At 37.0% G+C, this 72,089-nt stretch overlaps 1 protein-coding gene and 2 long non-coding RNA genes across 4 annotated transcripts; 1 reads left to right on the top strand and 2 right to left on the bottom strand.

Moving 5' to 3' along the window:
• Positions 1-17,623: 17,623 nt before the first annotated feature.
• On the bottom strand, positions 17,624-20,066 carry LOC110872988. 2 transcript variants are annotated; one of them, XR_002554851.1, is made up of 3 exons: positions 19,371-19,567; positions 18,610-18,699; positions 17,624-17,915 (listed from the first exon to the last, which is right to left on the bottom strand). It is a non-coding gene; the product is annotated as an uncharacterized LOC110872988 (long non-coding RNA). The 2 variants fall into 2 exon arrangements; XR_004865245.1 differs by having other exon boundaries at positions 18,610-20,066.
• A 20,970-nt stretch (positions 20,067-41,036) lies between these two features.
• Positions 41,037-42,788, bottom strand: LOC110871168. Its single transcript, XR_002553528.2, has 3 exons — positions 42,720-42,788; positions 42,310-42,375; positions 41,037-42,142 (listed from the first exon to the last, which is right to left on the bottom strand). It is a non-coding gene; the product is annotated as an uncharacterized LOC110871168 (long non-coding RNA).
• A 2,585-nt stretch (positions 42,789-45,373) lies between these two features.
• Positions 45,374-47,129, top strand: LOC110872989 (heavy metal-associated isoprenylated plant protein 9). The gene is made up of 4 exons (XM_022121887.2): positions 45,374-45,519; positions 45,628-45,811; positions 46,228-46,491; positions 46,580-47,129. The coding sequence occupies exons 1-4, from the start codon at positions 45,499-45,501 to the stop codon at positions 47,011-47,013; spliced, it is 903 nt and encodes a 300-aa protein (XP_021977579.1). The 5' UTR covers positions 45,374-45,498; the 3' UTR covers positions 47,014-47,129.
• Positions 47,130-72,089: the final 24,960 nt, after the last annotated feature.

Below are 72,089 nucleotides of genomic sequence, written 5' to 3'. Positions count from 1 at the left end.
CTCAGAAAGGTGTAAAGAATTCTATGATATCCTAAGAAAGAACAAGAAATTTGAGTGGACTGAAAAGCATGAGAATGCTTTACAAGCCCTTAAAGAATATATGTCCTCAGCACCAGCATTAATGAAACCCGGAAAAGGTGATGTGTTATCCTTATACCTAGCGGTATCCTCAACCGCTGTAAGTGCAGTCCTTGTTAAGGATCACGAAGGTACACAACATCCTATCTACTATGTAAGTAAGAGTTTACTTGATGCCGAATCCAGGTATTCACACCTTGAAAAACTTATTCTTGCATTAATTATGGCATCTACTAAGCTAAGACATTATTTTGAAACCCATACTATTGTTGTTAGAACTAATTTTCCAATCAAGAATGTCCTCAGGAAACCAGAGATGTCCGGAAGAATGGCTAAGTGGGCAGTAAAGCTTAGTGCCCATGATATAAGATATGAGCCTAGAACAGCCATTAAATCCCAAGCACTAGCTGACTTTGTGGCTGATTTCAGTAGTGATCTACAAAAGGAAGCAGAATTGGAAGTCCAGCAGCTGGATGAGACCAAGGATCCTTGGATACTACACACCGATGGATCCTCAAATGTCAAGGGCACAGGGCTCGGGATACTACTAAAATCGCCACAGGGGGACATAATACCCCACTCCATAGCCTGTGAGTTCCAAGCAACCAACAATGAGGCTGAATATGAAGCCTTAATTGCGGGTTTACAAATTGCTAAGGATATGGGGGTCAGATACCTTAAAGTATACGTAGACTCATTACTAATCACTAATCACTTTAATGGATCCTATGCTGTTAAAGGAGAAAAACTAACCAAATATTTAGAGATAGTCAAAGAATTGGCACTGTCTTTTGTTTCCTTCAGTTTAACACAGGTACCAAGGGAGGAAAATACAGAAGCTGATGCATTGGCCAATCTAGGATCATCCTTGAAGATCCCAGAGGATATAAGTATCCCCATCATCCATATCCTAGCTCCTGCTATTGAAAATCAGGCGGCCATGGAAATAGAAGAGGATACTGCAATGATCCCTAGTGAAGAAACTCAATCTTATTCAGGATCATGGATCTCACCAATCATGAGATACTTACAACACGGGGAGATTCCTATGGGAGAAAATCCTAGAGCTTTCAGGATTAAGGTATCTCAATTCACAATCTTAAATAATGTATTATATAAACGATCTCTTGCAGGACCATATTTAAGATGTATCGAGGATCCTAAAATTGAAGAAGTGTTGAGAGACTTCCATGAAGGAGATTGTGGAAACCACACTGGGGGCAGGGCATTGTTCTCAAGGATCCTTAGAACAGGTTACTACTGGCCAACCATGAAAAGGGATGCTGTAGAATATGCTAGGAAATGTGATCCTTGTCAAAGTTACAGCAATATCCTTCATCAGCCAGCTGAATTTCTACATCCAATACCATCCTCTTGGCCATTCATGAGATGGGGGATGGATATAGTTGGCAAGCTCCCTAAAGCACCTAGTGGAAAAGTATTTATGCTTGCCATGACCGACTACTTCTCCAAATGGATAGAAGCTGAAGCCTTTGCTCAAGTCAGAGAAAAGGAAGTTATATCATTTATTAAAAGAAACATTATAACCAGATTTGGCATTCCCTCTGAGATTGTATGTGATAATGGTTCCCAATTCATTGGGAGCAGAACCACTAACTTTTGTGATAGTTGAGGAATTAAGATGATAACATCAACACCAGTCCATCCACAAGCCAATGGTCAAGCAGAATCATCCAACAAGATCATCATCAACAATCTGAAGAAGAAGCTAGGATCCAATAAGGGGAAATGGGCAGAGGAATTACCTTATGTGCTATGGGCTGATAGAACAACTCCCAAGAATGCCACTGGTCAAACACCCTTCTCTTTAGTATTTGGGGCAGAAGCAGTGATCCCAACAGAAATGGTGATTGCAACCGCTAGAACAAGTACTCGTGATCCTGAAGAAAATGCTGCAAATCTAGCTCAAGACTTGGATACTATTGAGGAAATCAGGGATCTGGCTAGGATAAGGATGGCAAGCTACCAACAAAGAATGGCTGGTGCCTACAACAAAAATGTCAGGATAAGGAAGTTCCAAGTCGGGGATATGGTGTTGAGAAAAGCATTCCAAAACACCATCAATCCTGCTGACGGAAAATTGGCACCAAAATGGGAAGGCCCTTACTTGATCGAAGCCGAAGCAGGAAAGGGGGCATACAGATTGCTAACCATGGAAGGAAATTTGTTACCAAGAGCCTGGAATGCTGTTCACTTAAAAAAATATTTCATGTGAACAGGATCCTCCAAGCATACAATCCTTACATTGGAAGCATCCTCGAAGGATCCCGGCGATATCAATGATCCTTACTCTGGTAAAGTCCTTATCTTGAAACTATTCCATTTTCTTAATTTTACCTAAGGATAAGGATCATGTATCCTTCATCCTTCTCTCACGAGAATTTGAGTTATGATAGTCCAGGTATCTTCAGCATATCGTTAAAGATCTTCAAAAGCACCACAGATCCTTGGGTTCAACCCCAGTTATCCTTGGGCTTGTCCCCAGTTTTCGCCAGTAGCGCACGATGATCCTGGTATAGTTCACGTCTTTGGGACCAGTACCCACTTTCGGGGCTGACAACCTCATCGTACTGGCTATACCTAGGATCCTACGTATAATGGTAGACGTACCATACATCCGTTCCTAAGGTTTCTAACGTTTTCACGTTAGCTAAGGTTTTGACATTTTCATGTCACCAAGTTTGGATAGTCGCCAGTAAGGGCCATACTCCAGTTTACATACGATCCTTGGGCTTGTCCCCAGTTATCCTTTGGGCTTGTCCCCAGTTATCCTTTGGGCTCGTCCCCAGTGATCCTTTGGGATCATCCCCAGTTATCCTATGGGCTTGTCCCCAGTTACTAACTTGTCTTTTATATTGGCTTAGTCCCAAGTTATGTTCTACTTTTCAGGTTTTCGAAGTTAAACAAATAAGGATCCTTAATCCTTATTATCCATTCAAATCTCATCTACGGTTATCTTGATTAAAGGTTAGGATCCTAACTTGGATCCTCAGGTATGATCCTTGACTATGTTGATTATACTCATTATTGTGAACAACCCTTGCACTTTGGCAACTAAACCTATGATCCTTAAAAAAAATTGCTTTGAAAATTTGCAATGATAGGATATTTGATCTAGGTCATATCCTAAATTTATTAAACATGATTTGCTCAACTTCTGTTATTCTAACAAATATATTTCTAAAATAATTGGACAACAAGAGGATAAATAAAGGATAACGAAACAAGGTAAGCCAGAAAGATTAAAGTTATTTTATTAACAAAGGATCTTAAACCCTTTCAAAAAAGTTGTCAAAATTGCCAACCCACGTTTCTACCAGCAAAACGTGGCCCGTCCACATGGGTTGGCAAAGGGTGTCCATTGTCTATGCGGTCATAGCAGGTGCAGGAAAGTAAAAGCGGCAGGATCACAAAGGCTTCATCCCCCAAACAGAGGATCCCTCCACCATTTGCGATCCTACCTATTGTCCAAAGGATCCATGATCCTTAACCCTAAAAACTATTGTTTAAGTTACAGACCATAAATTGTTTCAAAACAAAAACCACTACCAAACTTAAAAAATTGGGCTCCGGCCTAGTCTCGAAATATCCATCATCGCCCAATCCTGCAGCTCAAACCTTTGCTGCTCCATCACCACCGGCTCCACTAGCCTCTCCACCCTGATCCTTGCCAGCCTCACCACCTTCCAGCAGTGGGATCTCCTCAGCTTCGTCCTCATCCTCCAGCTCTGCCAATCTTGCCTTCCAACCCTCCACGTCCCATGAGCTTTTATCAAAGGCAGGATCCTGAGCCTCCGCAGCCATCTGCAGTTGTATCTTATACATAGCTATTGCGGCAGAGACCTTGGCATCCTGGGTGATCTCCTGCTTCTCACCATCCATGTTGACCAGCATTTGAGCAGCTTCATCCTTTGTAGCCCGGAGTTCCTTCTCAAGATCAGCTATCTTGAGATCCTTCAACACGCCCATTTGTTGGAGGTCGGCGATTTGGCGATCCTGATCCTCGACGTGGCCAAGGTAGGTTTCTATTTCAGCAAGTTTCTGCAGAAAGGAAAAAAGGTAAGTTCAGGACCAGGTGATCCTCAAAGAAGCAGGATATAGAAGCAGTATATACAAGCAGGATATACAGGCAGGATATTCAAGCAGGATATTCAAGAAGGATAACCAACAGGGGCAATGATCCTTACTTCATTAACATAATCAAGAAACTGCTGGCGGAGAAGGGGAAATCCTTGAAGATCCTCAGAAGCCTTTCTCTTCTTTCCCTTACCCCTAATAGGAGCTTTAGGGGCTGAAGCAGAGGGACTAGCAGCAGGGGTCTTCTTCCTTGAAGGCTTGACATTGGCGAGTTCATCAATACCAAACTTGGAAGCGGACTTGACAGATTTCCCAGCACCTACACAATCAAAACAAGATAAGTACCCTAACTAATTTAAAATCTTACATAGAACTGCTTTTTAAATAAAGATACTTACTTGACATTGTGGCAGATGCGGAGGATACTTCCTGTGAATCCTGGGTAGCAACTTGAAAACTTCTGATTTCAAGATCAAGCTTTCTGAAGGCTAGAACTCTCTCTCTTGCAGCAGGGGTCAACTTGAGATGAGCAACGGATATAGCTGCACAAAAGACAAAGAAGACATTAGTGATCCTCATCATAAGGAACAAGTCTGATGGTGATCCTTCCAGGATCCTCTATCCTACCATGAGTAGCCCACTCCTTGGGCAGATCCTTCCCATTAGGGATAGTATCCCTCCTAACAAAGAAGAATCGTCGCTTCCAGTTCGTATCATTTTTGGTAACCTTAAGAACAGGGTGATCCTCCCCAGCTTTCCGTTTCAACAAATATCCACAGGATCCAAACGTTGTGAGATCATACATCTCAGCCAGCTCCGCCATTCCTAAATCAATCCCTTCTTGCTCAATGATCCTCTCCAGGGTATACAAAACCCTCCAGATCATCGGCATGGCTTGAATATAAGACATGCCGGTCAGGGAAAAGAAAGATTGGGTGAAAGCTGGAAAGGGATACGAATATCCTATAGTGAACGGAGTTGCAGGAAAAGCTATCCATGTGTCAGAAACAAAATCGCTTAAAGCAGTGGGAGTGAAAGACTTGAAGATAGCATCCGCCGGAAAACAGTGACGGATCTTATCAATGTGAGCATCGGTTAAGCAGCACCTCTCGGTGGGAGAGTCTTTAATGATCCCTTGACCTTTCAAAGGGCTATTCTTCTTGTGATCCTTGTGAGGGGAATTCCGGAGCAACATATTCGCGGAAGGATAGAAAGAGAAAGAAAAACAGAGTAAGAGAAGGAAAGAAAAGAGAAAGAATACCTGATCGATCTTTCGGACGAGATTATAAAGGGAGTAGCTCTTGAATTTAAATGCAGATTGATCCTAACTCTATCTCCTATTTATAATGATGATCTGCAGGATTGTCACATCTATGACGTAAGGGTTGCAACGGCTAGTCCGAGTTTAACGGCTAGTTATCCGAGTCGTTCGTTGCAGATAAGATCAAAGCAAAATATAACTCATTTATTTACAAAATCACTCCTTATATTTTGGGGGCAATTGTTAGGGCTGGATTTTTATAATACATGATCCTTACATGTGATCCTAACCAGTGATCCTTGTTTTCTTGGCAGATAGTGATCCTCAGCAGAGTTCCAGGATCAGGATCACGGACCATCATAGGATCCTCATGCTAACAGTTGCTTTCATTGAACTTAATGTCATTTTGCAGGAATGTCTAGCAGGATCCGCTCTTAGCATCACAATCAAGGGACGCGTCTTTACAACTATGGCATATGCTTAATCAGAGATGAACGTTGTGAAGGATATAGAAACTTGGCATGATTTAAGGGCGATAATTTAGGCTAGATATACTTTTATTTCTAAAGGGGTAATGAGCTGATTATTAGTTTGTTTACCTAAAATAGGCCACTCATACTTGTATATATAACACTCTTCCCCATTCGGAAGACACACAACACATTTCTCACACGCTTAGACACTCGATACTATAGTGATCCTTGTACTCAGCTCATTATCATCCGAAGTTGTAACCATTTTTTGTTATATTGAAGTTTGGTGATCGGTAGTTGCCATCACCCGAGGTTTTTTATGCCGGAGATCATTCATTGATCAAGGGCTTTTTCCTCGTATAAATCCTTGTGTCACTTGCATATTTCTCACTAAAGTGATCCTTTACTTTTTCAACAAACCAAGCATCATTCCCCGTTTACTTAGAGTTTGGTTGCATTATCCTTGTGAGATTTTTGACCAAAACAACCGGAGTATCAAAATTCAAAGATCTGGGCACTAGTGGGGAATGATCCTCTGCCGCTTTCTTTTGTTTCTTGAGATCTCCGATTTCCTTGAGAATCTTTTCATTGGTCTTATCCTGTTGTTGTATATGATCCTTCATCTGCAAAATCAAAGTAAACATGTCACTAGTAGTGGGAGTGTAAGAAGCAGAAGAAGTTGGAGGTTTGGAGAAAATGGGAGTTGGTTTCTTCTCAGCATTTTTCTGAGGTCCAGCAGGTGGTAGAGGCAAAGGTGGAATGCCCTGAGACGAATTGACCGCAGACATTGCAGTAGAGGTATTCTTCAATGATGAAGCCATGTACTTGTATGCAATGAACCGGAATGATCACCAACAGAAAAACTTCTTAGGAATGAAGCACCAATTGCCCCACGGTGGGCGCCAAACTGTTTTGGTCAAAAATCTAGTGAGGATAATGCAACCAAACTCTTAGTTACGGGGAATGATGCTTGAAAGGAAGAACGACAATAAGGATCACTTCGATGTAAATTGCACAAACAACACCAGGATTTATACGAGGAAAAAGCCCTTGATCAATGAATGATCTCCGGCATAAAAAACCTCGGGTGATGGAAACTACCGATCACCAAGCTCAAATAAATCAATAAATGTTTACAACTTCGGATAGTGACGAGCTAGGTACAAGGATCACTATGGTTAACTGTGTAAAAGTGTGTGAAAACTATTACGTGTTTGCTGAAAGCTTCAAGAATGCAGTTGTACGAGAATGTGTGTAGCTGAAAGTGGCTAAGTGTTCTAAAATTAGCTCGTCACCCCTTTAAAAATAAAAGCTAACTAAGCTAACAAACTATCCGACTTTTGTGCCATGCTCCCACGTTCTCCACAACGTCCATTTCCATTCAAATGTGTGCGAAATACCCGTGGAATATCCCATAGTAACGTTGCCAAGACCAAGTCAAACCTATTACTCCTGCAAAACAATACGAAACATAAACAAACAATCGTTAGTATGAGGATCCTTAGGGTGATCCATGATACTGATCCTGAAGGTCTTCTGAGGATCACTATCTGTCACAGAAGTAAGGATCACTATTAGGATAACATGTAAGGATCACTAATTGTTAAAAAATCCTCCCCTAACAGTTGATATATGGGCTCTCTTTAAAATCCAGGTAGTCAACTACTAAATTACGTTAAAATTCATGAACATAGCTGCAACAATTTATTAATCAAAACCCCAAATCTTTTAATGAACAACAAAAAAAATTCAAGAGTGGTAAGTGTTTTGGTCAAAAATCACACAAGGATAATGCAACCAAACTCTCTGTTGTGGGGAATGATGCTTGAAATGATGAACAATGATAAGGATCACTTAAATGTAAATTGCACAAGTGACACAAGGATTTGTACGAGGAAAAAGCCCTTGATCAATGAATGATCTCCGGCATAAAAAACCTCGGGTGATGGAAACTACCGATCACCAAGTTCAAATTAGATAACTGATGTTTACAACTTCGGATAGTAACGAGCTAGGTACAAGGATCACTATGGTGTAATATGCTAGAGTGTGTAAGAAATGTGTCGTCCCCTGCCAAATGCTCGAGAGTGCAGTTATATAAGTGTGTGTAGCCGAAATTTGGCAAGTCTCCTAACTACTAGCTCGTTACCCCTTTTAAAAATAGAAGTAAATTTAGCTTAACAAACTGTCCGTAATTTGTGCCAAGCTTCCATATTCTCCACAACGTCCATTTCCGGTTATGCATGTGCGAAATTAGCGTGGAAGATTCCTTAATAACGTTGCCAAGACCAGGTCCAACTTGTAACTCCTGCAAAACAACATGAAATTAAAGAGAACAATCGTTAGCATGAGGATCCTTAGGATGATCCATGATCCTGATCCTGAAGCTCTTCTGAGGATCACTATCTGCCGCAGAAGTAAGGATCACTGTTAGGATATCATGTAAGGATCACAGGTCATTAAAAATCCTGCCCTAACAATTGCCCCCAAAATATAAGGAGTAATTGTGTAACGTTGACGAGTTATATTTTGCTGATCTTATCCGTAACTAACTTAACGGATATATAGCCGTTGTAAACGAACTATCCGTTGCAATCCTGACGTCACGGAGGTGACAGCCCTGCACAAATCATGAGTATAAATAGAGATAGGGATAGGATCTTTTGCATTTAAAATCAAGAACTTCTCCCTTTATAACCGTGTTCGGAGGATCAAACAGGTACTCTCCCCTTCATCTTCTTGCTTGCTCTGTTTTTCTTCTCTTATCTATTCCGTTCAAAAATGTTGCTCCGGAATTCCCCTGCCAAGGATCTTCAGAAGGAAGGCCCCTTCAAGAGTCAAGGGATCATTACAGACTCTGCTAAAGAACACTGTATTTTCACCGATCCTCAAATTGACAGGATTCGGTGCTGTTTTCCTGCAGATACTGTGTTCAAACCCTATGACCCTTCTGCCCTGAGCGATCACACCTCCGATTCATGGGTTGCCTTCCCTGTGACCCCGTTTGCCATAGGTTACACGTATCCCTTTCCAGATTTCACCCAATACTTCTTTTCCCTAACCGGCATGCCTTACATCCAGGCCATGCCGATGATCTGGAGGGTTTTATACACCCTTGAGAGGATCATCGAGCAAGAGGGGATAGATTTAGGCATGGCTGAGTTGGGAGAACTGTATGAGCTCACCACCTTTGGTTCCCATCGCTATCTGTTCAAACGTAGACCTGGGGAGGAGCATCCGATCTTCAAGGCTACCAAGAATGATACTAACTGGAAGCGGCGGTTCTTTTTTGTGAGAAGGGATACCATCCCTGATGGGAAGGATTTACCCAAGAAGTGGGCTACCCATGGTAGGATAGAGGATCCTGGGAAGGATCACCGTAGAACTTATCCTTTAGTATAAGGATCACTGACATTCATTTGTTTCTTGTTGTGCAGCTATCTCCGTTTCACACTTTAGGTTGACTCCTGCTGCAAAAGAGAGACTCTTGGCCTTCAAGAGGCTTGATCCTGAAATAAGAACTTTCAAGATTACCACCCAAGATTCTCAGGAAGTATCCTCTGGTTCTGTCACAATGTCAGGTAAGTATCCTTATTTAAAGAGTAATTATATAATGAGAGTCAAATAAAATTAAGATACTTATCTTGTTTTGGTTGTGTAGGTGCTGGAAAATCCACCAAATCTGCCTCGAAGTTCAGCATCACTGATCTCACTAACGTCAGATCCTCTAAGAAGAAGACTCCTGCTGCTAGCCCAACTGCTTCGGTCCCTAAATCACCCCTCAGAGGAAAGGGAGGCAAGAAGAGAAAGACCTCCGAGGCTGAGGATCTGCAAGGCCTTCCCTTGATCCGCCAACAGTTCCTGGAGTACTTTAATGAGGTAAGGATCACTGTCCCAGCTTATATATACTACTTGTTCTAAGGATCACTTGGTTCTGACGTTATCCCTTTATCTTCCTTGCAGAAATTTGCTGAAATAGAAACCTATGTTGGCCACGTTGAGGATCAGGATAGCAAGATCGCTGATCTTCAACAAGTTGCTGTGCTGAAAGACCTCAAGATAGCCGATCTTCAGAAGGAGCTCCAGGCCACCAAGAATGATGCTGCCAAGATGCTGATCAACTTTGACTATGAGAAGCACGAGATCACCCAGGATGCTAAGGTTTCTGCCGCCATAGCAATGTACAAGATCCAGCTGCAAATGGCCATGGAAGCTCAGGATCCTGCTTTTGACAAGAGCACCTGGGATGTGGAGGGCTGGAAAGCAAGGCTGGCTGAACTGGAGGACGATGAAGAGGCTGAGGAGATCTTGACGCTTGAGGCTGGAGGCAGTGGCAAGGATCAGGGCGGTGAGGCAAGTGGAGTTGGTGGTAAGGATGCAGCGAAGGTCTAGCCTGCAGGATTGGGCAATGATGGAAATTTCGAGACTTAGCCGGAGCCCAATTTTTTTGTTTGTTTGTTTGGTGGTTGTTTGTTGAACGATTATGGTTTGTAATCTTGAACAATAGTTTTAGGTTTAAGGATCAAGGATCCTTCAGACAATAGGTAGGATTGCATATGGTGGAGGGATCCTCTGTTTGGGGGATGAAACCATTGTGATCCTGCCGCCTTTAATTTCCTGCACAACTTGAAACCTATTATCATGGACACCCTTTACCTACCCCAGCGGACGGGCCACGTATTGCTGGTAGATGCTTGGGGTAGGTAATTTTGACAACCTTTGAAGGGTTAGTCTTTATGTTTAATAAATAAGATCTTAACTTTTGTCGCTTATCCTGTGTTGTCATCTTTAAATTTTTTAATTATCTTGATGTATACTTATCAAATAAGCTACTTTGAATAACTTAGATTGAAAACATTTAGGATATGATCCATGATCAAATATCCTATAGTCGAAAAAATCCCAAAAAGTAGTATATGTTGTAATGATCATAAGTTTAGTTGTCAAAGTATAAGGGTTATTCAAATAAACAATGAATAAGATAAAAAATAGTTAAGGATTATACCTGAGGATCCCAGTTAGGATCCTAACCATAATCAGGATAACTATAAGACAAACCTTAGGGAGAGATAAGGATCAAGGATCCTTAGTTGTTTAACTTCAAGGACCTGAAATAGAGCATAACTTGAGACTAAGCCAATATAAGATAAGAGTTAGTAACTGGGGACAAGCCCAAGGATAACTGGGGACAAGCCCAAAGATAACTGGGGACAAGCCCAAGGATAACTGGGGACAAGCCCAAGGATAACTGGGGACAAGCCCAAGGATCGTATGTAAACTGGAGTATGGCCCTTACTGACGACTATCCAAACTTAGTGACATGATAATGCCAAAACCTTAGCTAACGTGAAAACATTAGAAACCTTAGGAACGGATGTATGGTACGTCTACCATTATACGTAGGATCCTAGGTAGAGCCAGTACGATGGAATTATCAGCCCCTAAAGCGAGTACTGGTCCCAAAGACTTGAACTATACCAGGATCATCGTGCGCTACAGGCGAAACTGGGGTCAAGCCCAAATAACTGGGGTTAAACCCAAGGATCTGAATTGCTTCCGTAGATAGTCGACATTATGCTAAGGATATCTGGACTTTCAAAACTCAAAATCTTGTGAGAAGAGGATAAAGGATACATGATCCTTATCCTTATAAAAGAAAACAAGAAAATGAAATAGTTCAAGATTAGGATATTACCAGAGTAAGGATCATTGACACCTCAAGGATCCTTCAAGGATACCTCTAATGTAAGGATCATATGTGCCAGGAGGATCCTGCTTACATGAAATATTTCTTCAAGTGGACAGCATTCCAGGCTCTTGGTAGCAAATCACCTTCCATGGTTAACAATCTATATGCCCCCTTTCCTGCTTCAGCTTCAATCAAATAAGGGCCTTCCCATTTTGGTGCCAATTTTCCATCAGCAGGATTGGTGGTATTCTGGAATGCTTTCCTCAATACCATATCCCCAACTTGAAACTTCCTTATCCTGACATTTTTGTTGTAAGCACCAGCCATTCTTTGTTGATAGCTAGCCATCCTTATTCTAGCCAAATCCCTGATTTCCTCAATAGTATCCAAGTCTTGAGCCAGGTTCTCATCATTTTCCTCAGGATCACGGGTACTTGTTCTAGCAGTTGGAACCACCATTTCTGTTGGGATCACCGATTCTGCCCCAAACACCAAAGAGAATGGTGTTTGACCAGTAGCATTCTTGGGGGTTGTCCTATCAGCCCAAAGCACATAAGGTAATTCTTCTGCCCATTTCCCCTTCTTGGATCCAAGTTTCTTCTTCAAATTGTCAATGATGATCTTGTTGGATGATTCTGCTTGACCATTAGCTTGTGGGTGGACTGGTGTTGATGTTATCATCTTAATCCCCCAGCTGTCACAAAAGTTAGTAGTTCTGCCCCCAATAAATTGGGAACCATTATCACATATAATTTCAGAAGGAATGCCAAATCTAGTTATAATATTTCTCTTAATAAAGGATATAACTTCCTTCTCTCTGACTTGGGCAAAAGCTTCAGCCTCTATCCACTTGGAGAAGTAATCAGTCATAGCAAGCATGAACACTTTCCCACCAGGTGCCTTAGGGAGCTTACCAACTATATCCATCCCCCATCTCATAAATGGCCAAGAGGAGGGTATAGGATGTAGAAATTCAGCCGGCTGATGAAGGATATTGCTGTGTCTCTGACAAGGATCACACTTCTTAGCATACTCCACAGCATCCCTTTTCATAGTTGGCCAGTAGTATCCTGTCCTTAAGATCCTCGAGAACAATGCCCGGCCCCCAGTGTGGTTTCCACAATCTCCTTCATGGAAGTCTTTTAAAACTTCTTGAACTTCAGGATCCTCGATACATCTTAAATATGGTCCTGCAAGAGATCGCTTATACAACATATAATTTAAGATTGTGAATTGAGATACCTTAATTCTGAAAGCCCTGGGGTTTTCTCCCATAGGGATCTCTCCGTGTTGAAAGTATCTCATGATTGGTGAGATCCATGATCCTGAACAAGATTGAGTATCCTCACTAGGGATCATTGCAGAATTCTCTTCTATTTCCATGGCCACTTGATTTTCAATAGCATGAGCCAGGATATGGATAATGGGGATACTTATATCCTCTGGGATCTTCAAAGATGATCCTAGATTAGCCAATGCATCAGCTTCTGTATTTTCTTCCCTTGGTACCAGTGTCAAACTAAAGAAAACAAAGGAGAGTGCCAATTCTTTGACTATCTCTAAATATTTAGTTAGTTTTTCACCTTTAACAGCATAGGATCCATTAAAGTGATTAGTGATTAACAACGAATCCACGTATACCTCAAGATACCTGATCCCCATATGCTTAGCAATTTGCAAACCAGCAATCAAGGCTTCATATTCAGCCTCATTGTTAGTGGCTTGGAACTCACAAGCTATGGAGTGGGGTATTATGTCCCCCTGTGGCAATTTTAGTAGTATACCAAGCCTCGTGCCTTTGACATTTGAGGATCCATCAGTATGTAGTATCCAAGGATCCTTGGTCTCTTCCAGCTGCTGGACTTCCAATTCGGCTTCCTTTTGTAAATCACTACTGAAATCAGCCACAAAGTCTGCTAATGCTTGGGATTTGATGGCTGTTCTAGGCTCGTATCTTATATCATAGGCACTAAGCTTTACTGCCCACTTAGCCATCCTTCCAGACATCTCTGGTTTCCTGAGGACATTCTTAATTGGAAAATTAGTTTTAACAACAATAACATGAGTTTCAAAATAATGTCTTAACTTAGTAGATGCCATAATTAATGCAAGAATAAGTTTTTCAAGGTGTGAATACCTAGATTCAGCATCAAGTAAACTCTTACTTACATAATAGACAGGATATTGTATATCTTCATGATCCTTAACAAGGACTGCACTTACTGCTTTTGAGGATACCGCAAGATATAAGGATAACACATCTCCTTTTTCTGGTTTCATCAATGCTGGAGCTGAGGATAGGTATTCTTTAAGGGCTCGTAAAGCACTCTCATGCTTCTCAGTCCACTCAAATTTCTTGTTCTTCCTTAGGATATCATAGAATTCTTTACACTTCTCAGACGATTTGGATATAAATCTGTTTAAAGCTGCTATCCTGCCTGTTAGCCTTTGCACATCCTTAGCGTTGGCAGGCGATTTGATATTCACCAATGCTTTGATTTGTTCTGGGCTTGCTTCAATGCCCCTCTTGGTTACTATATATCCTAAGAATTTACCTGCTTTAACACCAAAGTGACATTTTGAAGGATTAAGCTTCATGTTATATTTGTCAAGGATATCAAATGCTTCCTCTAAGTCTCTTAGGTGATCCTCAGCTTTTATGGATTTCACCACCAAATCATCTACGTACACTTCCATAATCTGTCCAATCTGATCCTTGAACATCATATTCACCAGCCTTTGATATGTTGCACCTGCATTCCTTAATCCAAACGACATAGCAATATAACAATATAAACCAGTTGGGGTCATAAAAGCCGTATCCTCTTGGTCAGATGGTTCCATCTGAATTTGTTGGAATCCAGATGAAGCATCCATAAAAGTCAACAGTTCATGACCCGCCGTTGCATCCACCATGGAGTCAATGTGGGGTAATGGGAAAGGATCCTTGGGACATGCCTTATTTAAATCAGTGAAATCGACACATACCCTCCACTTTCCATTTTTCTTTTGAACAACAACCACATTGGCCAGCCATCTTGGATACTTCACTTCTCTAATCATACCTGCTCGTAGCAATTTCTCTACCTCTTCCTGGATAATAGCATTTCTTTCTGGTGCAAACTTCCTCCTTTTTTGATGGATTGGTTTGAATGACCTGTCAATGCCAAGTTTATGAGTGATAATATCCTTAGATATACCTGTCATATCCTCATGTTTCCATGCAAAGGTAGACTTTCTTCTTTTGAGGAAGGATACAAGGTCCTCTTTCATTTTGCCAAGGATCCCTGACCCGATATAGATTTTGGACTCAGGATCATCAGGATCCATGAGGATTTCTACCACATCCTACTCTCTTGCCTCCAAGACATCCCTTGGAGGATACTTTAATTGCTATTGCTCCCTTGATTTCGAGGCTGGTTTCATTGATGAAGTATAACAATCCTTGGCCTCCTGCTGATCACTATCGATCTTGACTATTCCCCAAGGGCTAGGGAGCTTGACACATTGATGGTAGGTGGATGGGACTGCCTTCATATCGTGTATCCAGGGCCTGCCAAGGATAACATTACAACAAGATAAACAGTCAATAACACAAAATTTTTGATAATTATGTAATCCTTCAACATAGATTGGGAGTTTGATGTCCCCCAGGGTTCTCTTAGTTTCACCACTAAATCCCACAAGCACGGAGGATCTTGGTATGATATCTGATTCAGGGATACCCATTTTCTTTAGAACATCCAACTGGATAATGTTCACCGAGCTTCCTCCGTCTATAAGGATCCTGCGGACAAAATGGTTAGAAATAAAAAGAGTAATAACTAAACTATCATGATGAGGATCCTGGATGTCAACACGATCATCCTCATCAAAGGTTATGACTTTTCCTTCCGAGACACTTGATGTTCGAACAGGTCTTTCTCCATTATCCATTTTAGCCTCCTTTGCATGCCTTTTAGCTGCTGAGAAGGATGTGAAGAATGGTAAGAAAGATCGAAAGAAGGGTGGAGATAATATGAAGGAAAAAGAAGTAGAACCAATTGCATTTGAAAGAAGGAACGACACACAGACCTGATCCGGTACCGGAATCCCACCGGAAACCCATATCCATCACCGGTTTCCACCATGGTTGCCGCCAGCCACGTCCCTACCACCACCGTTGTAAATCACAACCATCAAGGATGTCCGTCGCTTTGGGGCCGTCGGTTGTGCAGGGTTGAACAGTCGGAACCCTAGAGCCACCACCGCCCTTTAGCATGAATTATGACACTGGGGAGGGAGGCTTCTCTCTATATCTTGTTCTTGCTCTTGTCTGTACAATCCGAATCAACACGTAGCTAGGGAGAGAGGTTTGGTGGCTGTAATAGAAACAGCCATCTGGCCCTGTAACATAGAGCCAGACAAGTGTGTCACTGTTCATTCTGTTTACTTATTATAAGATTAAGATTGAATTATTTTATAAGGGTCATAATCAAATACGTAGTCTCCTAAAAATAGAAAGTTCTAGGAAGAGTATCAAACGGACTTCGATTGATCACATTCAAGCAGCATTGGAATCGTCTCATTAAACTCTACGATTTGAGATCTTAAGTTTTCGCTCTTTTGGATTTATAACTTGTAGATTTTAGATAAGTTTTCGCTTTTGGATTTATAACTTGTAGATTTTAGAATTTTTGTTTAGATCATTGTGTCTTTTTGTTTAGCATTGTGTTTTTTCTATATTTGCGTCACTATGTCTTTTTACAACTCATTGTGTCTTTTTTCCTTCACATTGTGTTATATTTCTCTGCATTGTGTTATATTTTGCGATCCATTGTATCTTTATACCATTCTGTTTTTAGAAGACTTGGTAGGACTACTTTACCCTATTTTATAATCCAAATTACAATGATTTCTATGTTTTATATTAATTTTAGTTAATATACATATACATATTCATATTAATTTTATAATCCAAAAATATGGATGTTTTATTATATACATATTCATGCAGAGAAACTACCTTAACCCATTTATTTACTGCTTTTTCGGCTCTAGTTGATTTTATACAACTCCATTACAAGAGTTTTTAATAGATGTTGGACGTTTTTAACCGTTTAGCGTTGAGTGCTATAAATATGTCTATGTACTTGATTCTTTTGCTAGTTGGAAGATAGAACATAGTGATCACGTACTTGTAAGAAATGGACTGATCAAAACGGATCCAATAAGGCTATTGTAAGAAATGGACGGAACAATAAGGCTAAATAGCTAAAATTAACCGCGGGAACAAAAGTGTATAGCATCCAAAAGATGTATTCTATACCTTCCAACCAAGGAAACAAAAGTGAATAACATCAAGAAGGTTCCAACCATATATTTCACGACAGTTGATGACTCCTTGACCACCACATCTAGGCTATGATTGTTCGTTCAGGAACACTATCTTTGCGCTATAATTGATGTAGATTTGAACACAATATGCAAATATCTTTGAATCACACTCAACCTAACCACGTTATGGTAGGAGGGTGTCGACTCTAATAAATCACAACAACATTTTAAAAATATTAATATGTTACACAACCTAACCACCTGACGCGTTATGGTAGGATGGTGTCGATTCTAATAAATCACAACATTTAAAAAATATTAATATGTTACACAACCTAACCACCTGAAGCTGCTGACTCATATATTTATTCGTGTCTTGCGGACCCACTTAACGCGCCAGGTGGTTAAGTTGTGTAACATATTAATATTTTTAAAATGTTGTTGTGATTTATTAGAGTCGACACTCTCCTACCATAGCGTGGTTAGGTTGAGTGTGATTCAAAGATATTTGCATATTGTGTTCAAATCATGGTGTCATTTTCGGGTAGACATGTTTAATGTTAGTTTGTGGAAACTAGATGTTAGTACCCACCGCAATGCGGCGGGGGCATAGCATAAGCCGATTTTTTGGTCACATGAAGTTGGTTTCTTTGTATCACATCACGTAATCTACCAAGCTTAGTTGTACAACATCTCTAAACTGAAATAAAAGCCTCAAAACCGCACAAACATCATCAACATCAAAAACGTTTGCAACATACTCATTGAAGCCGATAATTGTCATACTTCCACAACATCCAATTATACTTGACAAACCTAACCAAATTCAAACAACAAAAGCTATTTATATTCATAACTTCATACTACTATAACAACACACGGCCTTCCAGTTCCATTGCCTTCACTCCAATCCAAATCAACATCGTTCGGCACCGTAACCACCAGCTCTCCGTGACTAAACTCCGCCGTAGCAAGCTCTGGCACCGTATCCCGCGACAACCTAAAACGCCACATATTCAGTTTCATCTCACAATGAATAAGCATGACAAAACATCCCGTGTTTTTTTTTTTTTTTTTTTTGCGCCTAGGCCCCAGGCATGGCGTATATGCCTTAAGTACGCCTCAAACTGAAACCAAAAAACTACTCAAGGTCGATTTATTTTCCTGTCAACTACATACAATACGATATTGTTTGTACTATAATTATTCAGTTAATTAAATTAAAATGAGACTTGGTCAAAGAAATTGTGTGAGGATATTTATAAATGATTGTAATCGTTTAAACAAATTAACGACTGGTCGAGATCGACTGAGCGGGTTCTTTCTTTTTTCATAGCTTGTCTTGATCGACCTCATTCACACCTGTTAAACTTAAGAAAACTGCCAAGATAATAAAGGTGCAATGCGTGTATAAAAAGTTTTATTTTTTTCAAGTTTATTAGATCAAAAGGGTTTGAATTCAGGTGAAACAGGTAAAAGTTTTTATTTGGTTGAAAGCCAAAAACCAAACCGAATTCTTATTTGGTTTACAGTTCCATTTGACCCTTACCGAATCAGTTCCGTTTTCAGATCCACCCAAATAAACTTCCAACCCGAACCAAACAACCTAAAACCCAAATCGATAAACACCCCAAGAATAATCTTGAAAATGCACATCCAGACACTCCTAAAATGTTAAATTAGGATAAACTTACAGCAACTGGGAGACCAGTATGAAATACACTATCCGAATTCAAGAAGCTGAACACCGGATTCTGATTCGCATACTCAAGAACTGATCCAATCTACATCAAACAACCCACAATTCATCCAGCATATAATCATCAATCATTCACAGAAATATAATAATCAAAACCACAAAACCCAACTTACAGCAACAATGGCACGACGAATCTACGTTAGATTTATGTGTTAAGTCGGTGGAACAAATCAAATTTACATAACCAGGTTTATAAAACAAATCATGAAGGTGGATCGTAAGTTCTTAACCTCACCGGCCACAAAATAGATCGGAGCTGTACGTGAAACAATCCACAAAGCAAAACATCTTACTACACTTTATCCATAAATCAACTAATAATAAATAAGCTCCCAAATTAATAAATAAACACCATAACTATCACAAACAAATGAACAATCTACAAAGCAAATCAGCTTACAAATAAACAATTAACGGTTTAATAATTAACCGCACGATCAAACAAATTGACGAAAAAAATTCAAAAAAATCCATCATCACATCAAATCCTCATCATCACTTTACTTTGACAATAAATCATCAAACTATTCATAAATAACCTCGCAAAACTTATAAACATATACCATAACTATCACAAACAATCTACAAAGTAAAACATCATAATAAGAAAGCCTAATCAGCCTAACATGCAACTAAATTATAGAAAAATCACAAACCAACATCAAGATTCAATTCCATAAAAATAAAAAATAATACCTTTCTAACCATGTCTTGCTATACCTGAATGACCTCGTATTTCAAACATCCGAAGACAAAGCAACCTGTATATCATTCTTCATCTTCCACAAAAGTGGAAAGCACACTTTTCTTACTAAAACCAACCCAAAATATGGTTTGAGAAATACGGGAAAATCAACAAACGTACTAAGCAGATCTAAACGAAAATGAAACATGCATACCTAAATTCGGTCACCAGAAAGTTGTTGAAAAGTCGCTGGAACCCTAGAAAATCCACCATCATCAGTCATCTAACCACACATAGGGTTTGAGATCGTCGCCTGATGAGACGATTCAACCACCCCACGCCATCGACCTAACCTCCATTTAAACCCTTTATCGTGACTGTCGTTAATCGCCCCCAGAATCTTTCATCAACTAATACGTGTCCTTGCTGCCGTAGATACGGCGGCGGTGGCTGTCACAGTGGCGGGGAAGCTAATACAGCAGTGGTGGAGCGGTGGTGGCGGATGGTTCTCTCTCTGGATTGTATGATGTGGATTTGTGGTACCGATCTGGTCTTGAAACCCCGAACCTTTATCTTTGTCTCGTTACCACCGGAATCCGGCTGGAGAGGGGGGCCGAGAGTCGTTGCTCTTGTTCCTGGAGAGAAGTTTATGAGGCGGTGTTGGGTGGTTGTGTTGGTGTTGATGGAAAAGAAAAAAACCAGGGTCATACATGTATTAGATGATGATGAAGCACTTACTTGTACACACAAATACAACATACATTTGCACAAAAAAGAATTTATGCAAGAGGTACAACTCCTACTGCACATAGATGTTGCTAATTTATATATGGAATAATGAGTAGTACCTACTACCTAGTGACGTAGTAACTTATTATAGATTCAGTTACTATGGCTCAAATTAAATCATTTTTTTGTAATCGGTGTACTTTTAGTCTGTTTTTTTTTTCTTTATCTCTTAGTTCAGTTAACAAATTTGGTTTAATACATTTAGCTCGAGATCAAAAGAAGGAAATGGAAATATTTGGAAAATGCGTAGTTAGAAGTAATGAATAATGTTTTAGAAATTAAGAGGCTGTAAAGATGCCAAGATGGAAAATTAATTTCACACTGTAAAAATAATTGTTTGAGGAAAATTATAAGAAAAGTTTCAAATTTCAACAGTTTTAAATAACCCTTCTAAAATTTAAATACGAACTTTTCGAAAAACCCTAAATGGGTTAACAAATTAATCAAATTATAAAAGTGTCGTATTCGGAGAATTTTTTTGCATAAATAAGTGGTTTAGACAAAAAAAAGAGTGTGTTTAGGTGATCTGTGATTTTTGTTACAACTCTAGGTATGTCGCCATATGAAACAGCGACCTTTCATGCATATTCTGTCAAAATTCTGCAAAAGCTGCAAGGTTATAGAAGATTGTTGCTTGAAACAGCAATGTTATAGAAGATCTCTGTTTGAAACAACAACCTTAAGAAGGTCGCTGTTTGAAACCACCAACTCATACAAGATTGTTGTTTGAAAGAGAAACGTTAAACAAGATCGCTGTTTCATACTGCATTCTTATACAAGATCGCTGAATGATACTGCCACCTTATAAAAGATTGTTGTTTGAAAGAGAAATGTTAAACAACATCGCTATTTCATACTGCATTCTTATAAAAGATTGTTGTTTCATGTTGCATTCTTATATAAAATCATTGTTTCATAGAAATATGTAATTTAAGATTGATGTTTGATTTAGCTAACTTAAAATAAACCATATACGTTGTTCAGTATGCATGTTGGTCTTATAACCCAAATATAATACAAACTGATGGATGCACAAGAAGTCTTCTTCTGTAACACAATGATGTTAAAATAATATAATGTTGAAAATAATATAATGATGATCTTGCAATTGTGTCGGTATGATGTTCTTTATAAAAGATGTTCGGGGCTTGATATTTCAGGCGATACAAAAATTTTGTCAAAGTATGCTCTTGGATCATTCGGGTCATCATTCATCATGATGTTTTTCTCAGTTTTAATTTTCGTATACCAAGTGGGAAAATCTTGTGTGGAGGAGAACGATCATTCTCATCTACCACCTCCTCCCGTAAGGTGTACGAGGATAATGACTCAACTGCTACTGTGGATGCTTCTACCGGCTGCTACTGAGTCTTGTGGAAGATTCAGCCGCTCAGGTTGTTTGGCGGTTTATTCTCATCTACCACCTCCTCCCGTAAAGTATTCTGCAACTTCTGGTGGGGGGATGAGCCTGTCGAACAGTCATCATCACCCCCGTTTTCGGTAGGAGATTTAGCTCCTATTGCATCATCCTGGTTTTTGTTCAACCTTCCCTGTCACGCTTATCCGGGATTTTGCAAACCAGGTAACTATGGGTCATTCGGTGGAAACAGGTTTAAGTCGTCACCCAAGTCTAAGGGGTTTGGTTCAGGATTTTGATAACGGCTCCGGTGATCTTCTTGACTTTGGTTATGGGCAAAGTACTGATAGTCTGTTTGGTTGTCCGGCATAAAGGTCATGATCTGTGACGAGGGGGTAACAAACCCCGCCTGACTTACGTGGGGGTCCACAAACTGATTGTTGTTACCCACATCATTTTGTGTAAAGTCCAATAAGTCGTTCATGTCATACTCGTCGGAGTTGCATACCGTAGCCAAAATTGACTGTCATGTATCAGTATTATCATTGTTTGCGGCTAGATTAGCGCCGGCAAACATACTGCCAATGTTTTGTGCCCCACCAAAGTTTCCAGCATACTGATCATTTTCATTAACACCGGATCCTGATCCCCCCTGTTTCGAAGTTCGTGCCCCAATTTGATGTCCCCGGCTCTTGAACGTTTCTACCACCACATCCACGACGTCGTGGCCTCCCTAACCTCTGTGTACGAGGATATGAAACTAGGTCCACTGGCTCCTGTGTCAGGTGAGTCAGATACTGTGTGTATTCTGGAACATTAGACATATCAAGGGCCAGATACGCCGCACCCTAAATAAAGTCAAGATCTTCAGATCGGTGTATTAGACCCATCGTCTCCGACTGCAAAAAAAAAAAAATTAATAATCATAGTTAATTTTTATACTAACAATAACTTGAATAATAATAAAGGTAACCTTGCATAATTTTAAACTTAAATATACCATAATTTGGACCCTTGCTCCTTCATCTTGGAAGCCGCTCATGGGGCCAGGTGGCAACCGTAGGTTCGTCATATATAACATGATATGCTGCATGTAGTGCCGGCTCTAGCATAAGTGAGCTAAGGCTAGGGCTTTAGGCCCCACAATTTTAAGGGCCTCTGATTTTCCAAGGCTAGTATTGTCCTTTCTCATAACTTATTTTTATTAGATTATACCTAGAAAGAAAATAGAAAAAAATGATAGCGGAGAAGATGAGTTCTCTGTTTCCTTCAAAGAGATAACCTTGAAGAAGATGACCTTGAAAAAGATCACCAAATAAAAAATAAAAAAAGGTGAATAGGTGGTGATTGATATGATTACATGGCATTTCCCTTTTTATTTACCCTTTTGTTTGTTTGTTTAAGTATTCATTTGATGAGTTAATGTGATATATTTTTCCTTTTGTTTTTTTTATAGTTTTATATAACAACTTATATAAATTTCTTTATTTTGCTTTAATGTATTTAGTTATATTTATATTTAAACAACTTGTATCAGACGTAATATATATTTTGGTCTTGAACTACATGTTTATTAATGTGTGTTGATAAAAAATAGAGCGGAAGAAATAGTATGCCTTAGTTATTCAACTTAGATATTAACGGTTATTATTGAAATAAGAATTATATGTTAAATCAAAAATTAGAGAACATATTTTGTTTGTGCCGATATGTTATTTAGAGATGCGCTATTGTGAAAACAATACAAAAATAAGAAAAATTCTTACACTCTAAAAACAACTTATATAGTAAAAAGACCTCCATTCTATTGTTTGCTTTAGGCCCCGAGAAACGTTGAGCCGGCCCTGGCTGCATGAACCACGCCATGTAATCATCGGCAACGGAAACAGATGTGATGAATTCCCCGTTTACCAAGTTTTGATGACGTGTGTCCCACCCACGAACATACTGATCGTGACGAGATCTCCAATTCCACCCGGTTTTCCCGATCCGGTTTATAGAATGAAGCCTGGCATGATCAGTATTACTTATGGCAATTGGGGTAGGTATATACTAGACCATGCCAAACTGTCTCATCACTCGTTGAGGATAGTGATGCTCCACAACCGAGTAGTATATTAGAGGGCAAGAACTCAGCCAAATTCCCATACCACTCCGACATATATCGGGGAGTCTACCCACAATGTCGTCGTAGGGTCTTTAGAAACGTGTTCAAAATAACTTTTATATGTCAACAACTAACTACCATACCATTGCCTCGTTCATAAATTGCAGCTGAGATCTATATGTTCTCAGGCAATGTGTGGGAACCTCTGTACAGCTTAAGCTTCCCTTCCACCTACAAAGATAAATAATAAATTAACATAGTGTTATATACGTACCGAAAAAATAATTTAAAATTTTTCCAATTTAGTATACCGAGCAGCTAACGGGGCATTGTAGTGGAACTCGGCAATAACAGGAGCAAAACAACGAAACCTCTCCCAAGCCCACACTTGTAGAAGCGACATTGGGCCAGTAACGCTTATAGCATCAGGTGCTGCAGCGTTACAAAGGTTTCTGTAAAGGTGGGATAACACAGCGCTGCCCCAACTATAACCCGAACATGCAGGCAAATCTTCAAGAAACTCCAAAAAATTTAGAGAAATCAGGTTGTTTGCATTATCAAGTAAGACTGTGCACCCTATCAAATAAAATATTATTAAGCGTGCACGAATAATGCAGTCTTCATCTGATGCTTCGTTTTCGGAAAAATCCGACTTTATTTCTTCTAAAACTCGCACCGAATTAACCCTTTTGCCCTTCACTTGAGTTTCCGCAGGGGTAAACCCCAACAGATTTTGACACTTGGATACTACAGTATACACTGTTATACCAGTGTCAGCCCCACATACAGGCTCCCCCTCTATTGGTAGCCCCCACAGCACGTTAACATCCTGTAATGTCACAGTGGTTTCTCCGAAAGGAAGGTGAAACGTGTGAGTTTCTGGCCTCCACCGCTCAACCAACGCGCTTATTAACGCGCGGTCTATATACCGGTACCCAATGTCCAGTATCCCACCGAATCCTGCTACACGTATTAAAGCTTCTACCCTTGGACCAACCGGATGTTGTTTCATATACTTCCAGAACAACCGATCTGATCGTTTAATATTTATCGGGTTACTGTAATTTTCTAGATTTTTGAAAACCTCAAACGCCCGGTGATCCTTGTTCAAAAACACCGTTGCATTAAGAGGACCAGGATGACATTCGAAACTCATTTTAGGCAGATCAAATTTCACAGAAAATGTATTTGTAAAGTAAGGTTTGAAGGTTGGTTTGTTAGGTTTTTGAAATGAAGTATACTTCTGGTTTGGTTTATATTCATCTTTAAAGACCCCTTTCTCTGCAAATATGACAACTTCAGAGATTTGACTACACACCCCTTTCTCTGTATTACTCATCCCTGTATGATTTTTAGAATCCAAAGTCATAAATAGTGTAATTCTTACACAACCAGAATTAAAAATTACAGTGAAATTAAACTTTGGATGATCTAGTTATATCATGCATTGTAAGAATGCATGCATTGTAAGAATGCAGAGGTCATGCATGCTATAGAAAAGAGGGAGAGGTCTGATTTTTGCAGTCTTTATTGGCCACAATTTTAAATTGTAGTGTCACATGTGCCTGCAAACGATTCGGCGATTTTTAATAAGAATTCTGTTTGAAACAGCAACCTTATTTAACATTTCTGCACCATTCAGCGACCTTTTACAACAATTCTGTTTGAAACAGCGATTTTATATAAGAATGCAGAAACAAACAGCGATCTTTAATAAGAATTCAGTATGAAACTGCGATCTTTAATAAGAATTCTGTATCAAACAGCGATCTTTGGTAAGGTTGTTGTTTCAAACAACGATCTTATGAAGGTTGCTGTTTCAAACAGCGATCTTTAATAACATTGCTGACTCAAATAGCGATCTTTAATAACATTGCTGATTCAAACAGCGATCTTCAGGCCTTTTGCAGCTTTTGGACAGAACTTGTGTGGAAGGTCGCTGTTTCAATTGGCGACATACCTAGAGTTGCAACAAAATTCAGGGATCACCTAAAGACACTCTTTTTTTCTCTAAACTACTCATTTATGCAAAAAATTCGTATTCGGATTGACATCTTACCGAGCCGGTGGTCTCACTAGAAGCAGCCTCTCTATTCCTACGGGGTAGAGGTAAGGCTGTCTATATCTTACCCTTTTCAGACCCTACCTTAGCTTTGCTATTGGTGGGATATACTGAGTATGATGATGAGGATTCGGATTGACATGTTTTATAAATAGTGTGATAATCGACCAAAAACCTTTTTTTACAATTTTCGTATAGACTCATTCCCGTACTAGCCGGAGCCCAGATGGCCGGGATGGATTAAGAGATGTTATTTTCTTTGGGTTAGAGTTATAATTGGGTTTGATGAAGGACCTTTTTAACATAATAGAAGGCTGTGATTCTTTTGGGCTTTATTTTAACAAAAGGATTACAATAGTAAGCTGCTGCTGTTTCCCACTGGGGTTAATGAAAGACGTCCCTTTGTTACGCTAACATAAGTTTGCTCTATATAATTCAAAAGTCATTGTTTTCTGAAATTATATAAATGTTTCCCACCGAGGTTGATGAAAGACAGTAACATAAGTTAGCTTTATATAATTCAAAAATCATTGTTTTCTGAAATTATATGATATGTGCCGCATGCATACATCATGCAACCCACAAGTAGCATATTAGTTTACTTTAGGCTAGTGTTAGTTTCTTTATTTTAAGTCATGTGGTAGTGGACAAGTTATTAAGTCTATTTATAGGCAAGATGTTTTAGTTTATTATTAAAAATATAGAAGTGTCTCAACTCTTATTTCTTGTTATTTTCTTGAGTTTGACTCACTCAATGGGTTATTTATCACAAATCTGATTGGTACATATCATTATATAAATATTATTATATTAAATTAAAATAATTACATTTAGTAATATCACTTGAACATAGTAACTTTCTAGAAACACTTTATAGAGTAATTAAATTGCTATCTAAGTCCATGTGTTTTGGTCATTTAACTAGTTGGGTGCTTAGATATTTCTAAAATTTATGTCAACCTAAACCGTTTTGACCCATACAAAGAATTATCCGTTTTAAGCAACACGTCCCTACTACTGGTTTTGTCATCTCTATCTCTTCGCACATGAATAAATAAAATTAAGATATATAAACAAGAAAGATTCAAAAGTGAATTTCGGACATTGATACGTTTAAACATTGATTGGGAGCGAGAGAATACAGATGGTATTTCAACTAAGAATCAGAACACGAGAAGAAATACTTAGATCGCAAAGAAAAATGAAACTAGAACACGAGCACTAATTTGTGCGCTAATGTTTGGTGGATAATGGAAAAGATAAGCTAACGAAAGCATCCTTAATGTAAATATGAGTTTCAGGCGAATTGAGAGCTATATAACAGTAGATCAATTCCTCAATGTCGTTCCAATCTTGAACTTTTGCGTATCGAATCATCTCTAATATAGATTTTCTTATATCCAGGAAGGGATGGGAAGAGTATTGGACTACACAATCACTATCTGCAAACACCCCATGAACATCCTCAGGCAAACTTGCTGAAAAGCTCACTCTTTCCCTTCTTTTCTTCATTGAATTCTTGCTGAGTTCTTTATGAGTCATTTTGATGAAGTTTTGGAGATAAGGTTAGGTGGGTAGAATGGACCCTTGTGGTTGCAATACATATAGCATGGATGCAAGGCAAGATATGCATGAATGGGAGCCTTCATGTGTAATTAATTCAGAGACCAACTATGATCATAAGGTATTGTTGATTTGTTGTAATAAATTTAAAATATCTCCAAACACGTATGAAAGTAATAACATTTACTTGGGGTGGTAATTTGAAAGTAATATCAACCCAATAGAAAAATAATCAGATTTTTATTTTTGGTTCAGAGGTTAAGGTGTTAAATGAGTTTCCTATTTACTATACATTACTAGGAACCTGTGCATTGCGGCGGGGCTGCACGGTGTTTAATTGTTGTGTTTGCTCAATCGTCTTGTTCAGGGCCGTCCCCGAGAATCGTTGAGATTTTTTTGGCCCTGGGCGAGTAGAAGATGACAGACCCTATAATATAAAGTCAATAACTCAATTATGAAAAGAAAAGATAATTATATTTGACTTTGTACATATTTATATACTAGAAAACATAATAATAAATGAACAAATAGGCCTCTAAAACATATTTATTTTATATATATATATATATATATATATATATATATATATATATATATATATATGGGAGGGTTATCTTGAGAACGCTAAATATTGCGAGAAACATGAGAACGAATAAAAAAAACCAATCAAAACCAATTTTTTTAATACAAACCTCATTGTAATTAAAATACAACATCAAAAAAAGAATTTATAAAATCAAATAATTCATTTCTCCTTTTAAAGTCACTTTTATTAGAATTTTTACACATGTGTAAATATAACAAATTTACACATGTGTAAATGGCAAACTTACACATGTGTAAATTTTTTTATTTACGAATTCACGTAAATTTAAACGTATAAATGAAATTTATAACATTGTATTCGAATAACAATGATAAGTGTAAAAATAAATTTTAAATTTGAATTGTTTTTGACAAAGTTCTCGTTGTTTTCTGATTCGTTCTCACGGTTCTCGCGATATTTAGCGTTCTCATTAAACCCTCCCCTATATATATATATATATATATATATATATATATATAGGGGAGGCTCAAATGAAAACCAGCCCCAATTACGAGAACCGTGAGAATTCCTATCATCTAATAGAATTTAAACACATCACCTATTTTTAAATTAAATCAAATCATCTCTCTCTCTCTCTCTCTCTCTCTCTCTCTCTCTCTCTCTCTCTCTCTCTCTCTCTCTCTCTCTCTCTCTCTCTCTCTCTCTCTCTCTCTCTCTCTCTCTCTCTCTCTCTCTCTTTTACATTAAAATATTACTTTTTTCTCATATTTATTTTTCTCTAATTTTTACATTTTACAAAAACAAATAAACATAAAAAAACATTTTCAAAAAATGACAGAAAGGGGTGGGGTCGGCATTTTCAATTTTTTTTTTCATGGGAGTTTATATTCAACATTTAAAAAAACGTTCACATTAGACAAAAACCATCCCACTAATCGAAATGGTTTTATACGGGGTGTAAAAAGAGTTTGGTGTAAAATCTATGTTTTGTGTAAAAATTACAAACAATGGTCTTAGGTTGTTTAATAACCTTATTAGTAGTAGTGTGAGATCAATGCATACAAGGTGTTTGATGAAACGCCTAAAAGAACTACTATTTTGAATATTTAACGAAAATTGTTAATTATAACCAATGATTGAAAGCTTGGGCAAGTTACATGCCATAGCTATAGATAAAACGTTCTAATTATAATGGGTTACACTTAATAGGTATCTCGGGTGAAGCTTCGGGAAGTCAAGCCGGAGCAAACGCACATTTAAAGGAGAAGCTTTAAAGGTATGTAGCTTCATGCTTCGTAGAATTCTCTTTATTTGAATTGTATTAACATATGATCGATTATTATAAATTAGTCATAAATGTCAGTTCGTACATATGCGATGTATTTCGTAAGAACGAACCGGAAGATCCATATAATAAACTAACGATAAGTTTGAATGTTCGAAAGTGATGGATTTCACTAAAACATTCAAACGAGACAAATTAAGGAAATTGGTAATAAGTTTGAATGTTCGAAGGTGATGGATTTCACTAAAACATTCAAATGGGTCAAAATAAGAAATTGGTATTAAGTTTGAATGATCGAAAGTGATGGATTTCACTAAGACTTTCAAACAGGTCAAATAATGAATCTATGAAAGTTTCGTTGTATAAAAATGATAGATTTCGTTAAGTTAACCAAACGCGTCAAAATGATAGAAAGATAAAGATTTGGTTGTGTAAAAGCGATGGATTTCGCTAAGTTAACCAAACGTGTCAAATGAAGTCTTAATGCATACCGGAATGGTTGCATAAGTAACGACTTCACTATAATGGCCGGATAATGGGTAGGATATCAAATATACGCGTAAACCAAGAATCGGGAACACGAACTAAAAGTCAAAGACTCGGATTGCGAGTTATGACAAAAAGATGCAGAATTACGCATATGGAAATTGTGCTAAATAAGCTTAACTATTTGTAGTTGAACGAGTCGAATGATTAAAAATATATTGGATAACGGATTCATAAATCCCCTGGATAGATCCCCGGATAATAGGAAACATTCATAGTTATGATGTTCATGTAAATACAAAGGTGATCAAAAGAATTTGTTTGATAAAAACACAAACGGTCAATAATTCACAAATAAATAATAATCCGAAGGCTTATAAGTTAAAAATATTGTTAATCCGGATGTTGGATTTCGAGGTCCATATGATAAAGGATCAAATTACGATCACGTAGGAAGAAACGGAAGGTTAAACGAATAAACGTAGCGAAAGTTATGGCCGTTTTTGCATAAAGGGCAAAACAGGAAGACAAATATGCAGAACTAACCGTAACCTACCGCTTGGGGCCGTAGGCTATGGTATGGACCTTCTGTCCGGAACATATATATGGACCGTAAGCTACGGTGTGCAGACCGTAGCTTACGGCGGCCTTTTGTTCAAAAATTTTGTTTTGTTTTACAAGGTTATTTATGTTATTAAGTTACCTTTAAACCTTATATTACTAACATTTAAGAACTTTAAATGTTGTTAGGTCTCTTATATGCGAACAATGGATGAATCAAGCTTCAATAAGAACCGAACACACTAGAAGTCAAAGCTTCCACGCTTGTTTTAGATCTTTTGTTAATATAAACTTATATAAATGTTTTAAAACATACTTTTGAATAGTTCTAAAGTCTGAAATAACTATGAATCATGTTTGGCATTTTGAAATTTGCATCTTTGTATGTAAAATGCAGTCTTTTATAAACATGATATGTATTACTTGATATGGGCCTTACAGCGTGGCCTTCTCCGGTAGTGCATACTGCTTCACCTGTTGTACCCTAGGAGACAGACACGTTTTTTAAGTAGTGGCTGAATCTGTTTTAAGGGACCCAAGTTGAACTTGAATCCTCAGCCTCTACCGTTAACATCAGTTTGTTTATTCTTGCAGCCAATGAGACTACAAGAAGATCTTATTGAAGAACAAAGTTGAAGACTCTACCTTTTAAACATTTTGGTTTGAATCATTTCACTTATATGCGATGTTTATGTTGTATTTCGGTATTTGCTACTACTTATTTTCCCATGTTAATAACAAGAATATCGTTATTATTTATTTTTATATAAAAGTGACCTATCTCCTACATATACATCTTGATCAAAACATTGCCAGGTGCCAATTGGTAAAGTTTGGATGATATGGTATTTCTATAACATGTCTTTATGATGTCTGTTATAATTCTATTATTGATTTGGTAGCTTTATGGGGTCAGAACCAAACCACCATTATTGATTTAGTTAACCATAGAATCTATACGTTTGGACTCCATATACCTTTAGCCAAAGTTAAGCATATGATATATAGTTAAGTATGATTTCTTAATACCTAAACAAAGGAATAATACATTATTATTTAATACTAACCTCTTATTCCAATTCTCAGGCCCCACACTAATCTCACACAACCATTCCAAATAACATCATTAAAAAGAATATTCTATGTGTCACAAGAAAGTAAAATGAAATTATTTGATGGTTGTTATAGATTGTGTCTGATTGAAAAGTTTTACAGTCAGATTAACACATATCATGTGTTAGAAACTTACAAAGATAATTTATAGAGCGCGTGCTGGCTCAAACGCGTTGATGATATTTAAACTGGAATCAATTTCTTATTTTCTAGTTTATCTCATATGGACATAACATAATGATTTAAGATTCACCTAAAGTGTCATTAGTTGTGTCATTAAATGGTTTTGAAAAGGTTTAGAGCTAGATTATATATATATTTTTCAACGGTAAATAATACTTTTATTTCACACCAAATTTTACATCAAAAACATATTCAAATGGTTAGTAAGAAACTAGCCAGCCACCTAAAAATTCCTCACCAAAATTACATATAATTAAAACATAAAAACAGTTATTTCCTAACCAACTTCAAATTTTAACCATTTATTCCACTCCAGGTTTGATTTTTTTCCCCTGCATTTGATCCATGAGAAGGATGTTATATGCATCTCTCTAAATATTGTCTCTAAATTCACCTTTTTTTCTGCTGAAAATGAGTTCGTTTCTCACCTTCCAAATGGTCCAACACAGCGGCGGATTCAGGCTGGTTCACCGGGTTCCCGGGAACCCAGTCGATTTGGAAAAAAACGTTTTTTTTTAGTGTAAACCTTGTATGATTTAGAAAAAAACATTTTTTTGTAGTGTAAACCTTGTATGATTTGAAAAAAGGAATCCAGTGAAAAAACTGGCTGGATCCGCCACTGGTCCAACATGTAATTATTTGTGTGATTAAAAGGTTTTGAAAAGGTTTAGAGTTAGATTATATGATGGGTATGAAGTTAGAAAGATAATTTGTATGGAGAGGAAACCTAAGGGACCCATGCTGACTCATATCCACATGATGTAGATTGTTTCTATATATGGTACTTGATCTAAAGCCTTTTTAATCGAAATAAAGTTTTCTTACTCTCATAGACTAAGTTACAGAATTTGTTGTGTAGATCCATATGCAATTCCATGTGTATTATAATCATCCCCACGTAACAAAGTTAAAATGCTGCAATCCCAAGTGGGAAACCTCATCTATCACCTCTATTTGGTGTCTAGATTCAATCAAGTTGGTCACATCAACTAAAAAAAAGAGAGAAAAAAGATGATAGGTTAGGTAACCACAAATTATAATTTATAAACCCAAAAAGAATTATTGAATAATATGGCATGTGATACCAAGTTTCGAGCTAGCAAATCTTTACACGTAATCATTATTCCTTTTCGTATCCTCCCAAAATTAAAGTTATTTGCTTTTGCTCGATTACTATATTCATTCATCAACCGTCCGTTTTCACAATGTTGTGGTCGTTCTTCGAGTAGTTTCTGATCATACCAACCATTGCATGATACATTGTTCAAAAGATCATTGTTTTAAAAGGGAGAAAAATGCCCGGATAGTCCCTGTGGTTTTGCCTTTTTTCACCTATAGTCCCCAACTTTCTAAAACTACCTGAATAGTCCCCAAGTTTTCAATTTTCGTTCCCGGATAGTCCCTGTGCCTAACATCAGTTAGTTTTCTCAGTTAAGAGGGCGTGAAATGACAAAAATACCCTTTCTTTAAAAAGGCCAAACCACAGGGACTATTTGGGCATCTTCTTCATTAAACTAAATCATTATTTCACTTTCCGGCCACTCTTTTTTTCCGACTCACCCTCACCCCCACTGCCACCATCACCCTTCACCGGAAAAACGAAGAATTGCATAGATCATGTTCAATTAAGGCTCCAACATAAAATATATTAATTTCATGAACTCAAAATTTTGGAAAATAAATACATTACAGTGGAGCGAATCATAGAAAATGGTGAAGAAAGTAGAGCTTTTAAATCCAAAAACCCATTCATCCATCTTCATATATCTCCTAAAATTCTCTCAATCAACTGCAAATTCCTCACAATATCAATCACAAACTCCAAAACCCAAATCAATCATGGAAGATTGTACCTAAATCAATCGTGGAGGCGGTAGTCGTAGGCGGTGGAGGGTGGAGGCGGTGGTGGCTGTAGGCGGTGCAGCAACCAGAGGCAACGGCGCCGGCACCTAAGATCCGGTAACCGGGAATTCAGTGTGGGGGTGTTAGCACGTGATCCGGTAACGAGAACCTTATGTTTATTTACTTTTTTTCTCTTTTCCTTCTTGCCAGTTACTTGTTACCGGCCGGAACGGTTAAGCCGGTGGCTTATCGTTCGATTTTCAGGACTCTAGCGAGAATAATTCTAGATGGGCACGTAGTCACATTTCAAAGAAAATCCGGTCAAATTGGTACTAATTTGACGGTGGTTGTGGTGGTTCCGACGAAAGTGATGACTGCGGGTGGTGCCGGAGAGAGGGTGGATGATGGCGGTGAAGGCTGAGGTGGGGTGGTCGGTGGCCAGAGAGAGGGTGTTGGTGGTGGTTTCATTGTTGCAGGCAAAGAGAAGAGGGAAAGGGGAAGGGGGTTGGGGTGGGGTAGGAAAAAGGTGGGGTATTTTAGTAATTTCACACCTACTTAACACCAAAAACTAACCCCCATCCGTTTCAGGGACTATCCGGGAACAAAAATTGAAAACTTGGGGACTATTCAGGTAGTTTTAGAAAGTTGGGGACTATAGGTGAAAAAAGGCGAAACCACAGGGACTATCCGGGCATTTTTCTCTTTTAAAAGGTGTTTGACAAGATGGATGGGTCACCCAGGTTGATAATGGATGTAAAAACCGGCCACATGGGATTGGGTTGATCGTAAATCCGTCTTGTTCCATTTTAATATATAAATATTTAATTAATGGGTTACTAGTTACTTTTTTAATCTGAATCTTGAAATAAAACTATTTGTAAGCTGATATGTGTATAAAAGATAGACCTTGTGCATTTCAAATTTACTTTGCTAGGTTTCTTTTTCTAAAATGTTAGGTTTTAATATTTTTAAAGAAAAAAATTACAAATATTAGGTTTTAACAATTTTAAGAAAAATTACAAATATTAGGTTTTAACAATTTTTAAAGAAAAATTATAAAATACATTTACAATTTATTAGTATATAAGTTCAAAATGGTATCAGTAAGTTGGTTTTAGGTACAATACATAAGAGCATTCACAGTAGCATCTCCATATTTATGTGGTTGGTTTCTCTGTAGTGTATGGAGTGGTTTTGAATGGAGAAGAGAAAATATTACTGAATATTAGTAAATTTCGTAAAAAGCTGTTCACATTCTATATTTTTTTTAATATTTTTTTGAAAATGAAAGACTAAGAAAAGGAAATGACTAAAATAAAAAAATATTAATTAATTGATAAAGAGAGAAAATAAATCGTGATTTTAGTGTAATTACATAGATAGAGATGAAGATGCTACTACGAATGCTCTAAATAATAGAAGGAAAGCGACTCTTCAGGAACCTTAACTGTTACATCTATGTTTTTTTTTAAATGGAAACGGTTACTACTACTCCATTACATGAATAATTTTAAATTATCCATTCTTATCTAAGATTGAACCTGAAATCTCTCTTTTAAGGAGCATATGCCTCTACCAAGTGGGCTACTCTCAAATTAAGATTTTACCACCTTCTAGAAAAGAATGATAATTTACTAAGATTCAATAAATATACAACATTAGAACCAATCTAACATCCAATATATAAATAAATTATCAATAAAACGGTGAAAATATAATTTTGCTCATATAGTACATGTCATGCATGTATCCAATTTTGCTCATATATCATCAATTTGTTCATGTTAATACATTCATAAATGCATCTTGTGTGCGACCAATATTCGCACATCTCCTTCCGCTCGCGTATCATTATAACCTTTTTCCGTTTATTGATAAACCATTTATTGAGTAGGTAATACATAACATAATTTGTGTATATCATCATATGTAGTATAAATTAATTTTTGTTTTAGATTTTATTGCACCACATTCGACATTTGGCTAAATGGTTAATCATGATCAAAATAATGTTAGATATATTTTATTAATAATACATATAATTAGGGGACCAGGACCTGAATTATGTGATAAAAGATATATAATTAATAATACATATATCGCATTTCTAGCATGTGATGTAAAGGACTATAAGAATGCCACATTCAAGAAAGTTACACAAGAGGCACATACCTCCTATTGCACCCAATGAAGGTATATGTTGGCTGGCTTTATCTTCGGTATTCCAAAAACATAATTCGTTGAAGATCAGGAGAATAGGTGAAATGCGTAAAGGAACTTTACCTTGGCATGGACCCTCATGGGGGGTGATACACGAAATGCCATGCACCATTAATACTTTATAATTAATTACCAACTAAAATTATTTGCTGATAATACACGGGTAAAAAGATGTATTTAGGAACATATCATTCTATATGTATACTTCTATAGTATATTATAATATACGAGGGAGAGACAATTTAAGATACCTAAAAAAAACAATTTTTTTTTTTCGTTTTAATTACCCAAAAAATAAGAATTTTTTTTCTTTTAATTTACAAATACACCCCTAAAATAAGGGTAAAGTAGTCTTTTAAACATTAATTATATTTTACTCCCCCCCCTTTGTTATTACATTTAAATTCTTAAGTTTTAACATAATTATAGGTAATTAGTTAAAATTTTCTCCCTTCACAAAAAACTTATTATTCTTTTACGTATTATTGTCATAACTTATAAACTATAATGTTTTAAAAAAATCCAAAAGTACCGTAATGGCCAACTCATTTTTGTGAACGTTTGGATAGTTATTTGCTTTTGCTTGATTACTCTATTCATTCATCAACCGTCGGTTTTCACAATGTTGTGGTCGTTCTTCGAGTAGGTTCATACCAATCATTCCATGATAAATTGTTCAAAAGATCATTGTTTTAAAAGGTGATCGACAAGATAGATGGATGGGTCACCCTAGTTGATAATGGGATGTAGAAACCGGCCACATGGGATTGGGTTGATCGTATATGTGTCTTGTTCCATTTTTAATACATAAATATTTTATGGGTTACTGATTTTACTTTTTTAATCTGAATCTTTAAATAAAACTATTTGTAAGCTGATACGTGTATAAAAGATAGACCTTGTGCCTTTCAAATTTCCTATGCTGGTTTTCTTTTTCTAAAATGTTAGGTTTTAATATTTTTCAAGATAAATTACAAAATAAATTTAAGATTTATTAGTATATAAGTTCAAAATGGTAGCAGTAAGTTGTTTTTAAGAAACAAAAGCCAAGTTCTCTATAATATTGTATGGAGTGGTTTTGAGTCGAGAAGAAAAAATATTACTGTTATTCAATAAATTTGGTAAGACAATATTCACACTTTATATATTTTTTTTAATAATTTTAAAACCTGGGAACTCTCTTTTAATAGCATATGCCTTTACCAAATGGGCTATCATCGGGTTAAAAGTTTTCCAACTTCTAGAAAAGAAACATAATTTACTAATTAAGATTCAATAAATAGAGTAAACTGCTATTTTGGTCCCTGAGGTTTGGTCACTTTTGTCATTTTAGTCCAAAACTTAAACCTTTTGCATCTGGTTCCCTGTGGTTTCAGTTTTATTGCCATTTTGGTCCAAAAATGAAATCAGGTCATATTTGTCTTATAAAATCCTACAATTTTGTCATTTTCCTTAGGGACAAATCAGGTCATATTTGTCTTATAAAATATGGTATTATTTATAAAAAAGAAATGATCATTTTACCCCTGCGGAAAAGAACAAAATAGCAAGATTTTATAAGACAAATATGACCTGATTTCATTTTTGGACCAAAATGGCAATAAAACTGAAACCACAGGGAACCAGATGCAAAAGGTTTGAGTTTTGAACTAAAATGGTAAAAGTGACCAAACCTCAGGGACCAAAATGGCAGTTTACTCCAATAAATATAATACAACATAGAACCTATCTAACATCCATTATATAAACAATTTATCTATAAACTGTGAAATTTGATTTTATACCTCTATAGTAACGAGACAAAATTATCTCTAAAGTACATGTCGTGTATCCAATTTTGCTCATATATCATCAATTTGTTCACGCTAATAGATTCATAAATGCGTCTTGTTTGTAACCAGTAGTCGCAAATCACCTTTCGCTCGCGTATCACTATAACCATTGTCTGTTTATTTATAATTCGTGTATATCAACATCTCTAGTATAAATTACCCCCTGACAATTTGCAAAATTAGTCTGTCTCACTAAATTACTGTTCAAGTTTAACTTTATTCATTGGGACAAATGTACATTACAGATACAAAACTTAATTTTCTTTTTGCTGTCAAGAAGTGGGTACTGGGTACCAACTTAACAAAAAAAAGTACACAAATACATTTTAAATTTTTAACTGTCCCAAGTCCCAACCCTTTTCCTGTTTTAAAATTCTACTTTATTAACCTAACATTTTATAACTAAATTCAATATCATAACATGTAACATAAAATAATAATAGATCTAATACTCATACTTAAATATGTTAAACTATAATGTTGTCAAATTTTTTTTAAATGAGCAATGTTTGACATATTATAAAGTTAATAACTAATTACAAATTTAAATTTTAAGTTATTCATTATATATATATATATATATATATATATATATATATATATATATATAGGACAAAGATCCGTTAGGAACCACCCCTTATTGCGAGAACCGCGAGAACCAGTGTGAACACAAACAGTAATTCCTAAAAAAAATCTAAAAAACACCCAAAAATTTTTTTTTTTTAATTTTTTACTATTTTTTTTGAAAAAATCGCTATATTTTGTTAATAAAAAAAATAAAAAAAAAATTCAAAAAAAAAAAAAAAATTTCGAGTAACAGTTATCCATGCACATGTGCATATGTGTCGTTTCTTTGTCAAATTCCGTAATTCATTACAAATAATAGTCAATTGCACTTTCATTTACACTACTACGTGTAATACATTATCTTTTACATTACCAATGTTAGAAATGTACATGTGCATCTATATGTATCAACAGGAAATAAGGTGTTTTGGTACACTACTTTCTCTTTCATCTATCATTCCATCCATAATACACAAGCATGCACATGTGCATTTCTGTCATTTTCTTTGACAAATTCCGTAATTCATTACATATATTAGACAATTGCACTTTCATTTACACTACCATATGTAATACACTACTTTTTACATTACCAATATTAGAAATGCACATGTGCATTATATGTATCAACATGAAATAAGGTGTTTTGGTACACCACTTTGAATACACTTTCCCTTTCATCTATCATACCATCCATAACACACTACCATTACCTCCTACCATCCATAATACAATACCATTACCTCCTACCATCCATAATACAATACCATTAACAATATTTTCACTTTATTACATGTATGTAAACACCATTTATACCATCCAATCAACATATTACATAAAAAATTGACAACTATAACCAAACCATCAACCACTAGATATAACTAACCAAAAAACATGTATATGGGTCTACTTCTCCATTCAAAATCACAAACTTTTTGTATCAAAACACGTTATATCATGGTTATACCTAATTATGCACATGTGCATTTTGAATATTGGTAATGTAAAAAGTAGTGTATTACTAATGGTATTGTAAATTAAAGTGCAATTGTCTATTCCTGATAATGTATTACCGAATTTGTTGAAGTAATGATACATATGCACATGTGCATGGATAACTGTTACTCGAAAAAAAGTTTTTTTTTTTTTTTTTTTTTTTTTTTTTTTATGGAACGAAATATAGCGATTTTTTGTTAAAAAATATTAAAAAAAAATAAAAAAAATTTTTTGAGTGCTTTTTTGATTTTTTTAGATTTTATTTTGTGTTCACATTGGTTCTCGCGGTTCTCGCAATAAGGGTGGTTCTCGCATGAACCTTACCCTATATATATATATATATATATATATATATATAGGGGATCGCTAGAATGAAAACCAACTCTAGTTGTAAAAACCATGAGAACCACTTTATGGCCCTTAGATCAACTAGATGGATGGATGTGATTAAAAGTAGTTAATATTAATATTAAAAGTTTTTTGTCTTATTATGTCATTAATATTATAATCCAAAAGGGTATTTAAGTAAAATAACTCTATTTTGTCTTTTTATATATATTAATTTTAACTTACCTTTTTTATCCTATTCATTAATTACATTTTATTATTTTTATTTTTTAAACATAATTTTTTTATTAAAAACATTTTTAAATTCAGATTTTTTTTAAAAGATTTTTATACTTTTTACAATTTAAGTTTTACGTTAAACTTTTTACGTTTTTTTGACGCGCCGTTTTTAACGCCGTTTTTTAACGCGCCGTCTTTTTACGCGCCGTTTTTCAAGCGTAACGCGCCGTTTTAACGCTGTTTTTAAAGCCGTTTTTTACGTGCCATTTTTCACGTGCCATTTTTCACGCGCCGTTATTACGCGCCTTTTTTTAAGGCGTCGTTTTTTTAACACGCCGTTTCTAACGCGCCGTTTTTAACGCGCCGTTTTTTAACGCGCCCTTTTTTAACGCACCGTTATCAATCGGCGTTTTTAACGCGCCGTTTTTAACGCCGTTTTTTAACGCGCCGTTTTTAACGCACCGATTTTTTAACGCGCCGTTTTTTAACGCCGTTTTTTAATTAACGCGCCGTTTTTTACGCGCCGTTTTTCAAGCGCAGTTTTTCACGCGCCGTTTTTTACGCCCCGTTTTTACGCGCCGTTTTCTAAAGGCGTCGTTTTTCTCAATCGACGTTTTTTTAACGCGCCGTTTTTTAACGCCGTTTTTTACGCGCCGTTTTTTTAAGACGTCGTTTTTCTCAGTCGGCGTTTTTTTAACGCGCGGTTTTTTACACGTTTTTTACGCGCTGTTTTTCCGAAGTTTTTTAACGCGCCGTTTTTTTCAAGCGTCGTTTTTTTAAACGCGCCGTTTTTCCACGTTTCTTAACGCGCCAATTTTTTTACACGCCGTTTTAACGCGCCGTTTTTCCGAAGTTTTTTAATGCGCCGTTTTTTACGCACCATTTTATACAGCGCCGTTTTTTACGTCCCGTTTTTACATGCCGTATTCACGCCTCTTATTTACGCGCCGTTTTATCAACCGGTTTTTAAGAGCCATTTTTGCGCCCCGTTGTCACGCGTCGTTTTTTGCGCCCCCTTTCTTACACATGCGTTTTTAAACTTTTTTTACGGTTTTTAATTTTTTTTTACGAAAACTTTTTTGACGTTTTACGCTTTACAATTTTCAAAACACAATGTTTTACGTTTTACATAATAAGGTTTTACGTTTTACAATTTACATAAAAAAGTTTATGTTTTACAATTGACATAAAAAAGTTTTACATTTTACACATAAGTTTACGTTTTACGTTTAACGTTGTACGTTCTACAGGTTACATAATTTTTTTTTACGTTTTACGTTAAAAAGTTTTTACATAAAATTTTTCGTTTTACGTTTTACGTTTTATGTTAAAAAGTTTACGTTTTATGTTTTACGTTAAAAAGTTTACGTTTTACGTTTTAAGTTAAAAAGTTTTTACATAAAAGTTTACGTTTTACGTAAAAAACATTTACTTAAAAGTTTACGTTTTACGTAAAAATTTTATAGTTTTACGTTATAATTTTTAAGTTTTACGTTTTAAGTTTACGTATAACGGATTTTTCGAAAATCGGGCAAAGTTTTCTCTGTTTTTGGACAATCCCGACAACTAAGTGTCGATTTAGTTTTTTAAAATACAACAATAAACCAACCACAATTATCAATATATATAGTTTTCGTCGAAATGTAAAAACGTAACAAATTTCTAATCCAGTCGGTTCGAGCTCGGGTCGCGTATAACTAAAAATCTATAACTATATAAACAAGATTTTCGCATTGTTTAAATTGTTACCGGGTCTGGTTTTGACCATGGTTGACTGCTGTTGACCGGCAGTTTGACCATTGACTTTTGTTGACTGGCTTTGACCAGTTGACTGACTTTGACGTTCGTTGACCGAGCCTTTGACTGTCGTTGACTGAGTTGACCCGACATCGAACCGAGTTGACCGGGTTTGACTAGTTGACCCAAATTGTCACGAACCACAATCTGACCTTTCGAACCACACCCGAACCGTGGCTGGCCAGCTTTGACCGAGACCCAAAACCGAGCCGAAAACCTGACAAAATCTGAAGTGAACCCGAACCAAAACTCAAACCACATCAGAATCTGCGCACGAAATCTAAGCCGAACTTGAACCAAACACACTCACCTCTACTGCAGTCGTCGCCGGTGCAGCTCCGGCGCCGGTCGGCTGCCGTCGTCACCATCAACATCGGAGTCTGACCTTACCGGAGATCTTGTCGAAACAGCACCACCACCGTCGCATGTCTTCATTGCCGCTACCGTGAGCGGCGGCGCCGCTCCTAGAAAAAACACAAAATCAACTTAGAAATCACATCATTCATGATTTATCTAGTTTTGATGATTAAATGAAAATGTATATGTACATTATGTTACAGACAACACGATGATCAAACAGAAGGACCCGATCTAAGAACTCTTTCCAACTTTTCAGCTCTAGCGTAATCACTTTCCGTGAGCGGGCCAGCTGGGAACGGAGAGACCTCGACAACCAAATGCGGTGTCGGGAGCTCATCAAATAATGCTCTCACGTTGTTGCAACATACGCTTTCTCCATGAGCGCTCTCGCGTCTCTGAAGTGATCGTCGTCTGAAAGTAAGGAGGCTACGACTTTTAGAAGTCGACGCCCCTGGGTTTTCGATTGGACTCTGTAGTTTCGTCAAAGTGTACCCTTTGTCGTCGGGTGCCATTTGCTAACTAGTGTTCTTTTATCTGCTGCTTCTTTCTCTACCAGTAAGGACAACAAGAATTAACTTCCTATATAATTCTATTAGATTGAAAATTTCATCCAAACACGATAAATCTATCATTATAAACCTATTATTAGATTACATTTTCTTTGTAATGATAATTATTAAATATATCATTATAAACATCTGATTAATAAAACAAACCTGGGTTCTGCTTGAACTTTTCAAACCACTTGTAGAAACCCAAATCATCACCATCAGTCTCAAGCTCTACAAAACAAAATCATCAACAAATTATCAATATATATATATATATATATATATATCACACATAATAAACACCTTTTAGTTCACAAAACATGTGCCTCAAACAATGTCATTAATTCCTAATCTACTTATGAAAAAAAACCATTAATTTTCTACAAAATGGATATTTCATCAACAAAAAAGTTACGATTTTTACTGGCAAAAAGGTAATTCTTGAAATCTTGAATACAATGATGCATTACACTTCTACAAAATCAACAATAAATCAAGACCAAATAAGTAATACATCAAAACCCATGTTTATATGTTTGATTGTATTAACTATAAACCATCACTAAAAAAAACACCTGACGTGGATGAAACTGAGAGTGGATTAGAAGGGGATCCAGCCATTCCTCTCGTTCCTCCGCCGCTCCTCCTCCGCCGTCCTTTCTCTCTCTACTCTCGAACCGTCTCTCTCTCTCCTCATTCCTCTCGTTCCTGTTCTCTCTCTCTACTGATTCTTGTCAACTAACCGTCGCTCACCATCATCATCTTCTCCGGCCGTCGCCGGAAAACCCCCTTGATCGCCGTCGTCCACCTACCTCCGCCGTCTCTCTCTGTCTCTCCTCGTCGAGCCTCAGCCGCCACCATTGCCGGAGAAGGAGGGGGTACAAGGGGGAGGGGGATTTCAAGAGAGAGAAATGAGAGATGTGGTTGGAGTGAATGATAAAATTCTAACAGACATTTGACAGAGGAGAGAGGAGAAAGGAGATGGATAAGACATTTTGAGTAAATTACTAAAATAACCTTTAGAATTTAAAATAATAGTGTATAGGTGGCATGATCTGATTGGTAGAGAGTGGTTCTCGCGGTTCTTACAACTGGGGATGGTTTTCATTTTGGCGGCTCCCTATATATATATATATATATATATATATATAATATTTGTATTTTTAAATTATTTTTTATAACTAATAACTAATTACATGGATGATTCATATAGTTTACATAAATTTATGCTATGCATGGGACCATCTTAATCTTAGTTAGTTATATATAGACTCTCTCTCCTAATAATGTTTATAAAATAAAAGAAAATTCATTTTTACTATTAATCATAATCATAATCATAGTTTATTTGTTTTCGGTTTAACGGTACAAGCTTTCGGAGTTTTAGAATTTCCTTTTTGTATCGGTCTACATTTTACGAGTTAATACGATGTAACGCGTATGAGTGGTTGAATGCTTTTAAGTCTACTTTTTGTTCGGATTAACGGTTCCACCGCAACGTGCGGGGTTCTAAATACTCGTTAATTTTTATTTTAGATTTTATTGCACGACATTCAACATTAGGCTAAATGGTTAATCCTATACATTCATTGCATTGGAAGGATATATCCTATATGAGTTACCTTTTGCTAACTTGATGATGTGAAGATGGTGAAGTTTGAGGTAAACACATACTCTCATTAACATCATGCAACTCGTGCAGTTGGTACAGCTAACTGTAAGTCAAACTTTAAATCATTAGTAAGGGTCAACCGTTAACTACCATCCTACTATATCTCCAACAACATGAATTTGTGAAGTACTAGCTAGTGTACTAATCCGAATTGTACATTTTTAACCAATCTACTAACAAATTTTATAGACGTTGAGATATCTGAAATATGAACAACATTCCTAAAACATTAATGTGACAAAGTTCTATTTCTCCAACACTAGGCGCGATTTACCACTTACAAGTACAAAGCTCCACTAACGGGGTGATGCAGTGGCGAAGCTTGAGATTTCCGACCCGGGGGTCGAAAACGTATATACCCAAAAATGTCTATAAAACTAGGGGGTCGAAAACGTGTGTACCTAAAAATTTCTATACGAAAACTACATACTCCCCACTACTCAGCGAAAAGTTCGGTTGCGCCCCTGGGGTGATGGTTCTTAAAACCAGACTCGTCATCATGCTCATGAGTACTTAATCGATACATGACAAACCAACTATAAACATCATTTGCCTTATATACTGCTTCGTAGACTTCCGGATTTATCGTAGAAGAGGATTCCATCTTTAACAAACCTCCCAACATGCATCAGTGAAGTCTCTTTATATAGGATATTGAGCTAAGCATTGGCTTTAAATGGGAGATTGTGAACACATTCACACATTTAATCATGCCAAATGAACATTGTCATCATTCATCATCATCATCATACTCAGTAAATCCCACCCATAGCAAGCTAAGGTAGGGTCTGAGGAGGGTAGATGTAAACAACCTTACCTGTACCCCATAGGAAAGAGAGGCTGCTTCCAAGGAGACCCCCGGCTCGATTGTAGTTTTGTATCAAGCCTTAGACCTAAGACACATAACATTCAAACAATCGGGACAGAGCCTGATTGGCGCATGTACCCCCTGTCTTTCGGCTATCAACGTCACCACATGATGCATGATTAACCATCCGTCGTTTTTAACGTTATTTTCACGGAATTAGTAAAATAACGTTAAAGTTAATACCATTTCACTTTTGCCCCCCGTGCGCCCATACATATCTACAATATATGTGTACACCGCAAGCGAGACATGGAACATTGTCATCATTGCCATACACGGTTAGAAGGGTGATACATGAAATGCCATGCACCGTTAATACTTTATAATTAATTACCACCAAAAAAAATATTTGCTAAAAACACACGAGTGAAGGTAATACTACAGATGTATTTAGGAACATATTAATATGCACAATAATGTATTTAGGAACATATTAATTAAAAGTGGAGTATATCAGAACACGTGAATTTCTTTTTTTCTTTGAGCATTATTCAGTTAGTTTCCAATAAGTTAATCCACCCTGTCACCCTGATTCCTTGGAATTCCCTCTTGTTAAGTTTTGTAACCATAGGTCCCAATTCAAAAGTATTATTATATTTTCTTTTTATTTATAAATGGGAGTTAGTGGCTATGCATGTGCTCTGCCATTTCAATGTTTTGCCTTTATAGGATAATAACTCACCGTCCATCCTTAAGATTCTCAATATTATTTCTTATTTATACTTCTCTACTATTCTATATCTCTCTCATTCCATTCCATTCCATTCTTTCTCTCTTGTGAAGTCAGCTCTAGTTTTCTATCAACAACAATACAATGGGTGAAGAACAGAAAGTTGTGAGTTATTAATATGAATTCTCCTCTTGTTTTAGTGAATTATATGATAGGTTATGTGCGTTTGTTTTAGTTGTTCTAAATTCGTCATTTTTTTGCTACTTTTAACAGGAAGAACCAAAAGTAGAAGAAGTGAAACCAGAGGAAAAGAAAGAAGAAAATGGGGAAGAGAAACCTCCTGCTGAAGAGAAAAAAGATGAAGAACCTAAACCACCTCCTCCCTTTGTGTTGTACATTGATTTGCATTGCGTTGGTTGTGCCAAAAAGATTGAAAGATCCCTTCTAAGAATCCCAGGTATATACTCTTTTAGTATATAAATACATACACGCATGCATGCATACAAACAAACACAGACACATATATATATACACACTGGCGAAGCTTGAGATTTCTGATCAAGGGGTCGAAAACGTATATACCCAAAAATTTCTATAAAACCAGGAGTCGGAAACGTATATACCAAAAAATTTCTATACGAAAACTACATATTCTCCACTTCTGAGCGAAAAATTCGGGGGGTCAGCCGCCCCCTCCCGCCCCAACTATGTTGCGCCCTTGTATATATATATAGCTAGTAAAATCTCACTAATAGCGAAACAATCTTCGGAGAAAGGGATAAGTGTAAACCTTTCCTCTATCCCAGAAAATCTAGACGCTACTTTGCTCGCAAGCATATATATATATAGTTTAATGTATGTGTACGTTTGTAGGGGTTGTGGGGATGGACATAGATATGGAGAAGAACCAAGTGACCATAAAAGGAGTGGTGGAACCACAGGCAGTTTGCGACAAAATAGCTAGGAAGACAAAGAGAACTGCCAAAGTATTGTCACCTCTTCCCACTGCTGAAGGTGAACCCATTCCCCAAATCGTCACCTCCGAGGTTCCCGAATCGATTAGAGTCGAGTTAAACGTCAATATGCACTGTGAAGCCTGTGCTCTACAACTCAAACGCAAGATCCTTCGAATGAAAGGTACCTAACTATTCACCTCAGTTTTTCGGCCAAAGAGATTACAACCATATGATATTTACACAAATATATATATATATATAATTTGTAGGGGTGAGAACAGTGGAGACAGAAGTGAGTTCAAGTAAGGTAATGGTGACAGGGAGCATGGACGGTGACAAGCTAGTGGAATATGTGTATAGACGCACCAAAAAGCAAGCCAAGATCGTACCACAGCCTGAGCCTGAGCCAGCACCGGCACCCGAACCGGCTGAGAAGCCAAAAGAAGAAGAAAAACCGGAAGAGAAACCCGCAGAAGAAGCAAAACCTGAAGAGAAACCGGCCGAAGAAGAGAAGAAAGAAGGCGGTGACGGTGGTGGTGATGCTAAGGAGGAAGAGAAGAAAGAGAAAGGAGAAAAGATGGAGGTTATTGACATGCAAAGGATGATGTATTACCATCAATATCCACCGTTGTATGTGATGGAAAGAATTCCACCACCGCAACTATTTTCCGACGAGAACCCAAATGCATGCACAATCTGTTGAATTATAATATATAAATATTGTTGATAATTCAGTCACAAATATTTTTGAATGTGACATGAATACTACATTGTTAATTATTTTATTAATATAAGTAATTACCAATTGTTTCCTTTTTATTTTGTGTACGAGATGGTTAAATTTTCATTTCGGAGTAATTGTAGATATAAGGGTATAAGGAGTGGTTAAACACTTTAAAGTGGTAAACCAAAAAACCGACCAATGAGAGCGCGCCATGTCAATTAGGCAAAAGTTTTTAAACTTTGGTGAAAAATGTTGGCAATGGTTTAAACATTTGGTGAAGTGGTAAACTTTTTAAATAAAAAAAAAGAAAAAAAAATGTGATTGGTTGAGATTGGAATGGACCCCACCCCACACCCCTCTCTCTCTCCTCTTCTTCCCTTTGCCGCAGCGGTGTTGGCTCACCGATTTCTCACCAATTTCGTCAAACATGGAAGTGGCAAATGGGTTGGCATTGGTTTGCCACCCATTGCCGCATCGGTGAAATGTGATTGCCGCCCCCCACTCCTTATCCCCTAAATTTGATTAAATAATGTAATAGATTAACTCGATTTAAGAGTTAAGACCATCGAAAGCTAAATCTTTGATTTTTATGCAACCCAAAAAATTGTTGAGACTAGTAATTAATTATTCCAAGAGTCAAGAAATTATTATTTGAATAAACGGCCGTCAGTGAAGTATTTTATTTTTATGGCCAAATTCATTAGGGATCGATGATTGTTTAACAAAGATTTCAATGTAAATATCAAACGTTATTTGAGGAATGATCAAGACTAACCCAACAATCACTCTCTTAATCTTGATCATGTTGTAGAAGATTCTTGACAACCAATAGTTCCTTTGTCAGTATCATCAGTGTAGGGAATAGAAAATGATATGCATTTTAATTTAATAGAATGATTTAAAGACCCATGTAGGGAATAGAAAATGATATTATCTTTTTTGATCTTAGGAAACTGAAACTCGACGAAAACGTTGCAAACTTTTGGCCGGAGCTTGTTACGAATGGAAAAGATCAAATAAAGGTTGTCTCCTTAATCTCAGTTTTGTTATTCACTGTCTTCTTAATGCATGTTATAGTTAATTGTTAAGTAAATAGTTTGTAATCAGATGTCACTTGTTTACACATAATAGTTTTTAATCGCTTATACATATATATACATTACATATATTTTTTAAGCTTCAGTTTATTAATGTAACATTGTGTTTTGTTAGGCAACTTCTTTGATTCCGGTTACAAGTATAAACTGAAGATGTCGGTTTGGGTTGCAAGTATGAAGATGTCGGTTTGGGAAGTTATTTTATATCATTTCATCTGTAGACATATATGTATTTGTTATACTTTGAAACTTTTGTAATTTTATGTTACGTTGAAACCTTTGCAATTTTATATGCTTGGGTTATTTTATATTGGTTTTGATTTAATTGTGTTTTTGTATATTTAATTTTTATTTTTAGATAATTTGTTTATAATTGGAATATATTGGGATTTTTTATAAAATAAACACCAAGAGATGTGGTTTTAGAACCACATCTCATGAGTTTATTGGGGAAAAGCTTAATATGTCAAAAGATGCGGCCTAGAACCGCACATAACCAATTTACCCGCATCTTTTGGTCATTTCTGTGCTAGTGACACTCACAAACTCACTTTTTCTCTTTTTGTATATTACACACTTGTATTCACGTTATCACTAACACCATAGCGATTATTGTATCATCGATCACACTAGTTCCCAAGTTGTACTTTCTTTCTTATTGCAATAATATTGAATGTGGTAGACGACTTTTATAGTCGTCTCCTGAGGTTTTGTGACGGCTATCTACATTGATCAAGGGCTTTCCTCATTAAAATCGTTTGTGTCTTCTAATATATTTGTTTTTAATCTCTATATCTCCAGCTATATATTCATTTATGCTAAGCAGTATTCTTAGCAATTTAAATGATATTCTTATGATAAACGCTTAGTATTCTTGTCCAACAAACTAGTTATGATTTTTATAACAGTTACTTTAATGAATTAAAGTCTTAGCACACTACAAAAAAAGCAAATTCAATCACTACATTGCTTAGGTAATTTTTGACCAAAACAAGTTGGCACGCACTGTGAGGCAAGTGGTGTTATTTTTCATAAAAATCTTGCTAAAATTCCTGCTCAGTTAATTTCTTTCGAAACTCTTCTCAATCAAAATCCATTTCATATACCATGCCTCATCGACCTCTAGTCCAGGTGTATCTTTTCCGCCTCCATCATCCTAAGCTTTTTAGAAAATGAATGATGATCAAACTAACAGAAATGTCTCTACTGGCGATGCTGGTTCAAGGTTCGGAATATCCGCTGAAACTCCTGTTCTGGTCTCCAACGACGAAATACTTCCCATGTATATAACTGTGAAAGAGCAGGTGAAACAGCAACAGGATACCAACCGGATCCTGATTAGGGAAATCTGGACGATGAAGTCTAATTTCAAGAAACCGGTTGAAGACATTTTCACTCCCCTACAACCCAGGGCTCTGAACTTCGGCTCTATTGGATTCTTGGAGAATCACCAGGGATATTTCATTCGTATTTAGTCTCTGGATACTTCTACTAATCCATCTTTGGCGGCAAGAATATCTATTGTAATGAGTTCATGATTGACTCCAGGATACGCTTTAGGATCCTTACCTCAGAACCTTCATTTATGTAACATTTTGAATGCTAATATTCCTAACCTTAATAATGTTGAGCCTATGCAAGATGAAGGTATAAGCCCAATCATGGCTAAGGAATTGTAGAAGTTGAAGGATATGATATCGAGTGTACTCGATGTAGTTCAACCTATAGCGGAAGTATCCTTTACCAGTCATAGGATATCCAGATTCGCTCCACCAATCTACGATGCTGAAATCTCAAAAAGGTTTCAGACCCCCAACATAAAGATGTATGACAGGTCCATAGATCCTGATGAGCGTGTAGCATGATATCGAGAGAGAATGGAGATTAACCCCATTCCCTTGGACTTAAAGGAAGCTTGCCCGTGCAAGGGCTTTGGATCCACCTTGATAGGATCTTCTTTGAAATGGCTCCTAAGTGTCATTCCTTACCCAATTACATCTTTTGCACATTTAGTTAACATGTTTAACAATCAGTTTTCTTGTAGTAGAACTTTTGAAAGGTTAACTAGTGACTTGTATAGGGTTACTCAAGGTGCTATTTAATCCATGAGAGATTATGTTAGCAAATTTGGCCAGGAATCACTAGATATCCCAAACTTAGATTTTGCTACAGTTGTGTATGCATTTAAAATGGGCTTGCAACCTCCTTGCAAAAATCTTGATGAAGATAGGAACAGGGCTTCAAGGTTCATTAGTTTGGAAAATGATAAGAAGATTCAGCAAAGGATAGATGCATTAGCTACCTATGATAGCCCCAACAGGAAATCAGAATCCTCTTCGAAATCCGATATGTCCAATCCGTATGGGAGATCCATAACAAAAGGGTCAATGTCGTTGAAGATGAGGATGCTGAAGAATATCCTAAAGTGATTAGTGCTTTAGTACTAAAATTTGCAGGTTTGGTGCATGCCAAAGGAACCTGGGAGACAAAGCTAGGTGGCTAAGAAGGAATGATAAAAAATCTTCTTGTAAGGATAAATCTAAGTGGTGTGCATACCATGAGGATTTTGGTCACAACATCGAAGATTGCTGACGTGTGTGCGAATGTGTACGTATTTTTGATGTATTTTGAAGTACTTTTACTCTTTTTATCAAGCTTTAAATTTATAAAACATGATATAAACTATCACTCTCTACTACACATTAGGGCAAGTACACCCATCGTTGGCGTAGTGTAGTGATGGTAAGATACCAAGGTCGTCCAAAGACAAAATAGCTTTTAATACCGGTTTATCGTCAACGTCTAATCGACCCAAATTTTGAGAAAAGGTTTTTAAACAAATAAAAATAAATAAAAGAAACTAAAATAATAAAAGAAACAAATAAACAAGAAAGAATCATTTGGTTCCAACTCATCTTTTATGCATCCTTTGATGATTTCCACACTTCGGGGTTTTTTAAAAGATTATCTTAGTTATAGTAGCATGTCCCACTTTTGGAGGCAACGCTACCCTCAGTCATATTGGTCTGAGTCAGCAGGGATACAGCCCTGTAAGGCTAGATTATTGAAAGATAATTAAGTAAGTTATTAATGCAAAATGTGGCATGTCCATCTTTTGGAGGCAACGCTACCCTCGACCATATTAGTCTGAGTCAACAGGGATACAGTCCCGCAAGGCCGGTTTACTTTTTAATAGTAGTTTATTTATAAAGGATTGAAGTCGTTCTTACTTCCCCCGATTTGATGCTATTGCCTCAAAGGAAGTCCTAATATGCTTGAATCGGGTCCTCGCAGGATCTATACACTAAACGAGGCAAGAACTTTACCCAAGCCACCCTTCTAACCCCATTCCAGGTAGTTAACGTGCTTTATATAGACTGTAAAGACACAAATGAGTGAATCAACAAAACATGAAAAAGGATAGAATAAAGTTCACCTTCAATATAAAAAATTAGTTATTAAAGTCATTAATACATACCCAATTAAAGAGTGACCAAAGGTTGGAAATCAAAAGTAATACATAAAAGATATTGTCTTCACCAAGTGATGTAAGAGATTTGTCACACCCCGACCCACAGCGGAATAGGTGATCGGGGCATGATTGGGTTGATCCAAGAGCTTATGACATGCTATTACTTGTTTTAAATAATCATTAATTCATAACAAACGTTCACGAAACAAATAATTCAAATACATAATTACAAACATAAGACATTGTTCATAACAAATAAACTACACTAATCCGTTTCTTGTTAACTAAGGCCCATCCTATGTCCAATCTTCTCTTTGTACATGTTCACCTGTATCATGTGTAAAAATGGTTTTTGGGGCAACAAAAGTTGGCGAGTGAACCCTATTGTTATTTGAAAAATTATTATGATTAAATTTGATTTATTGAGAAAACATGCGATAACCAATGTAAGTAAGTATGTTATATGATGTATATCAAACTCATAACGCAACCTCAAACAATAAACAAACCAACTGAAATGATTCAATAAATATATGCATGTTGCACGGTGTTATGGTGTGGCAATGAATGAATGTATGTTGGACGGTATTATGGTGTACCAATGAATGAATGTATGTTGCACGGTATTATGGTGTACTGCAAGGTCTAAGCTCAATTAAACGGAGCTGACCTCGTATGGTTGGCAACGTCAAGTTCTACTCATAGGGAATGGGGAAGAGACGAGCCTATGATGATGTGATATCCAAAATGAACCAAGTGACAACAAAAAATCAACACATGACACAAATACTTCACATAATGGTAATTGCACATATTTGAATTGGTAAAATGAAATAAAGATATGCGACACTTGATACACCCCATATCATAGCTGTGTTAAAGAAAAGAGCTTTTTTGGACACATCCAACGTATTTATACTATTTTTGGAAATTCTATTAATTGTTGGCAAATTTTGAAAGATAATGTGAAACGTTGGAGTATTAAGCCTTTGTCTTAGACTTGTTGGAAAGTTGTTTTGAGAATGTTAAGGCTATCAAATTGCAACTTGTCGATTTACTCAAAACTTTGCTTCAAGTTGGAGAAATAGATAACGATGCTGCAATTGCAGATTAAGCAACATCTTTAGCAGAAAGAGAACTTAGTGACTTTGATTTTTTGGTATCAATTATCATTTGGTATGAAGTGCTAAATCAGGTGAATCTTGTGAGCAAAAAATTACAAGGAAAGGATATTCATCTTGAAATTGCTATTCAAGAAATAAACAATTTGATTAAGTACTTTAAGAAGTATAAAGAAAAGGCTTTTCAAAAGCGATTGATGAAGCGAGAGAGATTACAAGTGAAATGGATATTGATCCAATATATATACAAAAACGTATAATTAAAAGGAAAAGAGAAAAGATGAGAGTTCAAGTAGCGAAGAAGTTGTATTTACAGTTGAAGAGAATTTCAGATTAAATTATTTCTTATATATTGTTGATCAAGCTATAGCTTCTTTAGAGAAACGATTTGACCAATTCAAATGGTATGAAGGGTTATTTGGTTTTTTTTTTTCCACAAAAAGTTGTGGAATATTAAAGATGAAGATCTTAAGTCGTCTTGTTATCGTCTTGAAGATGCACTCAAGTTTGAAGGAAGCTCAAATATTGATGCCGAGGCACTATATATGGAGCTTAAGTTATTTCGTGCATCGCTAACCAATAAATTTAGCAACCCTAGAGATGTTTTGGAGCATATGAAAGAAGATGATTATTTCTCAGAAGCATGCATTGCATATAGAATATTGTTAACTATTCCAATCACTGTGGCATCTTGTTAGTGCATATGTCTGTTGACTTTGTCTTGTATCGAGTCATGTAACTAGAATAGATAGACCAGGACACGTTGTACGAGAGAAACGGGAAACAGACCTGAACCAGCCACCTCTCACGAAGTGGCTAGGCCACCTCGCACGAGGTGACCAAGTTCATGCGGTCTGGCCAGTTCGTGCGACCTAGGCCAGCTCGTGTGGACTGGTTCGTGCGGTCTGGCATCTCCTATATATATGTGGTCTTGGGTCTTCATTTGTAGAACTTTTGGATTCCGGTAGCGAAGCTCTGCCGAAGTGTTGCCAGCTCGTGTAACTTTGTCAAATCAATACAATCGAGATTTAATGTGATTCTACGTGCAAATCTAGCTGTTATAACATCAATACGTCTGATTCCGCCTTTCGTATTGATCGAGAACTCTTCTGAACGACTCGTTTGATCGAATCCCGATCCTACAAGTGGTATCAGAGCTCAGGAGGAAGAGTTCTTACCATTTCAGCTTGATTTCTTCAAAAATAACTTCTTTCTACTCATTTTCTACACGTTTTTCTCAAAATTAACCGTGAATTCGTGGTTAATATGACCTGATTTGTGATATAACACGTAAAACTGAGTTTTAATCAATCTATGAACAGATTAAACCATAAATCAGACCGAAAATTTGATAAAATTTGATAAAATCATGAATTTTTGGACTTAGAAATCTCAAACGAGGTGGAAATTAGTTTGAAAAGTATCAAACAATTTGAATTTTGAACCAGAACGTTGAATTTTGTTCAAATCGCGTTGAAAATGTTTCAGATCGTTTGAGAGTGTTGTTCCAGGTCGTACGGTTTGAGTCAGACAGTTTGAAATTTTGACCAAGTCGCACGAGTTGATCAGGTTGTTTGAAATTGAATCCAAATCGCACGGTTTGAAAAACCAGTTCGCACGATGTGGTTAAAAAGTCGTACGAGTTGAGTCCAGCTCGTATGAATTGAATTACCAAACCGTTTGAACTTCAGATCGTGTGAATTACCAGATCGTTTGAAAACTCGGATCGTTTGTGAACTCTCGATACCGAAACATGGAAAACGAATTTATAACGTGTTCAGTACTACCTCAGCTACTGCAAGTTCAGTTGCTTAGAACGTAAACATGGAGAATGAAACGGGAATGTTACAGAAACCTCCTAAGTTGATGAGCATTGAAGAATATTACAGTTGGCAAGAACGGTCCGAGAATTGGGTTCAAGCAAACCATTAAGGTATTGGGAGTGTATTGAAACTAAGTATGTTCGACCTCGTTCTGATGTGGGAGTTATAAAAATTATTTCTGAATTTTCGGATAAAGAGAGAAACATGTACAAGGCAGAAAAAATGATGACCAGTTTACTTCGACAAGCTGTGAAAGAAGACATTTTCGTATTACTTCAACATGATGGTAGTGCACGTTCGATTTGGGAAGCACTTCGCACAAAATTCGAAGGAAGTACGGAGATGATCAAGAATAAAAAATCATTATTAAAGAAAGAATTTGAATTGTTTTCAAGTTTGCCAGGTGAAACTACAAAGACTCTTATTGAGAGATATTTCCATTTAGTGCGTTCAATGACTTGGTTGGATATCAATAAAGATTGAGAGGAATGGGTTGAAAAATTAGCCGATGCTTTACCTCAAAATGAATGGGGTACATATCTTATGATTTTGAAGAATACCGGAGAGTATGATAGATTGTCAATTGCTCAATTCATTGAAAAACTTGAAGGACAAGATCTTGAACAACAAAAGATCGCTAGAATGAACAATTCAAGTAGTCAACATGATATCAAGATGTATTTCAAAGGTAATGTTCAAAATGTTGAAGCTAGTCCAAAGATCCATACCGCTTTCAGCGCAGAAAACTCATCCGGATCACTTAATCAAAGTTCAATCAACAACAGTGGATTTTCTTCATATCCGAGTGTTAATCCTAATGTTTCAACTTCAAATTACCAGTCTCAAAGCTCAAACAATGGTAATGGTCATGTGCTACAATGCAACATCGCGTTGCATCTTCAGAACGATCAGAATTTCTCTGAAGAAGTCGCTAAAGGTCATATGGCATTACTAGTTACCGTGTTAGAATCATATGAGAGTTTGGTTGTGGGAAGGATCGGAAATCCTATGTTAACAAAAGAGGATTACAATCAGATTGATGCTGAGAAAATGGAACTAATGGATATTAAGTGGTGTCTAGCGAGCGTGTTGAGGAGAGCTGAGAAATTTAAGCATATTACCGGAAGAGATGACTTACGTGATGCTAATGTTTCTACTTTAGGTTTTGATAAGTCTAAAGTTACTTGTTTTCGGTGCAGGGAAAAAGGACATTTCAATAGGGAATGTACCAACCGAGAAGCAGGTGGAGCTCAGAATCCTGTCGGGAACAATGAATATTATCGGAAAGCAATATATCATCAGGTAGCTCAACAACTGTCATCATCCCGTACTATTCCGATTGAAGATGGAATAATGAAGGCTTGTATTACTATGCCTCCAGATCAAGAAGATGAAAGATTTCCAGAGGGATTTAGCTGGGACAAATATATTCCGGCTGAAAGTAACTCAAAGTTTAGAGCATTTGTTGCACAGATCATTCAAGAGCCAGAGTTGATGAAATAATGGATGGATGTGTTTGCAAATGATGAGAAAAGTCAAGATGGAGAGTCTGTCTCTTCAGAAGATAGTTTAGAAAAGACACTAGTCTTTGATCAATCACCAATTGATAGCAGTGATGATGATGAAGACATAAACAAATCAACTTTGGTAAAACTCATTTATCTTCTGAAAGTTTCAAATTTTATTTTGCAAATAAATTGGAGAAGCTAAAGGATAGACAAGCTGCAAAAGAGAAGAAAGAGATAAAATGTGAGAATGTTGTTCAGGTGGAAGAGAAGTATGAACAGAGTGAAGAAGTTAAAGTTGTTGAGAAGATTGTTGAGATTGAAAAGATTGTAGAAGTCACAAAACCTTGTCTGAAATGTTTGGAACCATGCAAACATTGTGAAGAGAAAGATAAGAAGTTTAGTGAGCTAGACAAGATGAAAGAAAAATTGTTGTTCGATGTTAATTACGTGAAAGAATCTTATGATGTGTTGAACAGAACAGTCAACCAGTTGGAAAAGACACACTCAAAAAGGGGAGATGCTTTGACAATGATGAATGCAGTGATGATGTCTAAGCAGAAGGCCATCAATCACTATATTGATGAGTGTGCAAAGTTGAAGCAAGAATTAGAGACTGAAAAGATTGAGAATGAAAGAATCAGACGATTGCTAATGAGTTACTCAAGTTCTGATTACTTGATTGATAGAATCTATCCGACAGTAGCAGGTTTTGAAGCCTTTCAAGATAAGAAGTCAGAAGATACGGATACTGGTAAGAAACAAAGTGCAAATTATAACAAGTGTCCGCCTCCGATCTGGGAAGGTTATTCTCACAGAAAACCAAATTCGGAACAAGTCAAAAAGGCAGTCAATATAAAGTTAAAGTCTGAAACAACTGATGAGTTACCAGACAACATTGACATCACATTCACGTCGTCTGACAATGATCATGAGTCTGAGTTAATAAAGAAAGTGGTCGATCAGGTGTTGGATAAGGATGAGGAGTCAGAGTCAAAGTCTGAATCTGAGAGTTCAAGTTCATCAGTGGACAGTTCGAAATCATCGGTCAAATGGGTTTACATTAAAGAATGTCTGTTATCAAAAATTAATTTGAATGACGAAACACTCAAAGTTGCATATACTTTGAATGATTCCGAAAAATTATATTTTGATAAAGAATTTCCCATAAAAAATGTGAAAACTAAAAATATTAAAAAGATTTTCAAACTAATAGAAGTCAAAATTTCCGAAATACAAAATAAAATTGGATTTTCAAAACCTAAATATACTTCGAGAGTTCAGCAAAGATTAAACAAAAAGAAGGGTTTTGGTTCTGGTCATCATAAGAGACCGAATCACAAAAACAACTTCACAAAGAAGGGTGTGGGTTTTGATGTCGATAATAATGATAATGATAAAAGTTCTAAAACAAATACAGTATTTGTTTCAGGTGCTTCTTCAGAAGAAGAAAAGGAAAAAGCTTTTTGGAAACAGTCTAACAAGGAGTCTTTTGCTGAAAAACAAAAGTTTGAGAAGACTGTGTTTGGAACCAAAAAGGAAACAAGAACTTGCTATAGATGCAAAGTAGTTGGTCACATCGCTGGAACTGTCCAATGGTAACCAACATAAAACAGGAAGTTCTTTCTAAACTTAAAGAAAAAATTGTTGATAAAACAGAACCACCAACTGAAAAATTTAAAATGTTTAAAAATTCAACATATGAAGTTGGTGAGTGTTCTAAAATGTTTTACAAAAGAAGAGTGAATCTTAACAACCAAACGTGGGTTGCTAAGAAATCAGAGGTTAAATCTGGCGATGAATTTGTTTCTTCGGAAGCAAAGGAGCCACTTTCTGGCGATGAATATGACTCGTCAAAGTCAGAGGAGCCACAAGTTGAGCTAAAAAGAGAAAAGTCAGTACCACCAATGGATGATGTCAACTTTCCACCATTGCGGGCTGCAAATTTAAAATCAAAATTTTGAAAAGTGGAAATTTCGAATCAATTCTATTCTGAAAAGAAAGAATTCGATGTCGAAAAGGCTTTCAATGGGAAAATAAAACATATTTTTGGAAAAATGGTCGATGGTAGGACCAAAGGGGTAAAAGAATTCTATGAATCCAAAAGGAATGTTTAAAGACCAAGTGAAATTGAACCGGTTACACCCAAAGCTGATCAGGCTTGGGTGTCTGTATTCTTTGCTTGAAAATCCTGACTTGCTGGAGCTCCCAAGTTGGTAATCGTGGAGCATGAATCGGCATCATTCTTGACAAATGTTTCTATAAAAAATCTACAAATGATAGTTTTTACAAGTGGTTGAAAGAACAAAGTGATGAATGAATCCCCATGGTGTGTGAAATCAACAAAACTAATTTTCCGGAAAAACCATTTTGATTAAAACAAACTTAAGTGTTTTGAAATCATAATGGGAAAATAGTTTGTTGTCAGGGGGAGTTCTGATTGTTTAAGCCAAGAAAATGGAGAATTGAAGCAATTCACATTAGTTTGTCATTTTATTTGTACAGTTTATTGATTTTACTTTCAAATTTTCCCAGAAAATCAAAAATTGAAACATATTTTTTGATTTTAGGGGGAGTAAAAAATTAAAATTTTGAAAATTTGAAAAATCCAAAAACATGATAAAATAAAAAATCCAAAAAAATTGAAAAATCAAAAATGAGTTTTGTTGTGAAAAAGAGGAAATGATAGTACATCAGTGGACTCACAACATGATAAAGAAATGGAAAGTCAAAATGATTTTAAACCTAAATATCAATACTTGCTTATCTCGTGGGGAACATCTCTCGGATATATGGTAACCCCCGAAATCTTGTTTGAGAGATTGCTTAATTCTGAGATACTAGGTCTTTATACTGTTTGATATCTGGGATATTATACCTAGTCTTCTGATATTGTGGAAGCAATGGCCTAGACTTCGTATAATACTTTATGCGCTTTAAAAGCTTACCCTCTGCATAAAAATTGAAAAATATCGAAAGATGTAATTCAAGTGCAGTTGTAAAGAGAATCCCCAAGGGGGACACACCTCAAAGTCGAGCCTTCATCTCTTTGACTGAACGGAAGTTCATACCTGAGCTCTCAAGTTCTCGCACTAAGCCAGAGTACAGATATCATTATGGCATATCCACCTGTAAAACTGAATCTAGGAAATCTTGATATGGGAGTATATTCTGAGGTGGGACACGCGAATAAGTTAAGTGCTTAAAACACTAATTCTCGTATCTCGAAACAATTGAACTTTGTGTGAAAATTTAAATGGATCAGTATACTGACAATCTAAGAGAATCGTTTAGAACTTAAAGTCTAAAAAGGTCAACGATGCTAGTGATTTGTCATAAACTGATATGATCCTCTGACACGAACTCAAATAAAAATATGTCTGTAAATATTTCTTTATTGCTTTTCATTAAAGAAAAAATTCAAAAAGATTTTCAGTGTGTTTTAGCATAAAATTTTGAAAATTAAAAAAACGATTTTATTTCATCTTTTTTTCGACAACTGATGTTGGAAAGCTGATTTTTAAAATTCCAAGTGCTGAACATGATGAACAACAAGGGTTGGAAGAGTTTGTTTGAAATGATTAAATGGTTCATTAATTTGAAACCAAATTTGTTTTTACTAGTGAATAATCAGAGTTCATTAATGTCAAAATTATTTATCTTGCAAAGGGTGTCTAGATGATTAGACTATGAATGTTTTTAAAATAAAAAAAAATCTTATGTTTTAAGTAGAGTATGTGCAGGTAAAAAGCTTTGAAAGAGCTAGGTTTCGACTCCTGAGGACTTTCCGCATAAGCGTATGCAGATTAGAGCCAGGTTTCCGATCCAAAGCCTGTAGATAGTGAATTCCAGACTGCGATCTCAGCTTATCGAAAGGGGGAGACTGAAGACGTAAGAGCCAGATTCAGATCTTGGAATAGCGTTCGAGATAGAAGATGCTAATGCTGAAAAGCTTAATGAATCAAGAGATCTGTTCAAGTGAATTAGAAAGTTCGAAGAGTATGGTTGAGATTCTGGAAGAGTAAGAGAGAGTTTGATAAAGATGCGTACAATGGAGAATACTTTGGAGAGAGCGAGAAGACTGATCAAGACGGAAGACTCGACACACTGAAGACTCGTCATCATCCAAAGGGGGGTTTGTTGGTGCATATGTCTGTTGACTTCGTCTTGTATCAAGTCATGTAACTAGAATAGATAGACCATGACACGTTGTACGAGAGAAACGGGAAACAGACCTGAACCGGCCACCCCTCACGAAGTGGCTAGGCCACCTCGCACGAGGTGACCAAGTTCATGCGGTCTGGCCAGTTCGTGCGACCTGGGCCAGCTCGTGTGGACTGGTTCGTGCGGTCTGGCATCTCCTATATATATGTGGTCTTGGGTCTTCATTTGTAGAACTTTTGGATTCCGGTAGCGAAGCTCTGCTGAAGTGTCGCCAGCTCGTGTAACTGTGTCAAATCAATGCAATCAACATTTAGAGTGATTCTACGTACAAATCTAGCTGTTTTAACATCAATACGTCTGATTCCGCCTTTCGTATTGATCGAGAACTCTTCTGAACGACTCGTTTAATCGAATCCCGATCCTACACATCTGCAGAAAGAAGTTTTTCAAAGTTGAAGTTGTTAAAATCTTACTTACGATCTACAATGTCTCAAGATAGACTTAGTGGGTTGGCGATTGTCGCAGCCCCTGACCCCTGCCCCGAGAGCGGGTGCCGCGAACCAATCAGATGGTATTGGTGTTTTGTTAATTACGCAGCAGAATTCATACATCAGGACCGTAGTTAGGAATTATTTTTATCAGAGTTAAACACCAAACTTTTTTAATAATAAATAGGATATAACCCAAGTTTCATTTGACAATACATTTGTAGGGATAAACCCTAATTATTGAAAACATAAACTCCGTTTCTTATTTGGTAACTTTTATAGACACAACTTTAAGCCGTCAGTGCTCTCCAGCTGGCTTCTTTTAGCTTCACATTAAGTTACCTGAAACGTGTTTTAAAAAGGTTTTATCAGCAAGAAATATTGGTGAGTACATCACAGTTTAATCAAAATAATTTTGACGACTTTACAGTATTAAAGTTTACAATGTTTATATCTATCCAATTAATCAATACAGTTTTGCTACTGGGCAACCTTTTGTCCCCCGTGCTTGCGGTCATGCTACTATTCACAATAGTAACGAGTGTCAAGTAATATATACAAAATCCCACATACTGATGATAATTGTAGAATTACAAAAACTTAATCACTGTAAGTGTCTTGATAGATATTCAGGGTTTTGTAAAATATTTGACTCACAAAAAGGTGACAAAATAAGATGTACTCACATTGTTGACTTAGATGATATTGTGACAACTCGTATTTCAGAACCTATTTATGTGCTTAATGTAACGCATGTGAACTTGGCATGATTATCTTATATGTTGACTTAATAAATGTTATGTTTTATATGTGCTATGTGTAATATATGTATGTATGCAAACGAGCCCAAACGCACAACCACCCGATCGCACAAGTCCATTCGGGCTACACTCTTGTATTCGGATCAAATGGGCAGCCCAAGTGAGGGTTCGGCCCACTCTCTTTTATGCGCATAACACTTAGGAGATAGGGTTACTTCTCATAATTTGCAAAACACTTTACACCCACAAACCCTAGCTCTTTCTCTCCTCTCAAACTCGACGGCAAACACACCCTTTCCATCGAAGATCTTTGTGTTCGGATCATTCTCGTTATACACTCTCAACCGGTTAGTGTTTTGTTATTAGTTGATTTTATGTTATGTGATTATACATGTCTCATGTGATGAATTGTAAATGGTACATGATTGTTGATCAATGATTGTGTATTGTCATATGATGATCTAATCCGGTTAGGGTTGCTGTTAGTAAAATCATTGTCCATTATTCGTTGCATGATACTAAGTTTGCACGATTAAATCAGATGTGGTAATAGGCTAATCGGTTCGAGTGTATGCATGATAACCGGCTGTGATGTGTTGTTATGATTGTTGTATTGATGTGTAGGGTGCATGATAGTAATCAAGGCCATAAATCTGCTAATGTGTTTGAAAGTGTGGTTGATGTTCAAGTTATGAAATATATTAGGGTTCATATGAGTATAGCGATAAAAATGTTGTTTTGATCGACTTTTGGTTGAGTTGAAAACGGTTAGTTGTTGATTGATTAACCACGAAAATAGGAAACTGTTTGATTGCTTTGACCGATTTAATGTATGATTGGTAACTGTTGGTTTTCTATAAATGATAAGCATTATATTCGGATAATAACAACCAATCGCACAAGTTGATCTGATCGCACAAGATGATCCAATCGCACAAGGTGTCCCCAGTCGCACAAGGCTTATTGGATCGCACAAGCTGTAATGTTTGGGCCGAGTATACGTGTCGGGTTGGGCTAGTTCCGATCGCACAACCCAATCGGATCGCACAAGTCGATCGGATCGCACAAGCCGTCCGGATCGCACAAGACCTATATTTATTTATTGGGCCGTATTCTGTTGGGATTGATTATTGGGCCATGTTATTCTATTGGGCTTCATTTAGTGAATCACACAAGGCATGGGTTAATGAACTTGTACGAGCCCAATCTTTTAATCACACAAGTTGAATACATTATGACTGTTAAACGTGATGATGTGTAACTGCCATGATCTGTATGTGTTCCCTATCTGCTAGCTTATGTGATACTTATGTGCACTACTCGAAACCAAAACCTGACTTGTATGGTAACCATGTTAGGACATGGTTGACCACTAGCAGCTAGACTGTGTATCTGCCGAGCAAACCAAGGTGAGTTCACACTCTTACCAAGGCATGGGATTCCCGGGGTTGGGAATGGGATTGAACAAATACTTGTACTTACACTGTTACTAGACTATCTACCATCGTCCTCGGATGCGAAGGATACATACGTAAAACCTACGTATACTTGTACTCATCACTGTCCTAAGGATGCGAATGACACTTACGTAAAACCTACATAAACTTATATTCACTACTGCCTCGGGTTGTGACAGGCACTTACGTAAAACCTACGTAAACCCCCGCGTACCACTGTCCTCGGGTTGAGAAGGACGCTTACGTAAAACCTACGTAAACCTTGTACGTACTACTGTTCTCGGGTTAAGAAGAACACCTATGGTTACAAATAGTCTAGTATATAAGCAAATATGGGAAGCCCCCACTAATAGAACATACTATCGGCCTAGTAGAGCCACATGTTACGAAATGAACTTACTATTACGAACTTACTTACTGTGAACTCGCTCAACTAGTTGTTGACTCTCTGTTACATGCCTTGCAGGACCATAGGTACATGGAGCTTGCACGGGAGGCGCGATCGTTGTGGGCACATGGACTGTTGAGTTCCATGTTAAACATTTACATTATGAGAACTTGATACTTATGTTGGATTTTTACATTAATGCTTCCGCTACACAATTGATTATGTTTTATTTTGGAAACACCTTTCGTATTGATGAATGACATTTACTATTTACTCTTATGTTTAATATGATTGGTGGCTTGATCCTGGTCATGTCACGCCTCCAAGCGGTGGTACTCCGTGGGTGGATTTTTGGGGGTGTGACAGATATTACTATAGCTTCCTGGTGATTCTCCTAGTTATTATCTATTAAAATTAAATAATCCACACGTGTTAGTAAGATAACCCAAATTACATTAACCGTACAACTCGAGACAGAACTCCAATGACTAAGTCAGGCAGAGCCTTGACATGCATTATGGAGTCCTAGATCAATCGGGTGTAACACGAGACACAACTCCAACGACTGAGTCAGGCTGAGCCTTGATAAGCGTTACGGAGCCCTAGATCAATCGGGTAGGGCAACAGATACATGATCAGGGGTTATAATACTTACAACGAGGCAGAGCTTCACTTTTTAGGGGTATAATACCCGAGAGATTTGACTATCAGAGAGTTTGAGAGAGAAAAGAAATTCTGAACATCAAACAAATGAGCTCTCGACTCCTTATATAGGCTGATCAGCCACTTCGTCGCGCCTCGCGACGCCTCAAGGCCTGCCCGTCGCGGGCCGCCAGCTGCCATAGCTAGGGCTAGGCTTGGTGAATCAGCGGGTATAGCCTTGCCACGTGTTGACACGTGGCACAATTGTGTGCCGTACAAGTTACACTCCGTCGCGCCCCGCGAAGGGATTCCCTTCGTTTGTCGCGGGCCGCGACAGGCTTTAAAACTTGTTTCATTTGTTCTTTTATAAATATTAAGGTTATTAGGGTCTGTTTCTCATATACGTGGTATATTAGGAACGTTTAGGGTCGTGTTTAGGGGTTTTAGGAGGATTGTTATATCCTCCCCACCTTGTTTTAGATCTCATCCTCGAGGTCTACTGGAACAGGTGTGGATATTTCCTTTGCATTTCTGACTCGAGTTCCCAAGTGTATTCTGGTCCTCTCTTAGAATCCCATTTCACTTTGACTAGAACTAGTCTCTTATGTTTGAGATTCTTGATCTTTCTATCTTCAATCTGAAGGGGCTCCTCTATAAACTTAAGTTTCTCATTTACCTCTATGTCCTTAAGAGGTATCACTAATGATTCGTCTGCTAAGCACTTTTTGAGATTACAAACATGAAACACATCATGTATTCCTGCCATTTCCTCTGGCAGTTGTAACTGATAAGCTCCAGGTCCTATTCTTCTAATAATCTTACTACTCTTTTCCATGGAGAGACTTTTAATAATACCTTATCTCCCACTTGAAATTCCAAAGGTTTTCGTCGATTATCTGCATAACTCTTTTGACGATCTCATGCTGCTTTTAATCTTTCCTTAACTTGAATAATCTTGTCTGTTGTTTCTTGCACTATCTCTGGTCCAGATAGTTGCTTTTCTCCAATCTCTGCCCAATAGACTGGAGTTCGGCACTTTCGTCCATGAAGTGCTTCAAACGATGCAGCATTAATGCTAGTATGATAACTGTTATTGTAGGAAAATTCTATTAATGGTAAATGATTGTCCCAATTTCCTCCAAAATCAATTACAAAGGCTCTAAGCATATCTTCCATCGTCTGAATTGTCCTTTTTCTTTGTCCGTCCGTTTGTGGATGATAAGCTGTGTGACAACCCACGCTTTCGAGTTTGTGTTATCTAACCTCGTGACCTTTAACTTCGTATTATATCTTTGTACGTTTCACTATACGTTATAACTGGGTGTGCGTCATACTAAACTTGTTAAACATAATTGATTATCTTCGATTGCTATGATAGAATGATCATAAGTCTTATATTTATGAAGTACAAAAATTGGTCGCACACTCTAGTCGAGTCGTGCACTCCTTTACGGGCCAAACACTTTTCTCTTTGCTACATGAATGGTTCTCGGCCCAGTCCCCTCAAGCCTGAAACGGAGCCCAAGCGGAGCCCAAGTGGTCTTGCAGGTGTTAAGTGATTAGTCGTAATATGATAGAATGAGCATGAACCAAAAATCATTCTATTTGTCAAAAAAAAATGACAAATTGGCTTTTCATTTAAATCTACCTGTAGATGTAACCTAAGAGAGCGTACTCGTTTCGGCTTGTCATGATACTTTCGACTTAAAGCATCAGCTACTACATTGGCTTTTCCTGCATGATACTGAATATCACAATCATAATCACTAATAATTTCCATCCATCGTCTCTGTCTCATATTTAATTCCTTTTGCCCAAAAATATACCTTAAACTCTTATGATCTATGAAGACAACAAACTTATTACCATAAAGATAGTGTCTCCAAATCTTAAGGGAAAAAAACTATGGCTCCTAACTCTAGATCATGGGTTGTGTAATTCTCTTCATGTTTCTTAAGTTGTCTAGAGGCATAGGCTATAACCTTTTGATGTTGCATTAACACACATCCATATCCTAACTTAGACGCATCGCAATAGACTATAAAGTCTTCAGTTCCTTCTCGTGATGCGAGTATGGGTGCTTTGGTTAACTTTTATTTAAGAATCCTATAGGCTTCTTCCTGTTTTGGTCCCCATTCAAACTTAACTGATTTACAGGCCAGTTTGGTTAATGGAATGGCTATTCTAGAGAAATCTTGGATAAACCGTCTATAATGTCCTGCCAGTCCAAAAAAACTTCTTACTTCTATTGGTGATTCAGGGACTTTCCAATTTGTGATCACCTCGATCTTTGTGGGATCCACATGAATTCCTTCATGATTAACCAAATGTTCAAGGAATTGCACTTCTTGTCACCAGAATTCACATTTTGAGAATTTAGCATAAAGCTTTTCTTTTCTCAACAATGTCAAAAGTGTATACAGATGCTCTGCATGATCCTGTTTACTCTTAGAGTAAAGTAGAATATCATCTATAAAGACAATTATGAATTTATACAGGTATGGTTTGCATATCATGTTCATCATGTCCATAAATGCGGCTGGGGCATTGGTTAGACCAAATGGCATAACGGTAAATTCATAATTACCGTACCTTGTTATGAAAGCAGTTTAGGAATGTCCTCTTCCTGTACTTTCAATTGATGATATCCTGAACGAAAATCGATCTTAGAAAAGAATCGAGCTCATTGGAGTTGATCGAACAGATCATTGATTCTCGGTAGTGGGCACCCATTTTTAATCGTAACCTTGTTCAATTCTCGGTAGTCAATACACATACGAATCGATCCGTCCTTCTTTTTGACAAACAACACCGGTGCTCCCCACGGTGATGAACTAGGTTATATAAAACCCTTATCAAGAAGTTCGTCAAATTGTTTCCTCAGTTCCTGCATTTCTGTTGGTGCTAATCGGTATGGTGCCTTGGCAATTGGTACCGTTCCTGGTATTAGGTAAATTCTAAATTCAACTTCTCTATCTGGCGGTAATCCAGGTAACTGTTCTGGAAAAACATCTGAGAATTTAGATATTACAGGATTATCTTTTAATTCTTTTCCTTTAGTGTTAATGATTATGGAAACCATATACACTATTCCTCCTTTCCTTTCATAACTTGCAACTTTCATCGCAGAGATGAATTTTGTTGACCTGGTTGGCTTGTCTCCTTTAATTGTGATCTTTTCACCACTTGGGGTACATACTTGTACTGACTTTTGATCACACAAAATACTGGCATGATCGGATACCAACCAATCCATTCCTAATACAACATCGAATTGAGCTAGATTCATCGGGTAAAGGTTAGCAGAAAAGTTATGATTTAGAATCTCTATTCTTTCTCCCTGCAAGATTTTATTTATCTTAATGGAATCTCCATTTGCCGTCTCCAGCAGACAGTGTTGTTGGAGTTTAGTTAATGGTTGGTTGAGAAGTTGGTAGAAAGAAGTATTGATAAAACTTTGGTTTGCACCAGTGTCAAATAATACATTGGCAAATATATCATTAACTAGAAACGTACCGGCTATTACATCCGGAATCATCTTGGCTTCCTCAGCTGTCAAATCGAATGCTCTGGCATTCTTCTTGGGTCCTTCAGTTGCCTCAGCTCTGCTTGTTGATGCTAGAGCTAGTTTCGGACAGTTCGGTTTGATGTGACCAGCTTCTCCACAATTGAAGCATAGCCTATTGCTAGCTTTCGTTCGACATTCTTCTTACTTATGCCCTGTTTCTTGAAGAAAATATAATATCTTGCACATTTTCCATAATGCTTCTTTTTAAAAGTCTTGCAGTAATGTGTAGAGGAAGAACCTGTACCTTTCCCACGGTTGGAATTACCGTAGATAATTTCTTGGGTAAGCCTTTGTGCTAGGTCCTTTCTCTGGTTTTCCTCTTGTGTACGTACCAACTCATCAGTCAGGGTGTTGGCTAGTTCTACTACTTCTTCTATGGTCTGAGGTCTAGCTGCCTTGACTACATGTCTGATGTCACTCATTAATCCCCAAATATAACGGTAACACTGGGTCAGGTGAGGCTAAGGTTGGTACTATCCTAGCATATTCAAAGAATATGGTACTGTAACCTTTGCAGTCTATTCCAAGCATTTTATGATTTAGGAACTTATAGCAATTTGTTCTTTTATCATTAGGAGGACAAAATTTTCTTTCAACCATTTCCTTAAAGTTGATCCATTCCATATTATAAACTCTGTCATTTCCTCTAGACTGGAGAATAGTATTTCACCATTCTAAGGCTGCATTCTTGAAAAGGTTAGAAGCAAACATAATCTTATCTTCATTTACACATTTACTTATTTTTATGACTGCTTCTGTCTTTTCTATCCAATGTAAGGCTGCAATGCCTCCTTCATTGCCTGAGAATTCTATTGGTTTGCAGGCCAATAATTCTTTATAAGAACAACAATAAGAAATGGTTCTTATTCTTTTTGGAATTGGAGCTTGGATTAGGGGTTGGTGATTTTCGTTCACACTATGACTTGGTTCAGTGGGTTGACGTTTACTTCCAGTTACAGATTTATTATTTTCGGCTTCTTTAACCATCTTGATAATATAAGGCATAGCATCTATAATTCCTTGTGCGACTATATGTTCGATGGCACTATTATTCACTTGGTTCTCGTTATTATCATTATTCTGGTTTTCCTGATTTACTTCGTTCGACATCTGAATTGTTAACATTTATCAGGTATCAATATCACCAAACAAAATTTAATACAGACATTTAAACAACAATCACACAAGCAGGTTGGTCAAAAACGTCTAACATTGCGACTCTACTCTTTTTATATATCTATATATATGCATCGATTACATATTACAACTGAAACTAACACACTAGTAGTTATGCATCTATATCTGTTTTAGTTTATTTATTTTAGTTGGTTACACATATATGTATATATATATATATATATATATATATATATATATATATATTATCAAAATACAATATTACACACATGTCCATATAGTATTCTAGGTGTCGTTCATCCAATACTGCATCTCATTCTCATCATATTTCCAAACTAGCTTCTCTCCTATCTGTCGAATTCTATTTCCCTCATCCACTAAATTTTCGCCATACTGACAGAGTTCCTGCACATATTCTCGACTCATTGGTGGGTTTAACGATGGGGCTGGCACTGGTTCTTCGGGAGTATATAGTGCCAAATACGACCTATTGTCATCTAACCATGGATCATATTCTGAAGAGATTGGGGTTGGGATTCTAGGTAACTCATTGGGGTCAAATGCAGGTATCGGGAATTGGTTTTCCTGATTGGGTTCTAACATTTGTTGGTCTGGAAATAAGGGTAGCAGTGGTGGTTCAGCTCTTTGGTTCAAATTAGGGTCTGCTGCTGTGGTGGCTAACACATGGAAATCTGTTAACTGTCTATCAAGTTTCTCTTCCCACGGTGGCCTATTGACTGTTTCATGGGTTTGTGCATTCACTTCTCTATTCGCTCTTACTACTGCTCTCTGTTGTTGAAGTTTCTTCATCCTCTTCCTCCTCTTATGTGCTCCTCTACTAAACCATTCTCTCTTTTTAGGAGGGAATGGCTCCTCAGACTGTGCCTTAAAGATAAATATTCCTTCCTCAGTATCAGCTGAGAATCCGTAGGGGTTTGGCTGAGATGAGGTTCCTTCATCTTTTGGGGAACTAGCTAATTGACGATAAGCATCGGATGTACCTTGCTCACTCATATTGTAAACTAACAAATTGTCAAATAACACAAAACAATAGTATATATATTTACACACAATCACATAAATTATTTCCTAACATAATTTATCTAAAATTTAGATATCAGCGGAACACCACATTGGCTTAAACCAGTGGTTGTAGCTCTGATACCACATTCTGTCGCAACCCCCGACCCCTGCCCCGGAGCGGGTGCCACGAACCAATCAGATGGTATCGGTGTTTTGTTAATTACGCAGCGGAATTTATACATCAGGACCATAGTTAAGAAATATTTTAATCAGAGAGTTAAAAACCAAACTTTTATAATAATAAATGGGATAAAACCCAAGTTTCATTTGACAATACATTTATAGGGATAAACCCTAATTTTTGAAAACATAAACTCCGTTTCTTATTTGGTAACTTCTATAGCCACAACTTTAAGCCTTTAATGCTCTACAGTTGGCTTCTATTGGCTTCACATTAAGTTACCTGAAACGCGTTTTAAAAAGGTTTTATCAGCAAGAAATACTAACGAGCGCATCCCAGTTTAATCAAAACAATTTTGAAGACTTTACAGTATTAAGGTTTACAATGTTTATATCTATCCAATTAATCAATACAGTATTGCTACTGAGCAACCTTTTGCCCCCTCGTGCTTGCGGTCATGCTACTATTCGCAATAGTAACGAGTCTCAAGTAATGTATACAAAACCCCACATACTGATGATAATTGTAGAATTACAAAAACTTAATCACTGTAAGTATCTTGATAGATATTCAGGGTTTTGTAAAATATTTGACTCACTAAAAGGTGACAAAATAAGATGTACTCACATTGTTGACTTAGGTGATATTACTATAGCTTCCTGGTGATTCTCCTGGTTATTATCTATTAAAATTAAACAATGCACACATGTTAGTAAGATCACCCAAATCACATTAACCATACAACTCGAGACAGAACTCCAATGACTGAGTTAGGCAGAGCCTTGGCATGCATTATGGAGTCCTAGATCAATCGGGTGTAACACGAGACAGAATTCCAACAACTGAGTCAGGCAGAGCCCTGGCATGCGTTACAGACCCCTAGATCAATCAGGTAGGGTAATAGATACGTGAACAGGGGTTATAATACTTACAACGAGGCAGAGCTTCGCTTTTTAGGGGTATAATACCCGAGAGATTTGACTATCAGAGAGTTTGAGAGAGAAAAGAAATTCTGAACATTGAACAAATGAGCTCTCGACTCCTTATATAGGCTGATCAGCCACCTCGTCGCTCCCCGCGATGCCCCAAGGCCTGCTCGTCGCGGGCCGCCAGCCACCATAGCTAGGGCTAGGCTTGGTGAATCAGCGAGTATAGCCTTGTCACGTGCTGACACGTGGCGCAATTGTGTGCCAGACAAGTTACACTCCGTCGCGCCACGCGAAGGGATTCCCTTCATCTGTCGCGGGCCGCGACAGGCTTTAAAAACTTGTTTTATTTGTTTTTTATAAACATTAAGGTTATTAGGGTCCGTTTCTCATATACAGAGTATATTAGGAACGTTTAGGGTCGTGTTTAGGGGTTTTCGAAGGGTTGTTATACCGATGATAGCTATCGAGAATGAGGTCTTAGATAATATAAATTGTGAGGAGTTGATCCAACAATTTGCTATGAAGAATGCAAGGAGGGTTGCACGAATCATTGGTTAGCTATTAACTTATTATTTATTACGGTATGTAACTCATTAGAATACTATGATTTTGTCATTATCGTAATTGCATTTTTTATCAAATACTACAATTTTTGTCATTTTCGTAATTATATTGTTTATCGTTAAAGCATATGGGCACATTTTTCGAGCTTGAACAGGGTACGTGAATTCACAGATCGTATAGAACCAAACAATTTTATCAACAATTAGTATTTACTTGTAAAATAAATAAACCAAGTATTATACAAAATTTATAATACTTTAAAAAGAAAGGTGGGTGGCTTTTGTCATAGATCCTTTCAACCCTCAAATTTTGTGACATTGTAAAAACTAATCCCTCTAACTTTGTAAATGCCACTTTGACCCCTTCAAGTTTTTAAAGTTTCGAGTTTACTCTAAAAACTAATTATTTACGTTTTTTTTGTATGTGTCTGTATAAATTCGATTTCATGTACGTTTAAAGGTAATCTTTGTTTGGAAACGAGTCCGGTAAATTATATAATGTTTTACTTTTATGTATGTTTTGAGTTAAACTACATTTTGACATAACTTTTGTTTGGAAACAAATCGAGTGACATATAATAAGTTCTTATTCGACGGTATAAATTTGAGTTACTATACGTTTCGACGTAAATTTAGTTCGAAAATGAGTTGGGTCGTTTGTAGTCTATACATTATCATGCCAATACAAAGCCAACGCATGTATTCATTTTATGTGTGGTTTAAGTTGATATATCAT

This window comes from Helianthus annuus, chromosome 8 (assembly GCF_002127325.2).
Source record: "Helianthus annuus cultivar XRQ/B chromosome 8, HanXRQr2.0-SUNRISE, whole genome shotgun sequence".
NCBI lineage: Eukaryota > Viridiplantae > Streptophyta > Magnoliopsida > Asterales > Asteraceae > Helianthus > Helianthus annuus.
Note: the sequence above shows the minus strand (reverse complement) of the source record. Positions and strands in the feature narration are given on the sequence as shown.

What these genes read in the sequence shown, in the direction of transcription:
- LOC110872989 (XM_022121887.2), top strand. Translation starts at nt 45,499, where the DNA reads ATGGGTGAAGAACAGAAAGTT. An exon ending in TGGGTGAAGAACAGAAAGTT is followed by an intron (nt 45,520 to 45,627) that starts GTGAGTTATTAA and finishes TACTTTTAACAG; the next exon opens with GAAGAACCAAAAGTAGAAGA. An exon ending in CAAGATCCTTCGAATGAAAG is followed by an intron (nt 46,492 to 46,579) that starts GTACCTAACTAT and finishes TATAATTTGTAG; the next exon opens with GGGTGAGAACAGTGGAGACA.